Here is a 72,089-nt window from a genome sequence, read left to right on the forward strand (position 1 = left end):
GTGAAGTAGGCGTCAAAAAGCTAACATGTAAAACCGACTCCAAACTCACAGTAGGTCATCTGAATGACGAGTTCCAAATCAAAGACCCCATCCTCCAACAATATTATCACTTGGTCCGCGCAATCATCCAATCCGCCTTCGAACTAGTCCGCGTCGAACACATACCCAGAGCCGACAATGTCAGAGCCGACATCCTTTCCAAATTAGCCAGCACCAAACTCACAAACCGCAACCGGTCCTTGCTACAACAAACATTATCCGCACCCTCCGTCGCACACACTTGCCAAACGTTAACTCACACCCCATCAGACAACATCACCCCTACCCAAAACCCAAACTGGACCACCCCCTACATTCAGTACCTCAAAACTGGCAACCCCCGGCCGACGCGGACAAATCTTGGCTGGCCAAAGCCGCCAGGTACACTATGGTAGGCGACGATCTCTACAAACGCGGATACGGCCAGCCCTTGCTTAAATGTGTCACGCCAGAACAAGCCCATTACATCATTAAGGAACTACACGAAGGAATCTGCGGGTATCATTCAGGCGCGTGCACCATGGCCACAAGAATTCTCAGAACCGGATACTTCTGGCCTACAATAGAGACCGACTGCCACGACTACGTCAAAAAGTGCAAGCCATGCCAGAAGCATGGCAACCTTATACATCAAAAGCAAGAACAGCTACATCACATATTATCCCCCTGGCCATTCGCTAAGTGGGGAATGGACATCCTAGGCCCATTCACACCCGGCAAAGGACAGGTTAAATTCCTAATCGTAGCCGTCGACTACTTCACCAAGTGGATTGAAGCCAAACCATTGACCACTATCACGGCCCAACAAGTCCAGCAGTTCGTGTGGAAGGACATCATATGCAGATATGGTATACCGCATACCATCATAACAGATAACGGCCGACAATTCATTGACAAAGAGCTAGCAAAATTCTACACCGGTTTGGGCATCAAACATATCACCAGTTCAGTAGAACACCCACAAACCAATGGGCAGGCAGAAGCGGCAAACAAAGTCATCCTTGTGGAACTACGTAAAAGATTGGATATCGCGAAAGGTCGATGGCCAGAAGAGTTAATTGAAGTACTATGGGCCTACAGATGCACCCCGCAATCGTCAACTAACGAATCCCCCTTCAGCCTGGTCTACGGTGCAGACGCCATGATACCGGTAGAAATTGGCGAACCATCCCTGCGCCGAGAACTATACGACCCAGCTCAAAACCACCAAAACATGGCTTTGCATCTCAACCTCCTTCCCGAACTTAGAGAAAAAGCCCAAATACGCAACCTCGCCGCCAAACAACGAGCCGCCAGGAAATACAACACAAATTTGCACCCGCGTTCGTTTGTCATAGGAGACTTAGTATGGAGAATGGCCAGCAGTGCTAGAAAGAAGGATGGCAAGTTCTCCGCCAATTGGGACGGTCCATACCGCATACGAGAAGACACAGGTGGTGGGGCTTATCGCCTAGAGCAACTATCTGGGGAAGAAATTCCCAACACATGGAATGTCTCCCACCTCAAGTTTTATTTCAGTTGAACATGTATCATAAGCGAATCCATACTTGTAACCACGGGTGTACTCTTTTTCCTCACTTGGTCTTTTTTCCCTAAGGAGGGTTTTGGCCAAGGAGGTTTTAACGAGGCACCCCCATTTGAATAAATAAAATGAGTGGTTCCCTACTTTATGACTCTATACTACTCTACTTGTGTTTAATTCGTTTAAGTTCCCCACCCTTACCACAAGTAAGCGGCCTGGGTCGAACACCCTCTACTTGTGTTTAATTCGTTTAAGTTCCCCACCCTTACCACAAGTAAGCGGCCTGGGTCGAACACCCTCTACTTGTGTTTAATTCGTTTAAGTTCCCCACCCTTACCACAAGTAAGCGGCCTGGGTCGAACACCCTCTACTTGTGTTTAATTCACAAAACGCCAACAACGTTCCCCTATTTAAATACACATACAGCACAACATATATCATATTCCTATCACATGCTATCATCAACAACCACAAAACATGTATATATCCACAAGATGCATCATATTAAAAACAAATCAAAATATTGTACGAGTTATTACAGACTTAGGATTCATTGCGAAATAAAACAATATAAAAATTACATCCTAAGCTGCTTGGTTGCCATCACCCTCCACGGTCACATCCGCTTCCTTCTCTGCCTCGGGCACCTCACTCCCAACCCCTTCCTCACCCTCTTCATCCTCCCCTACCAGCTTTCCACCAACCACATCTTTATCTACATCAAACCTTGAATCCAGTGCATCCACATCCTTATAGAAGAAGGCCGCCTGCCGCAACCCCTTCTCAAAGCCGTTTATATGCTCCTGAATAACACTGTTCTTCAGGTCATCCAACTCACCGACAGCCCCATCATACTTATCCTTTAGATCCTCATAGTCCTCCTCCATCTCCCCTATCCGCTTATTCAACTTCTCCTCAGAGTCTAGACAACGAACCTTCCACGACACCAACCTTTTTCTCTCAGCTTCCCATCCTTCCTTCTCCTTCTCCAACGCCGCCTTCTCCTCCGCCAACTTGTCCAACTTACCCTGCAGCTCCCCCACCTCCTTCACTTCCCTTCTGTAAAGGGACCCCACACGTCTACCCAACACCAATGCCTTACTCCCAAATTCAACCATGGTCCTCACAATATGATCAGCCTCCATATTGTCGATGGAGTTCACAACAGTATCAGGCAAGTTTATCGAGATATCCTTCCTCACGGATATCTCCGGCAACTCAATTAGCCCGGCCTCCGGCGCCTTCTCCCCGCTGGCCGATCCCGCCCCATCACCTGACCCAAGGATAGCGGCTCTTATCTTCTTTACATCCTTACCCTTCCCAGGTCGAGGCGGAAGCTCAGCCCTCCTCTTCGTGCCGCGATGTACATGCACTTCCACCACGGACTCCTGCAGATTGGGAACACCAGCTTTCCCAGCCTCCTTGGCCTTGGCGGCCATCTCCTTCCTCAGTGCTTGAAAGAGCGCCAAGTTCTTCTTGCCGGATTGCGCCATATGTCCTGCAATAACATATCACAACTCGGATCAAAACAACTTAGCATCATTAACACAGCTTAAGTAATAAACAGATACCTTCAATATCTATAATCGGATGAACCGAATTATAAACCCTAACTAAGCCCTTAGTGGGCAACTTATCCACAAATCTTAACAACATCCCAACAACCTCCTTATCTCCAGACGACAACTCCTCCATACCCATATCCTTGTAACGCGAAGGGTTATTGGTCCAACTAAAAGGGAATTTTGTACTCCCATCCGCATTCAAAAAATACGGCTCGCCTCCCTCCTTTACTACAACCTTGAAATATCCGTCCTTGAAGTGCTTGAAAGATTGGGAGAACGCATCCAACCTGCTAATGCTAGGACGACTGATCAATGACAGCCAGGTAGTCGGCCTCCGGGGTCTGGTATCATAAAAATATAGGAACGCATAAGGTGAAGGCTCCAAGTACAGCGACTCACACAGGATGCGGAAAGCCTGTAAGTAAGCCCAACTATTAGGATGTAGTTGAGTAGGCGCCACATTCAAAGCCCGCAACACGCCCATGGTAATGTCGTCGAAAGGAAGACGTATATGCAGTTGAGAAAAATGGCACATGTACATGTAAAAGAACTTCTCGGTAGCCCCTTCTTGCCCATGGCATACCCGGTCTATGGCGCTCACTCTTTCCAATGAAACAATATCTCCACTGACCCCTCTAGATATGATGGGCGTACAGTTTAGCCAGGAATTCAGCAGACGAGACCACCTGAACAGGGATGACTGGTCACGAACATCGGATGCAACCCACGCGTAACCACCCTTAGCCGGCCAGTTGCTTTCCTCCAGTTCTTCAGGGGGATCTTCTCGGATCTCCCTCACTACCTCCATTGGCACCCCGCTTGTGCCAACTCCAGCACTCACACCCTTTCCACGAAGCCGATCATCTCTACTCCTATCCGACTCAGTACTCTGACTACTACTAGACGTAGATAACGATGAGCTATCGTTACTGGACATACCTGTTTGATTTTTTACGGAAAGATGTCGGCGGAATTTGGGAACTAGTCGGACAAGATGATGCGCACAAGATCTCTGATTTCGAAACTCGCAAATGAACCAAGTAAACCATCAGCTGCATTCAAACCTGTATTTATAGTCCACGATCCCAAACGACTTAAACTCTCCCCGCCAAAATGAAACCCCAGACCAAGCGACACCATCATTATGAAATGTATGACACATAAAAAACGACGGCGCCAAAAGTTTAACGATGTGACCACCTGACGCCCTTTCACCTACCTTCTGACACTTCAAAGCCTTAACACTGTTCATCACACTTAAAGGCTGGGGGATTGGTGTATCACACCTAGTCGGTTTTGCTAGTTTACCAACACATGTTATCCTTGACCGACAACCCATATCGGACAAGGCTGGGGGACTGGTGTACTGTACCTAGCCAAACTCAATCAAGTAAATAGTACACACGTCAAAACCACATACCATCTAGTACCCGGACACCACCAGCACTAGCCATCTAGGCAGGTAGCCGGCCAAAACCGACTACTTGCCTAGAAGGCTAGCCCACTTCAATACACCTCTGGAACCTGTTTTAAGACCAGGCCCACTCATGGCCCAAGCTGGGGCCCAAGCTAGAGCCCAAGTCAAGGCCCAGCCCATGAAATGGTCAAACGTCATTAATGTCTATAAATACACGTGGACCCCATCACTTAAAGGGACGCATTCATTAATTGCTGATTTGACTCTTTGAGAGCTTTGACTTACTTGAGCTTCGGAGATTCTTCTGCAGGTAACCCCTCCTGGGTTCAAGCCGACATCTATCGAATGGGAAGAGGCCAACTGAGGAGATAGCGGACTACATGGTAAGGTGACTCTTGTGTCTGACTTCTTGTTTGTTCTCTGCAGGAACATGGAGTATTATAACTAGGGTGACTATGGCTTTTTTTAGGTCAGAAGAATATTGGAACCAAACTGACTTCAGTAACATACAACTAAACAATAATGTATATTCTTATACGTTTATTTATTAAAATATAAAAATGTGTGCAGATTAAATAAGAAATAAAATTTGAGATTTTCAAGACATTAACTATGATGTAAATGAAGAAGTATAATTGGTCGTTATATCGATTAAGTTCGACACCATTTTATAAAATATCTAAAATAGTCTCTATTATAAATAAGAGAATTATAATTGGTTTGTCAATTAAAATATAAGTTTGTATCTAATATTAACTACCAAGATTTTAACTCTTTATTATTGTTGGTTCTAAATTAGTACTTTCTAGGCACTCTGCTTACCAATGAAGATTATAACAACAAAAAACTCTAATTACAAATTGTGTAGTTTTATACAACATGCAAATTCACTTTGTATTTGCTAGGCCCTCTAAGGAGATCCTATGGTAACTCAGGAATACCAATGAAGATTATATTTGATTCATCATAGAGTTTATAAGAAGAATATGAAATGACTTGCACGGATCTTCTTCAAAATTGAAGTATGATACAACAATAATATAGGAATCTATTATAGGAAAAGTCTAATACCATGTGTTTTTTTATTAAGCGCTAAAAAATAGCCAAATATTAAAATATAATCATACTTCATCTAGAATACGATGTTTTAGATAAACAATAGATCATATAAGACATAAGTATATTTAGTTTAATAAATTACACAAGACTATGCAGTACTAAGTTTACGTCTCAAACAATAAAATACATATAAGTTAACCTCACGCGTACAAAATGTAAAAATGTTTATTCTATCACTAGTGCAAATTTTTGATTTTAACTCGCCTTATATGTTTCAGTTATCCAAAAATCGAAGCATATAATAACGCAGGAGCATTTTTGCAATTCTAGCTAACTTTTATAGGTTCACAATACACCGGAAGCAAAAAAGGGTTTTATGTTTCGGTTATCTAAAAATCGGTGCCAAAAGCACTCATATACCATGGTTATAAAGACCCGAAGCCAAAAACTTCGCTAATATTTCAAAAATGCCACTAGCCGTTTCATGTTTGGCCTTGGTGGTAGAAGACCGGTGTCAAAAAGGGTTTTATGTCTCGGTTATAAATTGAATCGAGACCATAGAGTTTAATTAGGGTTCAAATCACAAACCATTTCCCTCTTCTTCTTCCCCGCTCCATTTCTCTTCTCTCTCGCTGCAACCTGCACCTCCATTTCTCTCTTCTCTCTCGCTGCAACCATGTTGCCACTGCTCCGGCCACCGTCGCCTCCGCTTTCCTGCACCTCTGTTTCTCTACAACGCCTCCTTCCCCGCTTTTCGGCCACCATCATTTCTCTAAGGTAAGTTGAAAACACGTTTTTTTTTGTTTTCCGTTTTGTATGTATTTTTTTTTTCAATTTGGGTTATTGTTGAGTCACGAGAATTTAAGAGCATTGGGTCTAGAATGGTGTGGGGTGTTTTGAGTAGTTTTGTAAGAGCATTAAGTATGAATTTAAGAGCATTGGGTCTAAATTTTAGGGCATTGAGTCTGAATTTAAGAGCTTTGTAACAACACTACAATTCAATAGGTAATATATTTTGTTGAGGTTTTTGGTTGTTTTTTATTTTTTTGCTGTTATTTTTTACCTTCTCTTCTATTTTTTATTGTCTCTTGTAGCTCTCGAAAACATGGGTAGCGTTTCATTGCATCATCTTCCATTGTCATTTGTTGATCACGCTCCCAGGTTCCTAATTTAATATTTTTCTATGATTTTGTAGTTTGTTATGTATTAGTTTTATATTTTATATATGTGGTTATTTATTTGTTTAAATATGTTGTTTGATTTTCTTATAGTGTGAGTTAGCCCTAGTTTCCTGTTTGAGATTCAATATGAAAATTATGTATTGTCCTCGAGTTTTCATTTTGGAGAAGCTACATTATTTTTTAAATTAATATAAGGGGATACAATACTAATAATTTAAATGCATTGAATCTTGAATTGTTCGATTGGACAGTTTAAGAAGATTAATAACTTTCTAGTAGTTTATTAATGCATAACAATGAATTTATTTTCTTCTCATATGTCATTAGCAGTTACTTGTGGTTTCTCAAAGGGAGAACCTTGTGGTGTGGTTTTTCTCTTTGCACCGCCCTCCCCCCAACCATCTTAGACAAGTGATAGATTGGTAAGAACCTCAATGTCAATCATATGAATATTCTTTGTTATATAAAAGTATCCCAAATTATTCTCTTTATCATAGTTCAATTGTTGGATATAACATGTTGTCAGGGAGATCAACGACTAAGGCAAAATGTCTTGCATGGTGTTCCCTCCAGGTTTGATATTTCTATCCATATATTTATAATTGTTTGATTTGATTTTATTCCTTAATTAATTGTAATGTTGTTGATATAATGTAGTGTAATAGACAAACCGGCTCATATGAGTGTGATTACTATATAATGCAATGGATGACAACCATTGTGCGTGTTCGTATTACAACTAATTGGGACGTGATAATATATATTTGAATTAAAACGAATACTTTGCAATATTGTCTTTCTATATACTAAATTAAGTTAATGTCTTATTTTGCAGACATTCAAGAGTCCAACGCCAATTCCCACGAAGTCCATAAAGTTTGGTAGGATAACATGTGTTAAATTTATAATTTAGATGTACAATAATATTGATTAGGATATGTGATGAGTCATTATTTTTCCTTATTCTATTACCTTTTTGTGCCCATCTTGAGGGTTGTTTAGTGCTTAATTGTCTTTTGTTAGTGCATTTTCCTCGATTGGGTTTCATTGGGTCATTATTCCGAATCTTAAGTAATTTGGCATTTATTGGTCTAATTTTTGTTTCTTATTATTTTTAGGTATTTTTTGAAGCAAAATTTTGGAGCTTGGACATTAATCTTAAGATGAAGAGAGAGTTTCCACACTATTGTCATGTTTGCGCCATATCAGTCAGCCTATCCACATCATTGAGCCAACATTTTCAGCCCATAGTGGCATTTTTGTAATTCTATTTACCAAAATGACAATTTTGTAATTTTACAGCCTTGAGTGGCATTTTTGTAAATAGGAGTGGCAGAATTGAGGGGAGCACATGTTTTAGGTCATCTTCATTGGCAGCCACCATTGTCTCCCTCTTCTCCATTTTCACGTTTCTAAGCTTTGGTGGGGGACCATGGAGGTGTCTTATTTCGTTTTTCACGTTTTAACACTTCTTTTTTAGTGTTTTTATGCACATTTGACAGCACCCAATGTGGGTTTTACGTTTTGAACTCATTTGCTAGCTTGGGCCTCTCATTTTGTGAATTGTATTGACTTGGAACAAGACCCATGTATGGGGTTTTCGGTTTTTATATCACAACAGTCATTTTCATTCCATTAAAGCTTTAGAATTCTCTTTTGCTCTTGAATTTACGTTTGAATAATACCCAAGTTAAGGTTTGATGTTTTGTTTTAGTGAATTCTGTTTTGAAGTGTTTAATTACTCTACTTCCATGTCTTGTTAAATTTGTGTATTGACTCCTTGATGAAAAATGCAATGAAGCTTTGAAGTTGTGTTTGTTTTGTGAAATCTGCCATGTCTTTGTCTTGAATTCGGGGAATGCATGTGGTTCATCTGTTTGTGCTTAATTTACAGATTAATAGCATATGTTTGGGTTAGGTTATGTTCATGCTTAATGTGTGTAGCTTGACTAACACAAATTCATGGATGTGTTCATTGCTTGATTGCATAATGAAGCTGGATTGTAACTTTCACTTAATGGGTTATTATCTAGTGGATTGAGAGAAGGCATAAGTGTTACTTTGGTGGCCTATGATAAGTGAAATTGTGTTTGACTTAAGGACGTTAATACGTTTTTAATCATTGTTGCAGTTAATTTAATCTGTTGATTAGCATTGTAAATCTGTCACACCCTCCCTTTTTGTGTTGAACTACATGTGAAAAGCTCTTTGAGCGAAATGTTTGGTCACTAAGAGACGACTTTGGTTGAACTACTGAGTATGCTGCATTTTCATGTTTTATTTGGTCGGGTACGACCTCGATCAATATGTATTTGGATTGTCGATGATTTTCCAATTGTCTTTTAAATGTATTTGGATTGTGGATCTTTCATAAAATATTATGTTCTGGTCTGTGCTAGTTTCTGAAAAAAATATGCAAGTTTAAATTTGGGAATAACCATAAAACATAAAATGTATTTAAAAAAATAGTATATTTGGCCTTGGTTCTTACCATACCAAAGGCAAAAAAGTGATCTATGGCCTCGGTTCAGACCACAACCAAGGCCAAAAAGTCTTCGAATTTTAAAATTAATTAAAAAAATTGGTTATATGGCTTCGGTTCACACTAGAACCGAGGCAAAAAAAGTGTGTTTTGGCTTAGGTTCATACCCGAGGCCAAAAGTCATCTCCTTTTGGTCTCGCCCTAATATGTCTCAGTTCTGAAACCGGGGCAGAATATCAAAAATAATCGGGGCTAAAAGCCCTTACTACATTGGTGTATGTAGGAATGGCAAAAATACCCGTGCCCGTGGATATCTGTGGATAAAATCCGCGGCGGATAGTTAGTACCCGCGGGTATTTATTACCCGCGGTATTGGGTAGCGGGTATTTTAATACATGCTTATAATCGGGTCGGGTGCGGGTATCATACTATCCGTACTCGTGGGTACCCGTTACCCGCAAGAAAATTAAAATTAAAATTTAATTTATATTTTATTAAGTTAAATTTAATTAAAATTAAAATTTGCAGTATATTTTATTATGTCAAATTTAATTATAATTAAAATTTAATTATAATTAAAATTTAATTTAATTTAAATTTTATTTTTATAATTTTATATTAAACAATTTATAAAATATATATTTTTTAAATATTTGCGGCTATCGGGTATCTACAGGTACCCGTGGGTTTTAAAAATATCCGCGGGTATTTTTTAAGTGGATACTTGATGAATAAATAGGCGGGTAGCGGGCCGATTTTTTTTTGCGGATCGGGTTGCGGGTAGGCACTATCCGTACCCAACCCGACCCGTTGCCAACCCTAGGTGTATGTTGTAGAGAATGTCTACCCCTTTTGCCTATTGTTCAAAGGACAAGCCACATCATAATATTTTTTGAGTAAAGAGCTTTGTTTCACCAAATCCATAAGCAAAGTTGTAAGACCCAAGAAAATTTAACAAGTAATATGAATTAGACGAATAAATCAAGAAGTAGATGAGTCTAATAAGAAAAATATATATATTAAATGCTATGTATGCCATAAGACGATGAGGTAGATAAATATAGTTAACAAGTGTTGTAGATGCTTCATATCATATGATAAGTGAATTCACTCTCCAAACAAAAGACTTACATGAAAGAGAGATGAGAGTCTGATGGTAGAACACTAGAAGAAAGGTGTAAATTGCTTGGATCAGACGCTAAGTGTTTTATACAGGACAAATGATGTGTGTAAAATACATATAGTAGATGATATGTGCATTTACACTGATTAGATGAGTAGAAGTTGTGAGTGTCAAAAGATGAGTATATGGAAGTAGTAGACACTACATGAAAATGAACTGAGTAGATACATACATAAAAGAAGGATGAATCAATCTAGAAACTTTAAAATGGAAACATGGCAAGATGTATATAATGTTTAAACGGTGGTGGACCAGATTGTCAGAAATTGGAAAACAAGTACCAATAAGAAAGAGTAAACAAGCATAAAATGTAAAACTTGATTAGAAAATTAATTAAAGGATGTTTTACTTAAGCAATAATAGAGTCGGATTTTTAGTAAGCGAGGAACAGGTGTGTTGTTACAATGTGGCTCTTGAAGGTGCAATGGGGGGTGTTGTAGAATAGTATGTAGACATTTTGTAATTGTTTTGCATAAACATACAATTGCAAATAAAATAATATAAAAGAGTACGACAAAGAAGAAGACACACAAAGATTTATACCGGTTCACCTCTACCTAATGTAACACCCCAACTTTTTGCTTCCTAAAATCTATAATTAACACAAATTAAATAATTAGAATAAAACTTTATTCTTGTCTTATTTGAAGTCTCAATAAAAAAATATATTAGTTTACAAACTTAGACTCTGTTGAATAGGAAAACATTAGAATAAAATATTTTCTCAAATGTCTCCCGATATTGACCACCCTCCCTTGTGTTGTGCATCTTCCTCAATACTTGAATGATCATCTGTTCTTGTGATAAATCATGATCATCGCATGTGAAATCACTGTTAGGTCTATAGATGCAGAGGTTCACTAGGGAGATACAATACCAATGAGACCTGAGCCCAACCACATAAGGCATTGACACAACTCTCAACCCAAAACCTTAAGACGATGAGTTTATGGGTCTTCATCCTTATATAACGCTCATCTTCATCCTTATATAGCACTCTACTTTCTCATTTCTAGCCAATGTGGGACTTAGACTCATACTTGGATTCTTAACAACCACAACCACAAAATAGAACAAACAAAAACCTCAATTCTGAAAATAAACTCATTCAATGTTTAAAACGTATGACATTAGAAAAATATATAACTTTAGATACCAAATCACAACAATATCTTAGCACATAAAGTTCTCAATACAGAGACATCTGTTGATACAATCCTATCCAGGAAAAAGTATTATCGCTTCTGAATTTGAATCCTTAAGAGGTACAACAAAAATAAATCCAGGAATAATGGGAATAAGACAAAGATGAGGGATGTCATAATCTAGCAGATTGATAAGTCAAGTGAAGATTTACCACAAAGATATTAATTTTTAATAAAAATCAGAGTTCTAATCCAAGAATTAAGAGAATCCTCTATCAAAGAATGCAAATGCATATAATATGACTCCAAAGTGCTTACAGTAGCTTTTGGTATCTCTATTTATAAGCACATTAAGAAAACCTAGAAACCCTAAAAGAAAACCCAAGCCCAAAAACATAAAAATATAAAGTAATTTCTAAAAGAAACCTCAAAACCCAAAAACATAGAAACATAAATTAATTTTCTAAAAACTATTCTTTAAATGTGCTCATGATTTCCATGTTCTTTAAGTTTCCTCCTTCATGGAACATTATAAGCTTAAAGGATATGTGTTTTTATCTTTGACCTTGTCATAGATCCTTTTAATTTCAAATATTCTTCCTCAAGTTTTTGTTGTATATGTTTAAGAGATAGTCCTCCATGATACCCTTCTTATTGAAAATAATTTGTCCTCAAATTCGTACCACTTGAAATTTAGGGATAGTTCTCTATCATACCCTCAAATTTGTAAGTACTGAAATGTTTAGTTTAGCCAAGAAGGGGGGTTGAATTGGCTCTAACAAAATTTGTTTGCTTTTTGAAAACTCAAAACCTTTTTTTATTGAATCAAATTAACCACGAAATCAGAAAGGAGATATTGCAGGACTGTAAAATTTCAACTGATTAAAATAAAAAACAAAAAATTAATATGTTCATTCAATATGATTCAACAAATTAAAATATGAAATCAATTGGCTAATATTCTGGGAAATTATGCAGAAACGCAAAATGCACGCAACTCACTTAACCAACATGCTTTCATAATCAAGATACGTTCTAATCAATATATCCAACTTAGTTACACTACCAGATAACGTAAAAACTCATGCACACTTAACAAAGATTGATTTAAATTATTTTCTTGAGAATTAGATGATGAACAAGATAAAGGAAAGAAGATCACACAAATAATTTTATATTGGTTCACTCAATAACTAAGCTACATCCAGTTTATCAGGACAACCTGATGCTGATCATGCACTAAATCAATAGTTTTACACAATCCTTCCAAGATTACACTTTTGATTAATCAAAAACACCTTGGATCCCATAAGAGTCTTATCCCTAACACTGTAAGAATCCCACTTAGAGACCTGGAATCACACTAGGAACAACATAGAAGCACATGAACAACCAAACCTAATGAAGGCCCTCCCTAGCCAACCGAACATGTGTTCTTCAAGCTTCAACCAAGCAAAAAAGCTTCCAAGATAAACCAAAATCTTTAATCAACAGCTACAAGTGTGTGATTCAAAGAGAGAAAGAGTATTGCAATTTCGTATTACTATTTTTCGTGCTTAGAGATCTCAAATCATTACTCAATCCTTTGAAAACCAGCTTATATAGCTTGGTCATTCCACTTGGCTTAAGTGGAATTAGTCGATTGAATAACAATTCAACTGATTGAATACATTCATACCAAAACTATATGCAACAACCTTTTAACCTATTAAAAACCTTTTTTAACTGATTAAAAAGGACACACCTAAAACAAAACGACATCTAACCTATGTCATATGGTCTACGAATACAATACAACATTCAAACTTCTTGATCTTCACGTCATTTCCAGATTCAACAAACCAGAAGCTTGATCATCAACAATTCTTCATCAATTCTTCATTAACCTCATATGATCCCATGCACTTGCTTCATCAAATCTATGTACCAAGGTCACTTGTGCTAACAAAATTCATATCACTTGAAAATTCCTTATCATTCTCCCCTATTTGGAGAGAATTCGACCCAAATTCTAGAAGATCCTACAGACAAACCCAAATTTAAATCAAAGACAAAAATCTAAAATAATAAAAAAAGATAAATTCTACTAAAATGAGATTTTGATCTTGGAAGAGGCCAATCTCTTATTATCAAAGATTTTGGAGGTCTACCTACAGGGTTAAATACCCACCAACACAAATCATTAAACAAGTTTAAATTAAAGATGCAATGCTCAAAGAAAAATAAAAGAATATTGTGCAAACAAACAACCAAACTATATGCATGACTTTGATCACCCATAGGTTTGTTAGGATGGTTAAACAAGCTAATTCATGGGCATATATTTCCAAGCTTATGCCCTCCTTTTTTACCATCCTTTCTTCTTCCCATTGTTGATCCCATTGTTGCTTGATCAACAAGTCTTCCCATGGTATCCTTTCTTCTTCCCATTGTTGATGTCATTGCTCTTTGATGAATAATTCTTTCGTAGGTAATAAAATAATAAAAGGAAAGTTAGTACTTTTTTTCAACAACAATTCAAAATGCTCTTTTATTTCTTTCTCTTTTTCTTTATTTTCTTCCTCCTTGTTTTCTAGTTTTCAATGACAATTTAGAATGCCCTCTTATTTCTTTCTCTTTTCTTCCTCCTCTCTTTTTCTAGTCTCTTCTTCTTTTTCTCTCTTTTCTTTCTCCTTTCTTTCTTTTGCTTCTTTTTCTTTTCTTTTTTCTTTCACCTCTCATTCTCAAGTTTCTTTTTCTCTCTTTTCTTTCTCCTCTCTTTCTCAAGTTTCTTTTTCTTTTTTTTTTCTCTTAGTGATTGCTTCTCCTTTTGCTCTTGCCTTGATACTTTTAGCTTCTGTAATCTTTTCAATGTTCATTCTTCCTTCTTGGAAACTTGCATTCCAATTAAGACATTGATGAGTTTCATGCCCATAGCCTTCACATTTGGAACATCTTAGTGCACTTGTCCTTGGCAATGACATCCTCCTCAAAGGCCAAACTAGTATGAGGCATCTTTTGTAGTCTAGGTTCTATTATCTTTGGTTTCTGCTATCTTTGTTGAGACTCCCCATAACCGCCATTGTTCCCTTATATTTTGCAAAATTATAGTATTGTGTGTCATTCTTCTAGCACTTTCATAGTTTTTAACCAATGGATCTCTGTGAGGAGTAGGATAAGTAACTCATATGAAAAACCACTTCTAGAAGAATGCCTTTGCTGGCTCATGAGGATTGCTCATTATTGCTAGATCTTGTAAGAAAGGCTAGTAAAATAACAATAATATATTTAGAACCTCACCACTCTTCTAAGTGTTTTCACTCAAAAATTTCACTCGTGCTTCACACTTTATAGGCTTTTTCTTGAATGTACTCTCTTTCATTTTACCACTCAATTCCCTTTAGTGCTTGGCATATAACTCTGGTAGCTTAAGCAAAGAGTGAACAAACGATGTGAAAAATGTTGTGAGATCTAAATCTCGACTAAAAGGTCAAACAAAAATAAAACTCTAGACAAAACTTCAAGGAATTTTAAAAGACATAAAACAATAAAATTAGAAAATAATAGAACGACCAAAGAGAGTTAAAGGAGATAATGAGAAGACTCTAACGAAAAGACTGATTGCAATACAATATGTCAATAAACCTTAAATAAAATTGCAGCAAAAATTTGTGTTGAAATCTTTTTTTTTTCTATTAAATCCTTACTTTCCTTTTTTTTTTCTTTTTTTTCTTTCAATATATATTTGTTTCCTTTTAGCTTTGATCCACTATTTTTCTCTCTTTAATAGAATAAAGCCTATAAACATTTTGTAATCATTTTGCACAAACATACAATTGTGCACAGATAATACGAAGGAGTAAGGCAAAAGAAAAGGCACCTAAATATTTGTACTAGTTGATCTCCACTTAAGGCAACATATAGTCTCTTAAGAAACCCGCTTAATAAGTTCACAATCAACACCTTTAACTAGCCTAAGTATCAACCTCTTTAGTTTACAACAAGTATTTCCATATCCAAGTATCACGAATTTAACCCTTTCCAAGAAACATGAGTACAAACCTCTCCAGATTACAATGAGTTTAACCTCTCCAAGTATCATCTTTCAATCCCCCTTAAGAAAGAGAATGTTAAATCTAAAATACTTCAAGGCCAAGAAGGTATGAGGGTTGAATTGGACTTTTTTTAAAAAGTAGTCCATTAAAAATTATGAAAACTTTTGTTTCATCTTGATTGACCAAAGAATTAAAGAACATATTATTACTGAACACATGCATTTTAACCGATTAAAATAGGAAAATAATTGATAGAATTTCCGACAAATTAATGGTCAATTCACAAAACAAGTTGTAACAAACACACTCAATATATTTTATCAAAGATTGATTTTAAATGACAAATTAATTGATTATACATTTAATCACATTCAAGTTTGTCACACAATTCAACTTTATCACATTTCTTGAAACAAAGATGATGAAATTGCAAATTGATAAAAAGAAAAGATAACAATGCATAAGAAATTTTTATATTGGTTCACTCATAAGAGCTACATTCAATTCAAACAAAGCAATTTAAGTTTACCTTTCCAATTTATCAAGAAATTACAAGAATTCTTTTAGCTACAAATCCTTGAAAAACAAACATTTATAATCTTCTTGAACCACCTACGAAAAGAAACACACCTACAACAAGACACATTCTTGCACACCTAGACTCACACTAGATATTCCAAACAACACACAACACACATGATTAACAAAATCTAGATGATTCACTCTCCCTAGCCAATTAAGAAATTTTCTTCCAAGATCAAGATGAAGATAAACATAGCTCAAACCACCATGAACAAGTTGTCACCGATTTAACAACTCTAACTAACTCTTTTATAAGTGTTTGATGATTTTTAAAAAAGAATTTTCCAAAGGTAAAGTCATACTTGTCAAAGAGCAAAGGTATGAATATATGTCTATGCTGACTGCTGTATAAAGTCGGTTAAAGATAATGGTCGATTGATTGATTTCACTTAACTTAGTGTAGTCAACTGATTATTAGTTATTTTAGTCGATTTGATACAGTAATCACATATCTATATGCAGAAGACATTCAACTTGATAAACACCCTTTTAAAAGATTAAATAACTTTTATACACAAGTTGAAACAAACTAAACTAAGCAAGGATAAGATACATAAATCTTCAATCTCCAAGGATTCATCAAATCTTCAAGATTGAGCTTCAACAGAGAACTCACAATCACAATGATCAATATAATATGTCACACAAAAGAGTTCAATCACCCTTACAGGTTATTACTTCACTTGGTGACGAATTTACAATAGGTTACACATAAATCAATACCACTCTATACATAATATTCTCACTTTTCTTTTCTTTTCAAGAATTGGTATGATAGTATTTCAACATTTTTTGTATTTCTCTGTTACTCTTCTTCTTATCTTCATCATCTAGGTCTTGGTACTTATAGTTGTGTTGTGTCAATTGATTGTTGATGCATATTCAATTGAGCATATCTTCAATATCTTTTTCTTTTTTCATCTGCAAGTTCTTGATATTACATTTAGAGTATATTGCTTCCTGTAAATTATGACTTTTTCCTTTTAAGATATTCAACAATTTGAATTTCAAATACAATGTGTTGTGGCTCCAATCTTCTTGAGATTCTCTTACAATCTTTAATTTGCATAGGCTTTCTCTTTCTTGTGGTTGGTTTGGAAATATATGGCAACATTCACAATCTTCAATCGAGAATGTTTCCTTTTTTATGATCAATAATCTTTGATATTTCTACATATTAAATCTTCAATAAAATCTTCAATAATAATATCTTCTAATATTGTTAAGCCTTGTTGTGGAATCTTCATAGCTTGGCAATATGTTAATTTATTGATTGATTTGATTATCAATTTCAACTTTCAAATTTCCTTGATCAATTCAGACTTGATCATCATATCACTTTGTGATTTGATATTTCCTTTTTGCATCATTTGAACTTTACTTGTCTAATGCTTGTCATCATTTAACTTGTTTAGTCATTCTTCCACTTAAGTCGTTTATAGAAAGTACTTGTTTAATAGGGATAGTCAACATTTAGCTTCATAAGTTAACTTTGACTTATCTAACATTAATACCCATATTGTACCTTTGTATGCTAGCGTGGAATCGTCTAATGCATTAAGTTCACTAGCCTACTCCTTGTAGAAGTCTAATGCCATGCCTTATCACGTTGACTTGTCTAGTCAATGATATTATCAATCGAGTTTAACTAAGTCTTGCACTATTGAATGCACCTAATGACTTGTGTTTTCTAACAACTTGTGACTCATCTTTTCAACACTTTTGATTGAGCTTCTTGAAGCTTCACATTCTTTGGGTTTGCTTTAGACTTCAACCTTCATCTGTCTAAGTGTTTATTTGTGCTTTTGCTATCCTATTACTTTAACTCATCGAATAAACATTCAACCTGATAAACACCCTTTTAAAAGATAGTTGAGGGTGAGAATGGGTGGGGGCTTGTAGGAGAAGGCCTCGTATAAAAATGGATAATGTTGAGGGACCGAAGAAGTTAACCCTATTAATTGAGGGCATCTAGTTTAGGCATGGTATGAAAAAGGATCATGTCTAGCAGACGATGCTTTGTAGAGCAAATAGTATCGTGGGAGAACTTCAGTGTTGAGGTGGGCTAAATACATGTAGTCTTCTGGAAGATGAGTCATTGTATTTGTGGGTGTTTGGTTTGATTGGTATGAATGATTAGGTTAATGAATGAAAGATGCTTTAGATTAATTATGTTTATTTTACCTAAATTTAAATTTTTATGGTTAACTTACCGTTTCATGTTGTGATCTTTTTTTCTTTTTATGTGTGTTATTGTTATGATCGTGTAACAATGTCACATGAGAGTAAATTTTAGGGTTAAAGGAAGCTCCCAACAATGAAGCAAGGAAGAAATCACAGTGTAAAGATAGTTGATGTATGACATTTACTTTTCATTTCTAGTAGAACATTCTTTTGTTGTAAATTCTATTTATAAATTTTACAATACAGAGAAATGAGAATGAAAATGGTTAAAATCCTTATGATATACAAAGAAGTTTTCATTTTGTTCCATATTCTTGTGTAACATCGTAAAGTTACTATAAATATTGACTATTAGACGATACAAGCAATTTATTTATTAGGCGCTCTCGGGATCAATAAAAGCAACGCATACTGCCAAGAAGAAGATAAGAACATCTAAATATTACTCAAAGGAAGAAAACAACATTTATTACTATATAGAGTGCATTAAATGCATCAATTAATATGAATCTTGTTAGACAAAGGAAAAGGCATTCAAAAGAGGTTAAGTTGCTCAATGGACAAAAACTATTCTACAATAACTACTTTGTTTTACAGTATATATAAAGTCTTTTAAGAAGAAGAAATCATAATTAGAGACAATCTGCACAATGCAAAAATGTTGTAAAAATTTTGGAGAAGCTTCAAGGAAGAACACTACTAATGTTCAATTCAACAAGTTAGAAAGAAGAGTCCTTAAATCTCAGATACATCAATAAAGGACTATCTTTGTTAGCTAGAAAAACTGTGATAACTGATCACATATTACTCAATCTCTACATCATAGACAAAAGTGGTTGTTTGGTAAATCATAGTTGGTTATTAGCCAGTAGTGGCTATTTTGAAAGAATACTTGGTTAAGTTAGAAGTGGGTTGTGAAAGAAGGCTTGCTTAAGCCAACAATGGCTTGTAGAAAGAATACTTGAATGTGGTCAACTATGAATGGCTAGGATCCAAAAGAATACTCATGTTAAACCAAAATTGGCTTGGTAAAAGAATACTCAAGGGGTAAGGCTACACCCCTAAAGACTACTCTCGTACTTTGTAGCATTAGCTTGCTTAGAGGAACTCAATTAGATGATTGACAACTATATGTATTTTTGTGTGGTTAAATGAACCAGTTTAAAAATGCATTGTGTATTCCTTATTCTCCTTATTTCTTTATATTGCATCTTATTTCCATTAACTTACAAAGGAGAGTTTTATGAGAATTTGTAATCAAAGCGTCTCAAACAAGTAAATCAATCAAATGCTAAAGTTGTGTATGTTATACTTCATCAGAAGCTAATATCTCTAACTAGTCACTTGTTAAAAAAAATCGTTTGAGTATCCATCATCAAATGATATTTGTGAAAAGTTTTAGAAAGAAACTAAAAACAAAATTTAACCCTCACTTTTTGTTTTTTCCTTATTTTCATTATTGGTATCAGAGCTTGACATATAAAGGTTTAAATGCATAACAACGACTAGAGAAAAAGATGCAACACAAAAAGTATGTCATAAATGATGGAAACTCAAGGTACATCTATCAACACCTCAAGTATTTTCAGTGGAAGATTCTCTCTAATGGAAGGACAACATGTGGTATTGGTTATGGCATATCATGACCAATCTAGATCAGTTAATTTATGCTTTTTAGATCTTTAAACTGAGAAAACCATAAAAGCAAGGAAGAAGTAAGAACAAGAGCAAAGAGAATGTGAAGCTTTATTAAAAATTACTACATTTGAATCTAAACAAAATAGGATAAAAGAGATGACTTTGAACACTTAAAGAATTGACCAACTCAAACATGGGATATCAACCTTTTTGTGCATTCAACTGCCAACTATGCTTGAAGGATCAATCAATTATGAATTAAAGTCTAGATTGATTCACTTGTTGCCAAAATTTCATGATTTAGGTGGAGAGGATCCCTATAACCATTTGATGGAATTTCTACGATATGCTCAACTATGAGACCAATTATTATTCCCGAAGAGTTTCTAAAATTGAAAGTATCCTCATTTTCCTTGTGACACAATCAAGCACTAGTTGTATTTACCGTAACATGCAACATCAGGCGTCACATTTCCTATATTATGTCTTAAGTTAATAATCTATTGAATTGCATTTAATAGATAATCTAATAACAAGAAATAGAATTTATCATCTAGTCACATATCATCTACCATATTGTCTTACATTCAGAGAAAACATTCTATGCATATAAAGATATTTACATTCCTCAAGATTGAGTTTTTACAAAAATGGAATTTACAACAACATAGAAATTTCGTCTAAAGGAGTATAAAGTTTGAAAGAAGAATAGAAGAATACAAAATTCCCTAATAATCTGTTTGGATAGAGTAATTGGAATACCTTACATTTCAATTTCTTATTTGGATAAAATAATTGAATTTCTCTAATGAGACAAAATTTCATTTTAATAATATTTATTTTAATATATAAATTTTGAAATTAAATTTAACAAATATAATTGTCAACATAAAATATTTAAATTTAGTCAAATTTCGATCGAGCCGACTTGACCAAATTCGACCAAATTTTGGCCGCCGTAAACTCATTCCAATTTGGCCAAATTTAGGTCGGAACCAATTCAATCAAATTCGGAAAAATTTTGGGTGGTGCTAACTCGACCAAATTTTCCAAATTTCGGTCAAACTCAACTCGGCCAAATTTGGACGAATTTAAGTGTGTCGTCTTGGCCCGGCCTATCTGGGTTATCGCTTGTCTCAGCCTGTTGGGTTCATCAAGCAGGTCGCGCTCGTCTAGGTCATCGAGCCATCATGTCCGTCTGGGTTGTCAAGCCGGTCGCATCCATCTGGGTCGTCTGACCCACCTGGCTCGTCTTGGTCATTGAGTCTGTTCTCCAAATAAATGAATTACTCTTTTAAATTGCCTCATCCAAACAAACCATAAGACTAAGGCAAGATTTCCAATGATCTACGATTGTGCACCATCTCCTACATTATTGTCTGCTCCCGTGTCACACACATGATCATAACATGAATCACACAAAGATAACACATAGAGTAAACTAAAAAAATATAATGAGCATATAATATATAATAACATCTTTTTGATCAAACATGCACACTTGTCAATCACCAACATGCATTTCGACTTGATAATATGATCTACTTATATATATATATATATATATATATATATATATATATATATATATATATATATATATATATATATTATATATATATATATATATATATATATATCCACAATTGATTTTAGCTTCATGCCTTGGCTCTACACAACCACATGTCCCTTATTCTTCGTCTCATGCCCTGGCTCTAAGCACCCAATATCATCTAGCAAATCCACTCCTCATTTAACAACTTAACTACACTTAACTCCTTAAATACTTTTGAGAAAGTATCTTTCTCTTATTATTGATATCATTCACTAAATGAATCACACCTCAATTAAGTGCATCTAGCAAGTTGATTCATTTAGTGAAGGTATCATCTTACATTTCTTGAAATTGCTTTTCACTCAATGGATGGATAACTCATCTAGTGAGTGCAATCCTCTGATGAATACATAATGTATTAGGTACATCATCTGACAAGTCCTTCATCTACCGAGTACATTGTCTAATGAGTGCTTAGTCTACTAAGAACATCGTCTAACGAGTACTTTGTCTAGCAAGCACTTCGTCTTACGAGTACTCATTTAGAGAGTATTTGTCTACTCAATTCTTATAAAATGATGATTGTATCAGTTTGGTATTATTCGGTTCTACACATCTCAAATTTTAGAACAAATGTCATATACCATTAAAATTGTTTTAGACAAATTGTTCGAACCTAACACACTTATTCTATTGTCTAAAGCCTTTTATGCTCAATACCAGACAACTCTTAACTATGTTAACTGACTCATCAGGTTTATTTTGATATTCTTACTCATTTTCTCAAGTTCAAAGCTCCCTTTGTAAGACCCGTAGAATTTAATTAATTAATTAATTAATTAATAAATGAGGGTAGGGAGAGCCTTTATGACATTTAATTCTAACTTGTATGATGTGAAAAAGTATTAGCTCAAGTGGTTGATAGTACTTAATGGTTGATAGCCAAGACTTAAGAGGGGGAAATTGGTAAAAATGTGCAAAAACTAATAGGAGTGATGTTAATGGTGTGATGCCTAGCAGTAGATTTTAGACCGCCAGGCGATGGCCACAAAATAGGGGGTCCAGTGTGAGTCCCGCTAGGCGTTGAAGATGGTTCCGCCAGGCGGTTGTGATAGCGTTAGCGGGCTACTGGAACTAATGCGGCTGGCGGTGAGAGGAGTCCCACCAGGCGGTCGTTGAAGCTCTGTTGTTTTCTAAGGCGCTACGCGCCTGGCGATATGCGTCACCCGCCAGGCGGTTTGGAAGCTGGCAACACCTGGCGATACGTGTCCCTTGCCAAGCGATTATGCTGCTATAACGTTGCGTTGCTGGTTCTGTAGGCGTGATCTACAAGGCTTCTAGTGATGCTTCAAAGGTTGGATTGCTGGTGTTCCTTGAGTTAAGCTCGGAACGTATCCCTTGAGTTGTAGGTTGAGATTGGGGATTAAGCACGTGGTATTCCTTGAGTTGTGGCTCGGAATAGCATCTCTTTAGTTGTGACTCAGAATAGCATCTCTTCAGTTGTGGCTCGGGATGGCAATGAACACGAGGAACTCTTGAGGTATGGCTCAGGTTGGTGAGTGTTGCCGATGTGAGTGTGCTGGTTGTGACCAGTACGGATGGGTCCAGATAAATTGCCCTTTTCAGTTGATGATTGACGAGTTGGTGGTCTTGAGACGTTACAAACTATATTCGTATTTGGGAACTCCACCTAGCATTTTAGTGTGTGATCCGTAACAATGGTTTCCCGCACGTGCTCTATCGGCTGTGGTCGATAGGTGTGGCAGCCAGTCATCTTGAGGTAATCACTAGAAGATGTGGAACACAAATAACATGGTTGTGGCCATGTGATAAGAAATCCAAGGAGGAAATTCTTCTAGTGTGACTGTATGATAAATGTAAAAATATTGTATATGTGTATGCATTCTTTATATGCTTTATCTGTTAAGCTCACCCTATCTGCTTGTGTTTGGCGATGATCTTGTACGTGGTACACGTGAGCAAATGATGTTGATGCAGGTGGTTCTGGTGGAGCTTAGCCATGGAGAGGGGATAGCTAAGGAATTTTATGTTTTATTTTGATATGGTTTTGGAAATAATATGTAAAATTCGAGGAGACTAATTATATTGTTTTCGTTTCATAAACTATGGATTTTAGGTTATTATTGAACATTAATAAAAGTTTTAAATTTCCCGTGTTTTGCGAAATGAGGTATTATTAAATGCAGCGTGTTTATTATTTTTCTTTATTTTGATAAAAAATCAGTAATATCCTGACGGGATGTTACACCCTTCTTTTTCAAGCTCTATTTCTATCACCTTCCAGCTACTGACTTATACACAAAAAGAAATGTCAGATCAACTATATGAACATAATTACAAGGTCAGAGACTCATTTTGAACCCAAATGATTCATATGCAAGCATGATACGTGCATCACAAATCTGACTAAAAAAGAAAGGTTAAAATTGAACTTACTTAGTTTCAACTTCTACTTGGTTAAAAACATAACCTTTATCATGGCAACACTTAAATTGCTTAAGGTTCTTCAAATAGAGAGTATCTACACCAGATTCTAGAGAGAAGTTGATTCATACAAGCTGTATTTAGTGGCTAAGTGCTTTTTTACCTAGTATGTCGCTATGTATCTTATTGCGGTTCGTGTAGTGTATATTACACTAAGTGGTCACTTTAAGTTAGTGGCTTTTAGGTTAACGACCCTTTTGGGATAATGGCCAATTTAGCCACTATATCACATCAGTCCCCCTAGCCTCTGGCATGGTCTGCACGCTAAAGTGTTTCATATATCTTATGCGTTTGTGAATGTCAGTTTTGCAAAGAAAATTTTTCTTTCTTTGGTCCATCCCACTAGGGTATACTAGCCCCCTAGCCTCAAGGAGCTGAAGCAACATGGAGGTTATAAAATGGATGGGACAGGAAGACAAAAGGTCATATCAAGGGAATCGTAAAAGCACTTTGTTTAAAATGGCATTTATGGGTTTGTAGGATGAAATGATGGAAAATTTAGGTGGGAAAGTGTAAAAGTCGCGAGTTTATGTTATAAATAGGAACGTTGAGGTTAGAGGTTGTCACTTGGTCTTATTTTCACAAAGCTCCTTGAAGAGAGAAAAGTTGTGTTTGTGCTTCAGTCAAGATCTTCATTTTGACATATTACCTAGTGTCGACATCTTCACCTCAGTAAGGTATGTTTGATATTGATTCTATACTTGGTATGGGCAGTAGGAGTAGCAATCCAGTAGATGAGTAGTCTAGTGGGTCTGCTTTTGTGTGATGTCACCATGAGTTTTAGGGTTTATGAGTTTCCTTGAACCTCATTCATTCATTTTGTCTTCTCTCTCACATTTTTTAACACCATTGAGGAGCCACCATTTTATGCACTATTTTCTTCATTTTGGGCAGTACCCAACTTAGGGTTTAACATTTTGGTTTGATTATTCACATTTCTGATGTAGTATCTTTCCATGATCTATTCTCGTTCTATATTATTTTTGAACTTCATTTCCACGACTTACTAAATTATGTGTATTGACTTCTAAAGAAAATGCAATGAAGCTTTGAGGTCTTATTTCTGTTTGGTATTTTTGTTTTTGTTTTCTCTTCATCTTCAATCTATGTTGACTGGATAAAATTATTACATTTATGCTTAATTTACAAATTGGGTATTTGTTTTCTAGGTTGCGTTCATGCTTAAAGAATGTAGCTTGGAGTTATTAACATTATCACATATTCATGGATGTATGCATTGCTTAATTGCGTATTGAAACTTGTTTTTAACCTTCGTATATTTTGGTAATTTGTGAATTTGTATTCTGTTGAATTGCCACAACCCCCTATGTTATGTTTGGAACCTTTGAATGAAAATATTTGTCACTGGTGTAAGTAAAATAAGATGTTTCTTAACAAAGAAGGGGGGTCGAATTGACTATTTTTCAAAAAGTGTATTATTTTTGAAGGTTAACAAAACTTTACTCAAAATTCAATTGACCACAAACTCTAAGAGTGCATCAGTTCTGAAACATACATTTTAATTGGTTGAAATATCAAAACAACATATTAAAATTTTAACACAAAATTATATAGTAAATGCACTAAAAATATACAAATAAAAAATTTGAATTATGTGATTATCAAGATTAGTCACACATTTCAAATACACAGAGTTAGCAACTTGATATGTGTAAAGCCCTGTTCTTTTTTTCTGCCTTACATAAAGGGCTGCCCCAAATCTGATGGGCCTAAGAACTGGCCCAAAGGTTAAAGCTGAACCCAGGCTGCCCTAACGCTCACACTTTCTTTCATTCTCAGATTCGTAGCCGTCTTCCTCTCCACTGTACCACTAGAGCTCTACTAGGGTTTGTTTCCCGCCTCGAACCAGTCCGCCCAAAAAGCTCAAGTAGTGATTTCTACTTCACGTAAGTGATTCTAAACCTACTGTATTTACTTCCTAAAGCTGTTCTTCGTATTTCACCGTTTAGAGTTCGAACTAATCTCATTTTTCCACTGTTCCGCTGTTCCGCCAGTTCTGCAAGTCGGTCACTCGAGTTGCTGTGCTCTGAGGTCCCGTGTCGAAGTTCTGTTAGCCCTATTTTCCAGGTACGAGAAGTTAGGGTTTCCAGTTTTGAGTTGTTTTGGCCTGTTCTTGAGTTGGTTGTTGATTGTATAGATTAATCCTTCGTTTTTATGCGTGAGAATACCTTGCATGATTGGTTGGTTTGAAAAACATGGCTGCTGTAGGTGAAATAGTGGTGAGACCTGTTAATCTCGCCCAAGCGAGCCAGTCTCGCTTAGGCGAGACAAACAGGGATTCGCCCAAACCAGTTTGCGCGAAAGGTCGCCCAGGCGACCCGCTCAAATTTTTGAGTGAGCGAACATCTTGCCCAGGCGAGAGGGGTCTCACCTAAGCGAGATCCTGCGTTGGTTTCTGGATGCTCTTTCGAGCCCTCACCTAGGCGAAGGGGGCTCGCCTGGGCAAGACCTTTCAGCCTGAGCGAGGGGCTGGGCGAGGTAGTACGCTGTTTGGGTGCTTGTTTATTCTTGGATGATTGATATTGGTTTGAGTATGAATGTTATGATGAGAAACATGTATATAATGGAATATTATGTATGCTTGGCATGAATCATGAGTTGTAGATGATGGGTTTGGTATGAAAATTGGCATGTGAACTAAATGAGATGGGTATTATTAAAGTGGCATGATAATGAGATGAGTTGGGATGGATTGTGATGAGTTGGAATGAGTTGGATCTGGAACGTGAAAAGATTGGCTTTAAAGGTTGACATACTGGTTATATCCTTGCATGATGAATACTTTTTGACTGTGTCATCATATTTTGGTCTGTGTCAGCGCATAATTCCTTGGGGTCTCTAGGTGAGACTTTCAGGGTTGCGCTTCAGTGGTCGGGACGTAATTCCATGGCCCCTGTTAATGGGTGCCCATGGTGGTGCCCCATCTGTATAACTAGGTAAGGATTCAAGGTAAGGATTGCATCCTGACACTTTAAGGGGTCAGTTAGTCTCACTTAGAGCGGACTGACTCCTGTGGTGAGAGTAGTAGGAGGCCTGAAATTCATTAAGGGCTAACCTTGTGGTGAGGGAAATTGATTCATTGAAACACTTGTAACACATAGCTCAGGGGTGAGCAGCTCGGGGGTGAGCAGAGGTATCCACCACAAGTGCAAGCGTCCGTTGAATCTGACTAAGTTATATGTATCCGGATGAGTCGAGTCGTGTCGTAGTGTATTGCTTGAACAGTCATAACATGCTTGGTTGATTTGAGTGAATGGATCGTGCAATTATATCTGATTTGATGGATGAAATCTCTTGTGCTCTAGCTTACCCTACTTTTGTTGTTGTGTGTTCTGCTGTGTGGTACTCTCTTTTGCGATGATCATCAACTTGTTGGTGTGAGCAGATGCGAGGAATTACATAATGATTGATTTTAAAGATCAAATAATTTTGATTACTTGACACAAACAACAAATTAAAAAATAGGATCAGTTACTAACAAATAGTGTATAGAAATATCAATTAACACAAGATTTTAAATTTGATCAACTTATCAGTCAAGAAAAATCTCATTTAATAACAGAAGTAATGTTGTACCAATTGATTATGCAAACACGTCAAAATTACAAAGAAAGATTGCTTGGATTGATTTTCTTGATGAATTTAATAAAAGTAAATCAAATCACACAGAATTTTTATATTAGTCCACTCCACTAAGCTACATCCAGTTAGTCAAGGCAACCTTAGCCTGATTGATGAAGCTCCAAGTGCATGGACTGATGCAGATTGAGAGCTTCTTGAGATGTGCAGGGCGGAAGCAACTTTGGAGGATGATTATATTCGGTGTGATGAAAAGATTATGTGGTGAAAACATCCTAGGAAGGTGAGGTCAATCCTAGAGGAAGGATGGCTAGAAGAGATCCTATGGAAGCTCTAGCCAAGAAGGAGAATTTATGGAGTAATCTCAACATCATAGCATATGAATCTCAAGAGTGATTTGTACAATGGTGGATGCCTCCTTTTATATGAGAAGAATGCTTCAAAGCTCGGCCAAAGAAAGGGAGGGAAAACTTGAAATTCAACACATGGTTTATAACTCCCTCTCCATGATTCACAAATCACAAACCATGTGACAAGTCACATTTACCATGTTTTGCACCATGTGCTACATATGCTAAATGTGAAGCATGCTATAAAGGAGCTCTCGGCCTAGCTATTGAATTCGGCTTTAATTGATCCAATTCAATGCATTGATGATTTCCATGATCCATTTTCTTTATGCCGCCACTTATGTTGCTAAAAGCATGGCTTAATACATGGCCTAATTAAAATCTACACCACTACACTAATTAAAAGCCCATCAAATCTTGATGTCCTCCTTGGCCCAAGTGAAAAAGAGCTGAAGCCCATTAGGCCAATTAGTCTCAACATGCTCCCAACCTTGTTGTATTGTTCTCAACATGCTTCTAGTAATTAGACCTTTTGTGGAACCTGTGTCATCATTGACTTTCCACTATTTCAAAAGTTTTACAAAATCCTTACAAGATTACACTTTTGAAAATACACTATAGCACATCAAGGCTTTTGAATCACACAAGAAGCCCACATTGCACAAAAAGAACCACTCTTGCATATTTGGAATCAACCCAAACACACCATAGAGGCACAAGAAAGATCAAACCTCAATGGTGGCTCTCCCTAGCCTACCAAGAACCTTCTTCAATGCCTACACCAAGACCACTGACAACTCCAAGACTCTAAAGATGATCATGAATAGTTCCAACACTTAGATGTTTAGAGAGAATGAGATTTTTCAGAAGTATCAAAATTATTTCCCACACAAAATGAATCTTACTTCATTCTCACTGAATAATCAGACTATATAGTATGTCAAGTGACATATTGAACAAGTTGAAATCTATGCTCAATAGGTTGATTTCACTTTAAGTGAAATCAACTGATTGAATAGTATTTCAGTCGATCAAGTATGTTACTTGCAAAATTATAATAACAAGCTATTTAACCTATTAAAACCATTTTAAAAGATTGAATAATTGCAAAAAGAAAAACACAAGACTTCTATCCTAAGTCAAGTAGTCTTCAATTAAAGCTTCATTTTCAAGCTTTAAGACCTTGTATGTTAGTCAGTTTAAAGCATTGCTTCAAGCTTGATCAGATCACAAACCTTCATCAAATCTCAATCAATTCTTCAATCCTTCACGATGATCTTCAATCCTTCATCAAATCTATATGCACCAAATCCATTTATGCTAACAACTAGGAGACAACCTTGGGATTACTTCCTAAGTATTACAATTTAATCTGTTTATTTGTTTAGGTACAACATTGATCAACAAATGATGCTAGGAAAAGTGAAGACAAGTTTTTAGCCAACAAGGAAGGTCCTTTACGCATGCTCGAAGCCATGGACAGAGGAGCATACCAATTGGAGCACTTATCCAGAACACCTCTCTTGAGAACTTGGATTGCATCACATTTGAAATTCTATTACAGTTAAACATATTGTACTTAATAACGATGTACTCTTTCCTACCTCGATTGTTTTCTCTACAAAGGGTTTTTTACGGAGAAGACTTTAATGAGGCATCAGTTCAATGTAATAAGACTTTATCTACACATTTGTATTTTGGTATCTACACCAAACTTTAATTAATATTTGGGTAAGGAAGCTTTATCGTTCGAGATGATCAATGAGGCATCAGTTCAATGTAATAAGACTTTATCTACATATTTGTATTTTGGTATCTACACCAAACTTTAATTAATATTTGGGTAAGGAAGCTTTATCGTCCGAGATGATCCCTCCCATTTATTTTTTTGATTGGCTAAGGAAGTTTCATCGTTTGAGATGATCCCTCCCATTTACTTATTTTGATTAGGTAAGGAAGCTTCATCAGCCGAGATGGTTCCTCCCATTTATTTATTTTGATTGGGTAAGAAAGCTTCATCGTCCGAGATGATCCTTCCCATTTATCTATTGCTATTGGTAAAATATGTTTCGTCCATCAAAATGACTTTTTATTTACTTGGATTTTGTTGGATACAATAGTTATATTTAAATGCTTTACATTATATATATATACTCAAAGTAATACCGAATCAAAGTTAAAACACACTATTGTACCAAACTATGAACTTTCATTCATGTGTCATTTAGTTAATTCAAAATAGTCAAAACAGTGTTATAAGATGACTACAAAAAAGATAACAAAATATTGTTAAAGTTGGTATAGGGTCTTTGTACTTATCTGGAGGGGTGAAAGCTTCTTGGCAATTACTAGAGTGGGCTCGGCCTCGTTTGTAAGACCCATGAAATTAATTAATTAAATAATTAATTAATTAATAAATGCGAGTAAAAAGAGCCTTTATGGCATTAATTCTTGGTTGGTGTGATGTGGAAAAGTACTAGCTCAAATGGTTGAGAGTACTTTGATTGTGTGAAAGGACTTGGGTTCGAGTCCTATGTATGTCAATTATGTGTTGTTGTTTTATTATTAATTTTAATAATATGTATGAGTATGGAATTGATGATGTAAACTGTTTTTGATTGGAGGGTATCACCAAATGTGAATTGGCATAGTGGTTGTGCTTTGGCCTTATGAGTGGAAGGTCAGAGGTTCAAACCTTGGTGGGCAAAGAATAAGCTTTATTTTTGCTAACTATTAGTTGTGGTATGAATGTGAAGGGATAAAGAAAACCTAGCAGAAGGGTAACCATTAGGTGCTGAAAAATCACCCATAAGGGACAATGAATAGCCATTAAGCACGAAATTGAGGTTTTGGGTGTGTAAAATTGTTAAGTTTTTGGTCTGATTGTATGAGATTGATGATCTATTGCTAGAGAATTCGAGTTAAATTGTGGAGTGAATTCGGGGTGGGGTAATTGGGTACTGTTTTATTGAAAATTTCATGTGAATTGATGCCCATGATGGCTATTCTGTGTTGTGTATACTCTTATGGTATGAAAAGTGGGAGTGAGAGTCTCTATGGCGTTTGTACTATGTTGTTCTGTGAGTGTAAGGTTGTCAAATTGATTTGGTGTGTTTTGGGAGCGTATTTGGGTTCTCTGGTGCAGTGCTTGTGTGCGTAAAACAGTGTCAGAACCTGCAATTCTCGCTCAGGCGGATGGTACTCGCCTAGGTGAGACATGCAGGGACTCATATTCTTACCCTACTCGAGGTTCTCGCTTAGGCGAAGAGAATTGGGTTTTAGCGACGCAGACACTCGCTCAGGCGAGTGAGGTTCGCCTAAGCGAGATAGTGATGAAGTTGTGCGTGTTGAGCGCGACTTCTCGTCTAGGCGAGGGTGTGTGGGTTTTGAGCGAACTAGGATCTCGCCCAGGCGAGATGGACTCACCTAAGCGAGACGCCGTGGTCATGTGTGATGCTTTGTTTGTATTTTTAGCTCAGGCGAGTTTGAAATGGGTGTTTAGGTGAGAGATGATCTCGCCTAAGCGAGAGAACGTGGTGTGGTCACTGTTTGAAGCTCGCTCAGGCGAGGTGAGTTAGTCTAAGCAAGGCTGAGGGCTTAGCTTGGGCGAGCGTCCCTGGCTTAAGCGAGTTTATGCGAGTTACTGTACTTATACGTGATTTTGAGTGTGTTTTGGTTGTTTTATCTTAGGTATAGGATGTATATGCATGTGGTGTGATGTTTGGGTTTGAAGGACTAAGTCCAATAGGGATCTAGGATGTGCTAGATGGTTGGACACATGATGGGCATGGAACTTGTTGAGTTCCCGTCGGCTACTAATGGGCGAGGAGTCCTTAGTATGGTGATTGCATGTGTCGGGCGCACGATGGGCAAGAAACTGTTATGTTCCCGTCGGCTACTATTGGGCGAGGAGTCCATAGTATGGTGATTGCGTGCGTGCTAGGGTCCAAGTATGAGACTTGGATGTTTTACTACAGACGAAGAGTCTGTAGGACAGGACTATGACCGGGATAGGCTCATAGGGTTGGACCACGAATGAGTTAGTTTCGTGGGAGCACAAGGAAGTCCCAAGACCTAGTACATGTATATGACTCATGAAGGATTATGAGGTCATGGTTGGGTTATTTGAACATTATGAGAAAGTTAGTTATGTTATTTTGGGTTGGGAAACATATTTATATTCATGTTTTGTTATATATATATATATATATATATATATATATATATATATATATATATATATATATATATATTGTGCATAGCTTACCCTTTCTGTGTGTGTGTGACGATGATCGGATAACTTGTTATCCGAGAGCAGATGATGTGACAGGTGAGCCAGGAGATGCTTAGACTCGGAGCGAGGGCTAGCAAGGGATATTTTTGTATATGTATATATATGTTTATTATTTTAGCATTGAGAATATTGTGTAACCCTGTTGGGAGCCATTGACTTTATTTCAGTTTTATGAATTATGGACTCATGTTTGTTTTATGGTTTTATATACATAAGTTTTAAATTTCCCCGTGTTTTGGGAAATAGTTTATATTAAATGCGGTAATTATTTTATTTCGAATTTTATTTATTTAAAATCAGTAATATTCCTTAGGGATGTTACAATTGGTATCAGAGCAAAAGTTTTGAAAATATTTTTATAATATTTTGGGGCTAGTGGGGAGTGAGCTTATCGATGTGTTTGTTTGTGGGATGTTGTGTGTTAAATGTGAAAAGATGTGTGTGGTTTTGTTTGACTAAGCGATTGATTTTTAACAGTTGTAATGTGGCGTATCCAGGCTATGGCTGCTAACAGGAGGAGGAGGAGTAGTGGTGCTGATGACATCGCTGAGGTGATTCACCGGATGGTGGATGCGATGCAGCCACCTGTAGCAGCGCAGCCTACGACGACGATTGCACCAATCAAGGTGCCGACCGTGGAGGACTTCTCTCGCCACAAGCCAGCTGAGTTCACTGGCAAGGCCTCCCCCAATGAAGCGGATGCATGGCTCCGCAAATGTGAGAAGATCTTCAAAGTCATGAACTGCGAAGATGAACAGAAATTGTTGTTCGCTACTTACCTGCTGAATGGGGATGCTGAATACTGGTGGGCAGGCATGCAACAACAGATGGAGAATAGTGAAGAGTCAGTGTCTTGGGCCAACTTTAGAACTCGTTTCCTGGAGAAGTACTTTCCAGATACGGCAAGACAGGACAGGGAGGCTGAATTCCTAGCATTGCAGCAGGGAGACATGATAGTGCAGGAGTATGTGAACAGATTTGAGCACTTGGCGAGGTATTCCTCACAGAACATCACAGAAGAGTGGAAGTGTTTAAAGTTTGAGCGAGGACTCAGACTTGAGCTGAAGAGGGTGGTAACCCCATCGAGAGAGATTTGGAGAAGTACATCCTCTTTCAACATGGAAGAAGGTTAAAGAAGGCGCTTCGTTAAACATCTTATCTATTCAACACCCCTTTGAAAGATGAGCATTTTGACATTGACAAAGATGTGCATAGTGAAACTATAATGCTCATTGACGAGATTCTTAAAGGACTAAGTGTATAAACCGAGTATACACATGAGACTTTGACCCACTAATGATAGCTAACTAATGAGATCACCAGGACTTGTGCTATAATAGTGAAGGAAAACTTGTGGAGTTGATTTTAGGTGAAAAACTCAACATAATACTCTAAAAGCTTGTAATGAGACCCAACTGTTGGGATGCATTTGGGTGGGGGCAACATTCAACACCCTAAGCACCCCCATGGTGAACTCGTCAAAAGGAAAATGCACATATAGCTCTATTATGAGTGTCAAATACATGTAGAAGAAATTATAAAGATACTCTTCTCGACCATAGCAAACAAATATCCCCTGTGCTTACACGGTCTATACTCACAATATCATCATCTACAGTCCCCTCTACCATCTCAACACTCTTTACAAACACATTTATAGAAGAAGACCACCTAAACCTAGAAAGGCAGGCTTTAAGCCTAGATCCACCCAATCATATCTTGAACGTAGTAACGCTTTGACCTCATTATCATTATCAGTGCGACTACCATCGCCTATCCCTCGTTAAGGATGAACTCGGTACACGGGTGGCCTCATCATTCTCAAAGCAAGCAGCCTTAAGAAGAGAATTACAAGAAGTAAAGGAGAAGTTTGACATACCTAATTTACAAACGACAACGACTTTATCTTGGTCAGTTATCTCTATTGTCGGATAGATGGGACCCCTAGGTCTCCACTCTTCTATTTATAGCCTCAAAGGTGTGCGTAAAAGCGATTTTCTCGGTTATTTTAACTATTAGATCTCTTTCATCTAGTGGCTAGGATGCTCTGACTCTTCGTTTGCCCTATGCCGTCAGACATCACTTTTGTCAGTGAAATATGTTAGATTATGTTTCTATCAAGACTTGGGGGGCTGGTGTATCACAATATAACATGATGGTGTATCAAGACTTCGTCTGCCCCTTCTCAAAACAACACACTTATACAACATCTCGAACTAAGACTCTTGTTGCACTTCATTGTATAATAGTAGTCTAACAGGCTAGTGTATTGTGTGGGACCAAGATCATCTCGCCTCATTCTTACAATTGCCATATACAAGCAAAGATCATGTCAGATCATATTAGCCAACGTCATCCTAGCCCGCTTGGGCAATAACACCTCAATCTAATGTTATGATACAACATTTATTGCAGTATCTAAACTTCCCTAAAGTAGGACTACATTCCTAAAATACACACACACACACACACGTGGCTTACTACCAGGTAATGTCATATTCAATTATATACATAAAATCAAGGTACATGTATCACTTCTTACTTAAGTGTCAAAGTGTTTGCATGTATCTCACCTCCCATGACTTATTAAAGGGTTATGTGAGGACATTGCAGACGTTGAAGTAGGGATTAACCAAATCTTGGAGGACAACTTGGTTGTATACTAAAACATTAATACTTTTGAAAAATAATGAACTAAGTAATATAAAACTTATTTTCATGTACATTATTTTTTCAAAGAAATCATTTCTGAAATGCTTTCTCATGCGGGCATAGCTCCAAGAAGGTTAGTCCAAATTTATTCTTTGAGAACAATGCCCGTTTCATTTCTTTATTTCAGGAGTGATAAGTTTCTCCAACTAGTTGTGGTGTATCAAGTAATATGGGTCAGAAGGATTTTGTGATAAATCCACGTTAACTAATTTCATGAAAAAAATGGATAACAGAGAAGAAAGAAGGAAGAAAAGAATAAAAAAAATAGAATAAACCAAGAAAATAAGAAGAAAGGATCAAGAAATATTTTCATAGAGGAACTGTAACGTCTCAAATAATTGGATAACCTCAAATAAATAAAAACGTCGCGTACATAAATATTCAGAAAGTACGGAGTTTGGGATCTGAAGGTATACAGTATACCAAACATATCCATAACAAAAATAGAGGCACCACACTCCCTAAAACAAAGTACAATAGTTCCAAAAGTAATGCAAGGTCTTGTCCAGAACAAGAGAATCATAAACTAATAAATCTCCTTCAGTTGTGGGCTCCATAGTGAGCCCAATACCTGTCCATAACCATCAAGCTGCAGCATCTATATCGTTAGTACCACTGTCAGGGTTCTCATATTTGCTCACATCAATAAAATTGATGATCATCGCAAAGGAGAAAAACCCCACACAAACATATAAGAAAGTAGAAGGGTAAGCTAGTGTAAAAGACTCTTATATCATAACACTTAACATGCAATTTCAAAGTCAAGCATAAATAACAGACATCCACACATGTGATACCAAACCACTTAAGATTCCAAGACTTGACTATCCAAATACGTATAATGAGGTACCATCACGAGACCCGTGGAATTACGTCCTAGCAGTGAGACACCACCACGAGGCCTTCATGGAATTACGTCCTTACATAAGGCACCACCACGAGGCCTTCGTGGAATTACGTCTTGGCCTTGAGGCACCACCATGATACCCTTGTGGAATTACGTTCTTATATTGTGGCACCACCATGAACTCTCACCCTAAGGTTCATGGAATTAAGTCCAATAGATGAGGCACCACCACTATGAGAGTCATGGGATTACATCCTACCCATACCTTGTCCATGTTTCACCAACCAACCATAGAGTTCCCGTGCATACCAATCTCATGTCAATATATATATAAATAACCAACTATCCAAACATATATCATATCAAGCTCATGCCAAACACATCGACTTCCAGCCCTAATGTATCATATAAAGTATATATGGCATCATAACTTGAACTGTTTAAAGCACACATCATCCAATCATGTGAAACATACGCATATACACTCAACTCTGTTAATCTCGCTCAAGCTAAAGAGCCCTCGCTCAAGCTAAAGAGTCCTCACTCAAGCGAAAGGAACCCCTCGCTCAAGCTACCTGCTTTCGCCTGGGCGAGACTGCAAATAGAGGGCACGTCGAGGTCTTACTCAAGCTAGCCCAACTCGCTCAGGCAAGACTACTCTTGCTCAGGTGAGTGGCCTTTGCTTAGGCGAGCCCTCGAAACAGAGAGGGGGTGAGTTGTTGCTGTTCTCGCTCAGGCGAGAGCTCCTCGCTTAAGCCAGAGCTTTCGTTTTGAGTGACCAACCCGCTCGCCTGAGCGAGTTCAGCAAAACCCACAGCTCTCATGCGTGCCAAACCAGATTCCAACAACATCGAGAGCACAAATAGCATATTATCACACGTTCAACAGTACATACCAGGTACCCATAGCGCAAAACAGATCCAATCAGGCAAACATAATGTAATAACAGACTTTGACCCTTAAGCCAATGAACCCAATAGCTTCAAGAGCAGTTTTACGAAATGGAGTCGAACTGGTTGAGCTAACTTGAGCGCGAGTGAGCTCTAAACCCTAGCAGAGAAGCGTTGTTGTTCTAAGAGAAGGGGAGACTGTTTCTGAAAGTGATAAGAATGAGAATGTAAGCTGGTTTAGGGTCCTTGGCTCCTTATGGGCCAACCTTAGGTCCAACTGATTTGGAGTAGCCCCTTTAAAATTAGGACAGAAATAAATAGTGGACCTTACAGGAACAAAGGGGGATTTATCCACTCTTATACCAATAACAACTTTCATGATTAAAATTACTGAAGGAGATGAAGAGGAAGAAGAGGGAAAGAAAAGCCAAAAAAAAAAAGGCAAAAAGCCTACGTCAATACTTTATATTACTAAAACTTTAAGAGAATAAGTTTCTTTCTATACTACTAAAACTTCTTTTCTTCCGTATGAACTCAAACCTAGACTTAAATTCCTTTGAAATACATTATTCCCTTTTAGATACCTAACACCCACAAACAGTAATAGATTTGAACGCATGGAGCTATTGCATTCAATTTTTTATCTATGATCTTGACATCAGAAAAGAAAAATTGTTAAGTTCTTGAAATGCAGAGTTATTTTTGAGAGCAGAAACTGAAGTGAAGAAAGGCCTCAATTTATAGTGAGGGGTCTTAGAAGGGCAAGTGCTGTTAAGAGTCCAAGTATCCCACCCGCAATCACCTGCACAACCATCACAGAAAACAAAACACTAATTTACAATCATTTCTTCATCTTATTTCAAATTGCTTTTATATTCCATGTTTTTCTAAAATTTGAAAGTTTACATGTATAAACTATAACATTCTTATAACAAATAGAAAATAAAATTGAGCTCTAAGCATCAAAAAGTTCGGCTTTCCCTTTATGCACTCTCACAATTTCTTCGCTCACCCCTAAATTTTCAAAATATCATTTTACCCTTCATAAAAGTAATTTTCAGATTACTTATTCTGTCTGAACAAGTTTTTCAAAATTTTCAGATCAAAATTTCCGAAACAAGTGAAAAATATTTCAGAAAAGATCTTCGAATTCTCAGAACAATCCTTCCAGAATACGTACGGTGCCTTCTGGAACAAGTTTTCCAGAATATTTCACACGAAATATATTTTGAAAATAATTTTCCGAAACACATAAAATATGTTTCGGCATTTTGGACAAGTTTTATTTTTACATTTTCTATTTTCTTCCTTTTCAACGTTCTTAATTTCTTCTTCGTATGCAGCAATGGTAATGATGAAAGCATGGATAGTAATGACAGGGGTAATGTGATGCAGTACAATGCTGAAGGATCGTTTAGACTTTTTCTGTGATTGTTGGGTGCATTTAGTAATTTAGAAGTGTTGGAAGCAATAGTAAAAAAAACAAAAACAAAAACTATTAGTGATCAAAGAATTGACTATTCTCAACAAGTATAATTTGTAGAATTGACAAAAAAACTACTTGTCATTAGTTTGTTTCTTAAATCATAAAATATAGATTCAAATTTTTTTTTCTTAAATTTAAGATTATTTTTTAATTTAAAATCAGTACCTTTAATCTTATGATTTGAAAAATGTTTCATTTAGTCTCTTTTATAAGTTTCATTTTAGGTTTTGTTTATTTGAGTAACTATTGTAATTAGTTTACATCACAACCTATTCTGATGTGTGTTTTTTATAACTAACTAGCTTATTTTTTCCATTCAATGTATTTGCGTAAATAACGTTTAAGTAAGGCATTTGAACAAAGAAACCGAAACATTTCTTTCTCACATAAATTAAAAAGATTATTTTTAAATTTAAAATGGCCATAGATAATATAGTCCAAATTTGAAAGGAAAAGATCATATCAAGCACATTAGAGATGTAAAAAAAATTCATACGAGTGAATATTCACGGATAAAACCTGCAACGGATAGAAAGGATATTATAAATAGATATCCATGGATAACATAGTATCTGTACTCGTGGATACAGTATCCGCTATACTCTAATTTAAATTAAAGAAAAACATGATTAAAATATTAACATATTGATTTTGAATGAGTTATTTTTTATCAATTAGTTTTTTTAAAAAAATCATTTCTTTGTAAATTGTCATTCAACAATATTTAAATGACTTATTTGGACTTTGTTTAAAATTTATAATTATTATGTATTGTATTTTATTTGAATTTATGATTAAAATATATTGTTAAATATTTATTTTTATTTTTTAAAATACCTGTAGGTACTTGTGGATATTCGTGGATATTAAAAAATTATGCAGATAACCGCATAACAGATATCCGACGGATATAGATACGGGTACAAGATGAATATTTATACAACGGATAGGATATGGGAGAGCTACTACCCGTACCCTATCCGCTCTGTTGACATCCCTAGCGCACACACAAGAACTTTTAGAGAAAATAAACATAAAAAAAAATGAAATAGAATTATGCTTAAACTAAGTTAAAAATAAAATCTGAAAATTTTATATATAAATTAATTTAAAATAAGTTAATTTTAATTTATAAAAAATCATTTTTTATTTAATCAAAACATAATTCCACATAAAACTTAAAACTAAGAAATGTAAAGACTAAAACTAATAATTTTTAAGTATACATACTAAAATGAAAAGTTGGTAATTCTATAATGATTAAAAGGGTATAGACTAGTTAAGTAAAATGAGGAAGGAAAGAAAGAAAAAACTTTGGAGAAGCTAGTTATTAACTTAACCAAATTACAATTCAGAGTGAACATAATCAGCAACTGTATGAGAATGATAGAATCTTAAGCAGTGACATTTAATGGTGAACTGAATTTCATTAGTTAATCTTAGGTCCATCAAATAATTATAACTATAGGAAACATTGAAATGAAAAATAATAACCTGAGGGGGTGTGTGCCCTAGAAGTTCATGAAGTGGTCTCCTTTCAGCAAGAGGATGCTCAGAAGGAAGTTCATACACAATTTGGTTTAAAACCTGGGAAAATCCATTGATTCAAATTCAATAAAATTCACTGAAAAAAGCTAAACTAAAGGAGCAAAGATAAGCTTCTATGCACAGCAATCTAAGGCAACAAACAGAAAAAAAAAAAAAAAAATTGCATAGAAGAAAAGGAAAGGACAAAAAATGGCATCAAACCTCTGCTTGGCGTCCTGCTTGCAATCTTACACCAGTAGCATCATACATCACCTGCCACCAATCTCTTTCAGAAATTTATTTTACACAACCATTGTCTAACACATGCATGTTTAGTTGTTTAAGCAAATTACATTGACATGTTTGGTCAGATTTCTTCCCGTGTATTTCTTTTATCTATTCATATCATACATCAATCCTTTAGTTATTTGAAACAAGTATGCTCACACCTCTTATAAATAGCATTGAACCCTTGATTGTTTGAAACATTACATTGAGTAAAGTAAACTAGTTGATAACTCTTGAGGCTCTCTCTTAATGGATTAGACTTTTAATTTAGACTCTTCTTTTGTAATTAGTTTCTTTATTGAGAGTTGGACCGCAGAAAAAGCTATCCATAAATTGGATTAAGGTGCAAATCAATCAGAGATAGGTAAGTTAAGTTATAAAAGAGAAAAAGACTATCACCGCATCAATGTTAGAATTCTGACTTTGAAGTAAAATGAACAACTTGACGTGTTAGTTAAACCTTGAGGCTCTGCCATCCAATGGACTAAAATTTTGGATTTGGCTCTGGTTAGGTCTTTAGAAAATCATTAGTAAATAAAACATTAAGCAAAGAGATATCGAGTGTTGATTTATGTGAAGAATTAAAAGGGAGAAATCATACAGTACAAGCGAAAACCAAGGAAATAGCAAAAAGAGGTCCTTGAAAGCCTTCTTGCAACCCAACGGCAGATGCAAGAGCAGTGACAGTAGCTGAATGAGATGATGGCATTCCACCAGACCCAACTAATTGCTTAAGATCCCATCTTCTTTCCTTAAACCTGCATACCTAAGAAACATTAAGACTTTTATACTATCTGATCTTCTGTTACTTTATCTTGAAAAGTATTTTATAATACCTTGAGTTCTTAAACAACAACAGCTACAACTAAATGTTAAAACCATAACGTGTTAAGGAAACACAGAAAGAAGAAAAGAAAAGGGAACACGAACCAGGTGGTGAAGAACTTGATGGATTGGGCAAGGGCAAAAGCAACGAAAGCAGAAATGAGAGGGTAATTGGAAGAGATTGATGAGGGTAAAGAATGCATGGCTGCAACTTCATCCACAGAATAAAATTGGAATGTGTAAAGTCAAGGGATCTAGGAAGAAAAGAGAGTCATTTGAGAAGAAAGGTGAATGGAATGGTGTCTTCTCAGTGGTTGGTTGGGTTGCTTCCTTTTTCTTCCAAACGCTAACTAACGGTCATACTTTAGCTCTCACGCCTGAATATTCTTCTCTTCTTTAGAATCTTCATGTACAATATGACGTCTTTATTTTATGTATAGAAAAATAAGATTTTTAAATTTAAGATAAAAGTGTTCAGTATTTAGCTATTTTATTTTACAAAATATCTCGGCTAATTTTACTTCAAAAGCACAATATTAACTTGTAAGTTCGTATTGCATCATCAAAACTTCAAATTAATTAAAACAGGTTTAATACATGATTAATACTCTTTTTACTGTATAGTTTTAGTAAACTTTGATACAAATTATTGACCCGATGTCTAATAAAATACAGGTATTGAAAACCCAAGAACATTTGCACCACACTAAAGTATAAATGATATATCAAGATTTGAAACATGGAGATATTAAAAACAATACACAAGGGGCTCATTTATATAAAATTTAATAATGCTAAGGGCTTCGCTTAAGTTATTACTAATTTTCATTGCCTCCTTATATATTATTTCTATTTTTTATAATAATTTGTTTGTTCTAATTTTTAACTGGGTGTGCGTGTCTTTTAACCATTATCTATTCTGCAGAGAATTGACAGTGCCTCTTTCTGCACATGGTAACTGATTACAGACTGAAAAAAAAAACGTAAATTCCTTCATATATACTTCAACAGAGTAAAATAAATAATTCGTATATCACTTGATACATACATAACAAAGGTAAACAAAAAAATTTTCACTGTTTTGTGCTAACCTGAATTAATATATATATGAACAAATAATTAAAATTGGTGTTGATATTTAAAGGTAAGCAAATAATAACATTATTGGCACTGAGTGCTATTCAAGAAAGGGGGAAAACCTATAAGTGGAGCTAGTTAATCAACCCTTTTTCCCTTTTAAGATGAGAGGGATCGCTCTGTAGGACAAGGTGACAACAAATATCAGACAGCAAAGGATTGTGGATCCTTGATTCCTCCAACCACAGGTCGCATGCTATCCCAATTCCCAATGGACAATTGGAAAATGCAAATCATTAGGCACAGACGGGGCAGAGCTTCATTTTTCCTTTCGCTTGTCTCAACTTGAGATGACAGATGTGTGCTGGCGCCCCATTTACGACAACAGTAACATGCCACACAACTCCTTAATTTAATTCCAACGACTTGACAGGGAACAAAGTAAGCTCAATTCCTGGTCCTTGGATAAATGCAGGTCTTGCACGGATTCTGCTCCCCTAATCCAAATTTATCAGATGGTAAAATCAATCCGTCCAAAATGGTTAGAGCGTATTTTTTCCGACGAAATGTTTAAGTTCTTCCTTTGCTGCTTCCATCACTACCTTAAAGTCTATTCGAGTATACCTTCCCCTGAAATCCATAATTAAAAGTTCAGTTTTACCACGTTGCTCCAGTGAATGATATAAAACCAGCAAACAATAAAAACAAAAGATCAAATTATAATATTTAGCTTTTGTTTGGACAATATGGAAGGAACAGTTACTGCTCACTAGATTTTCCTTCTCCTTTTGTTTCCCAAACAAAGACTAAAAGTTTTGGAACCACAAATCATGAGTTTGTCTAATGATACTGACGCAAGCGTGCAGTGTTTTAACTCAACAATATGCACAAACAGTATTAAGGTCATCAAATAAAAAAATACAATTTCTATGTACCAGAAATGAGTTTTACTCCATGTTGTTGAAGGATACGCCGGGCTTGCAATTCCATGCATTATTCTCGCAACAGCTCTTGGCGTAAATTGGGCCTGCGAATTGCTCTGTAAAAAGACCTGTCGATAACCAAAGAAACAAGTAACTTTTAAGGAGAATTCTTCAATATATGATATATTTAGATGATGAGAATGTTCATGTGACAACTTACCTTTATATCCGCTCGTAGGAAAGGACTGCACATGTAAATACCACTATTTTAGTTCAAGATAATGGAGCATATAGCATAATCAACATATTATGTTGCTACTTGCTAGAGAACTTTAGAATTTAAGTTCGCGATGTTTGAAGCCATTCATTAGTTAATTTTGTTCTCTAGTACAGAACCTAGCTCGGAAATTAGAAAAAACCTGCTTTGGCCCTCAGTTTTCTTGCAGAAACCAGTATTATCAACTCCAGAAAAATATTCCAATATTTTCCTTTGCAAGCATGGTGTGTGATTGGTCCCATTGCAACCTTGCATCTTATCACATAGATTTAATGCATAATATACAGCACTAAACATTGCATCCATTTTTTGTACCTACTCAAAGAAAGAACCATGGGAAATTAAATCTAATCAAATCATAACTTAATTGACCACACAAACATGAAGAAAATGCAACTTATGAATTATCCAATCATCAATTCTAATGACATTGCATACCAATACTTCAAAATCGAAAAGGAAAACCAATTGAGCAGAGGATGCAACATCCCAGATGAATATAATTTAAAAAAGTACAAAAATGAATAAATGTACCACAAGTTTGTCAGAATTTACTCACCTTACAATTTTCAACTTCTGATAACCATTGGGTAATATCTTCTGATAGTGATAACAAGTCTGTAGGGACTTCAATGATCCTATAACAGTAGGCCATGTCCTTCATTTCATAAGTTATTTCTCCCATCAACTGAGAATATTTCACAAATAATGAGGTCAGATTGTATTTACATTGCTTCCAATAGAGCTACTACGCCAAATGGATTAGGTGCATATATGAATTAAATTAAATTAAATTATAAACATTTTATTTTGAAAACAATGATGGGCAAGACTAAACTCTTAATGAAAAAAGTGCAGTACATGGCTATGCCTAGCACATACAACGATATCTCCAGATCATAAAATATACAGCTTCAGTACTGAACTTATTATGTGAAAGATTTTCAAAACGAGGAAAACAGTTTTTTAGATGCCATACGTTTTTATGGATAAAATATTATAAATCTACAATATAGTAACTATTTAAACATATTTGTTAAGCGCACACACGTGAACTCAAGAAAAAAATTATATCCACTAATCCAAACCTTCAGGTCGTACAACTGATTTGTTAATTCAACTGCTGTAACCCCCATGTCATTTGCCACAGTAGGGATGTCAAAAGTATATTGCCCACGCTTATTTTCAGATCTGAAAAATCACACAACAACGATTCCATTAAACAAAAGTAAGAGTGTAAGTAAATTAAACTGCTTCTCTAAAGATCAAAATCAGGAACCAGGTGTCATCACCAGATATACCTTCCCTTCAAAAAATTAAAGTTGGAATCATAAACCATATTTATCGCGGTTAACAGCGTTAAGATAACTTGCAAAACAGTACCATCCAGGGGGGAAAAGGAAAAAAATTCTGGAAAAAGTGAAAGGACGCGAAGTTTAATATGCTTTGATATTATTACCTTTTTAGAATTACAGCTATAGCAGATACTTTTTGGGCAAGTAATGGCGGAGTAGTCTGCAAAATGCCAAAAGTTAAAAAAATAAGCAACTTAATGATTATTGAAACGGTCAAACCATACTTCGTTTTCTGTACTTCAGATAAAATTTAGCAAACATATTAGAATGTCCTATATAAACCATCAAGTTTAAATATATAGATTTAGGGAGACAAGTATTCATAAACTTCTTCATCTTGTGTGACAAATTACACGTGCAGGGATGTGTCTGGCAACACCTTATGGAAAGCCAAAGTGCAAGTTGTATTTATCTGTGGAAGTAACTGCAAGTACTGCACATTGCCCAACTCCAAGCGTGTCAGAAGAGTAAGCATCACCTGAAAAAGAAAAATATAGGAAAAATGTTTTAAACTGTGGACCTAGACGAAAATAGTCAGCATACATTTTCTAGATTTCCTTTCATTATTAGCATGTTAATCATTACTAGCATGTTAAATATTGTATAAACGGACAGATGACTGATTGTTACAACTATATATGATTGTCAAAAAAGAATAATTTCTAATCACGACACAGAAACCCACCTTATTATCTGGTTTGAAGTCAATCTTGATTTTACAGGCTTCAGGTAAATAGCAAAGAGATAAAAAAAAAATTGTACGAATAACGAGATTACCTACTTATAATATGCTAAAAATGGCGTTTTGACATAGCATGCATACCCTAAAGATCTCCTAATGAAATCATGTATTGGAGCTACCAAAATGTGAATATCTCTCCCCCTTTGTTATCATCAAAATATGAACATGATTGACTTCTCAACAAGATATCCGAAGTTTTAATTGAAAATAATTTCTGAGTAATCAAACAATAAATTTAAATGAATTGTAGTATAGAGTAGAGGACCTCTTCCTTCATATCGAGCCTGCGTGAAGCAGATTCTTTGATTAATGACATTATTTTCCCACAGGAGTTTTTATCAGCAGGAAAGACTTCACGCAGAAATTTGTTCACAGCATATTCGTCTACTCCTTCACTGAGGATAAAAAATTGCATCACAGAACAATTTGACGGCGAGAAAAATAAAATTGAAAAAGAATTGTGTTACCTGTACATAAGACTACGAAGTTTGAAAAATGTCTCATCATCATAAAATAGGTGACAGTAGGACAACCTCCCATCCCTTCCGGCACGTCCTATCTCCTAAAATATCAATTTCTTTTAAGAAAAGCATGTGCTAGAATATCTTGCCCTACTACTAATAAAGTTTAGAAGAAATTATGTACCTGTACATACTCTTCCAGACTTTCAGGCAAACTGTAATGAATTACCTAAACACAGACATGACAATGGAGTTCTAGCATGAATTACTGTTATATCCAAGATCATATATATCAAATGGCAAATATGTAGTGTGTAAAATACAAGACTAAAGCGTACAAGTGGTGCTCGAAGACATCATTTTTAAATAGAACTATTAACTGTAAAATACAAGACTAAAGCGTACGAGTGATGTGTTGCAGGTGGCATCAATTGTCTCATGGTAGAGACCAAGTGGGCCGGGTCACAATCGAATCGTGGCACAGAATTGCATCCTAATTAATGGCTATAACTTTTGGCCTAGTGGTGAGCGCTCGATTCTAACAATTGGTATCAGAGTCAAGGTCACGAGTTCGATTCCTGGTGAGCAATTGTTAAGGAGGAGATTGTTATGGGTTGCACAATTGTCCCGTGACGGAAGCCAGATGAGCCAAGTCATAATCCATGAGTGGAATTCCTAGTAGGACAATTGCTAAGGGAGAGATTGTTGCAAGTGACATCAATTGAATCGTGGCAAAGAGTTGCGCCTTAACTAATGGCTATAGGTTTTGGTCTAGTGGTAAGCGCTCGATCCTAACATGATGCTCAAACATCATTTTTTAAATAGAACTATTAACTGAAGAACTAAATACATTAATAAGAACATTAGTAAGAATAGATATCAAGAAAACACATAACCATCACTAACAACCCTTTATCAATTTTTTATCATTTTTTTATAAGTTTCTTATTATAATTATTCATTATTTCTAATTATGTAAGCTGACAATTTAATCTTTATAAATACTAGAATGTTTAATAATGTTGGAATAGTTTGAATCTTTAATTTATTTATTTACCAAGTTAGGTAGGTTGACACTTTAATTTTCTATTACTATATTTATAATAACATTGGTGAAATAAGAGAACACTTTGATTGTACTACTATAAAAGAAATAATAGAGTCAATACTCTAATTATTAAGCAAAATAAATCAAAATAACAAAAGATCATTCAGTGAGTCAATCCACTAATCCACCAACCCATGACGAATCAAGTCAGGTAACAAAATTTACGACTCACAAAAAGTGAGTCCGGTTAAACTAATTCATCTTTAGCTCAACATATGGTGAGTTAATTCATGTGAGCCGCTTGGCTCACTTTGTCACCCATATTTGGATTTTAACCATAAATAAAAATCTTGAAGAAGAACCGATTGTTTATGATACAGCCAGATTTCAAAGGTTTGAAGCATAAGACATGGAAAAGCAGGTTATCATGCAATAAGAGAACAATAAGAATCAGTGAATCACTATATGATAGAGGACTTCTATAGTACACCAGTTCATGCAAATGAATACAGAAAACAATAACAAGGTGATAAGCCTTACAGCTCCAACATCACTTTTATCTAGCCCCATGCCAAATGCCACAGTGGCCACAACCTTCAGAAAAAACATAAGTTATCAGTGACAGAAACTAAAACGAGGAAACACAAATAAAACCCGTATATCACCCGTGTGTTGCATTGGAAAATTAAATGAAAGATTACTAAAATTATAATAACAATTATATTACCCGTTTGTTACATGAAAAAAATAAATTAAAAATTACTTAATAGAATAACAGCACGTTAAAGTATAACATTTTAAAATTTAGCAAAATATATCACAAAATATCCTAATGACACGTGATATAAACATAATTTCAATGAGGAAATTTTTTATTAGCAAATAAGTAGTGTTTGTTAAGGTAAATTAAATTTTAAGAGTACTAATCTTCAATACAGAATTAATAAAACATTTAACTGTTGTAAGAAATATAATTTCTACCATTCACGTAAACCTAAATAAAATTAATTTATCTAACATTCACTTGTATAGTTTTTATACTCACTCGTGGTTTTCAATTTGAACTAAGCAACTGTGAATTTATTTCACCATCGATTGGACATGATTATACTTTAATGTGATATATTACAAATAATTGTTTTAAAAATTGATATTTATATAAACCTAGATATTTACAGTTATATAAATCTAAATATTTATGAACATATAGTTTACTTTTAGATTTAAATTTTAGTATTTTTCAGTTTTCTTGTCAAAAAATTAATTTTCAACAAGTAAAGCAATTCTAACTCTATGGATATTTAAGCATTATAGTTTGTAAGAATAAAATTAGAGACAATAAAATTTATAAATATTTATATTGTAATAAAAAAGTATAGTAATTATATTTTGTATGTTAATTTTTAAACATGCATTTTGCATGCGTATACTTCTGTTTGTTTTATTATTCAACCAGAAAGAAAACATTTTCAAAAGGTATTGCTGAAAAGATTAAAACCAACCAATATATCTAATTTATATATTTAAACAAAATGAAAAAAGAAATTTAAGTATTTTTCCTTTATCGATATTTATTTTAATGTAAGAGAACTATTTTATGTACTATGTAAGAAATATATATATATATATATATATATATATATATATATATATATATATGCACTTGTCACAAATTCACAATATCTCTGATTAAATCATAAAATTTGTCTCACCACTCTGATCTTGTTGGAATTAAACAAGTCCTGTACATAGCTACGTTCCTTTGCAGTGATACCACTATGATAACTCTACATGAGAAATCAATCATCAAGTTTAACTCAGTGCCAAGGATTGTACAGAAAGACATGCAATGTAAAAGAAAAATCCAAAGCTAACCTTTGCCAAGATACTGTGATCATTCAAATATCTGCTAACTTGATCAGTTTCGTACTGGAACAAGAAGATGTGTCATTAATTCCCACCAACATAGAAACTTTCCTATTTATATTCAATTATCAACTATAGAAAACGAAATGTTAAATCTGAATCATATGGATCTCGGTAACTGCCTTTCTGCCAAAAATATTATACATATAAAATGCTCTGAGCTAGAAGCGAGAATATATTGCAATCATAGAACTCCCGTACTTGAAAGTTGGCAAAAAGCAGTCTATATACACACCTGAAATTTGCAGTATATAATGATGCTCTGAACTTCCGCAAAAGGAGGAGACTTTATCAAAATCAGTAGATCTTTCATTCTAATATGTTCAAAGATTTAAAACATAAGTTTAACAAAGTTCACATAATGAAAGTATACAAGCTAAGTAGAAGCATATAACTTGCCTGTTTCTGACCATAGACACTGATAAATGAAAATTATCCCGAAACTGCGCCTTCTGAATAAGATTTGACTGAGGGATATCTAGAGCCGACATGATGGCATCTAAAGTTGTGGTAGTAGCAGTTGCTGTCATTGCAAGCACAGCACGAACATTAAGTGTCTTACGAAGCAAAGATGCTCTAAGTCGCATAAAAGACGGTCGGAAATTGTGAGACCTGTAAAAATGTTTTCAAAATCTCAAGATCAAACATAAAACAAATTAATACCACAAAATGACATAGGAATTCCCTCACCATTCAGATATACAATGTGCTTCATCAATAACAACAAGTGAGATGGCTGGCAAAGAAGAAATGATAGACAGAAACCCTTCATTCAGAAACCGCTCCGGTGAAACAAAAAGCACCTATGTAAATCAAAATTTTAAAACATCAATAAATCTGAACATGCAAACACGTCATACAAAAATGGCCTGCAAACAATAAAACCATTTTATGTGAAAAATCAGTGTCAGTGCTACACAATCTAAGCCAAAGTTGCATTCATACGTCTAGTTGTTGAAAGTCCTACCTTTATCCCCCCTTGTCGAAGCTGCATCAGTGATTCAGAGGCTTCTTCAGGTGTCTAATATTAGTAAACACAAAGAGATTAATTAAACACAAGGAGATGAAATAATAACATCGAACATATCAGTATGCCTTTTTAGGAGAAGAGAAAATAGAATTAAGTTTTCCCCGTAAATAAAAATTAACTTGTATAGAAGTTAAACTTAGCTTTTAAAGAAGTTCGGTGAGAAAGTTTATTTAGAAATTAAAGCCCGTAAGTTGATTTTGTTATAAGAGAAGAATATGCATAAGGATAACACTTGAAGAAGAAGAAAATAAGAAACTACAATTCATTAAACCTCAAGTCAAAATCAACTTATGAGGCATAACTTTTGGACAAGTAAACTAAAAAGGACCTCTATGAAAGTTAAGGGCATTTTAACATTAGCGAGAAGCTGATGTCATTTACCCGCATATTTCTTTTTCAGTAAGTACTATTGTCGGGGAATTTGAGAGAAGGAGAAAAACTAGAGAGATCTTCACCAATGAACTAAATGCTGACCACCCAAGAAAATTTGACACCATACTCGTTCCAAAACCTTCAAACGCACTTACACTCTAACAACTAGTTCCGAACGACCTAACTTATCACATTCTTTCTTTTTCTCATATAAAGGTTATTCAGAAGCTTAAACAAACAGAATCAATCAACCAACACTGCACAAGGTAGAACGTATAACACACCTGAGTACTAGATAGAAGACCACCCCTAATCACATAAGGCAATTGCCTCAGCTGATCAGTCATCAAAGCCACCAATGGACTAACGACCAATGTAATCCCAGGCAAGATCAGAGCAGGCAACTGATAACACAGCGACTTCCCGGCGCCGGTCGGCAAAACAACCGCTCCTGACTTTCCAGCAAGAACCATCTTAATTGCCTCAACCTGCCCGTCTCGGAAACAATCATAGCCATAAACTAATTTCAAAATCTTCACCAAATTCTCCTCCGAAGGCTCATCAAGCGCCGCAGCCGCAGCCTCTTCCACTACAGCGCAATCAATCTCACGAATCTTGCAACCCCCTCTCTGCTTCAACTCTCCAATATCCTTCTCTTCCCCCTCCCTTTCGTGCTGCGATTTGAATTTCCCTCTCTTGTATCTTTTCCCGCCGCTTTTTCCCTTCTTGTTCAGGAACTTCCTTCGCTTGCCACTCAAGTTTAGCCTCACGAAGTTCCCATCGCCGCCGCTGCATGGTCGAGGCTTAACAGTAGGCATAGGCGCGCTGGCACCTATCAGGTTCGGAAGCCGCGTCTTTCCGCGTGTCCTCGAATCGGTACTATTAGCGCGTGAATTGGACGCGGTGGGAGTAAGAACCGGTTCGATTACAGAAGGTTCTGGGTTAATGAGCGGTCTTCGAATCTTCGCGAACGAAGCAGAGTGGGAGGAAGAGAAGAAACCAGCAGGGAGGGTTTCGATGGAGGAAGAAACTGAAGGCGCGTCGGAAGGTCGCCGAATTTGGAAGGGGAGATCGGTGGGAAGAGAGAGAGGGGTTTCCAGGACCGGGTCGGGTTTCGACGGGGCTTTGGAGGATCCAGAAGGACCTGGTTTTGATTTTGAGGGTTTGATTCTGATTCGGGATTTATTTGACACCACGAGAGGTGGTGGTGGCGGCCGCGGTGGTGGCGGCCGCGGTGGTGGCGGCCGCGGTGGTGACGGACTTAAATTTCTCGGAGGAGTTGCGGAGATGTGAGATCCGTCGGAGTCTGAATCCGACTCCATTCGAAATTTGTTGAGTCGGAGCAGAAGATGAGTGAAGAACGGCTTAAAGAACAGAAAATGGGTTATGATGATTAGTAAATAAAAAGCTAGTTCCCGCCGATGTTCCCGCTAGTTTTGTATTTTGTATTTCTTTTTGTATTTTGGTGTAGTGTTTGGGTTCAGGTTTTGAGTGCTTCTTCCTGCACCTCCATGTCTTTTTTTTCTGCACCCCATAAAAGTTGTCCTTCTTATACTATTTCTCATTAAAAATATAACAAAAGTCCCTACACCTTGTTATTGTTAATATTTTCTAAATTTGATGTTTCAGAAGGTATTTTCGTATTTCAAAATATTTGAACGCTACAAATTGGAAAATCTTTCTTAAAATTTCTAAGATACATCCTTTCCAAAAATCATACCAGTGTCTATTTATTCAAATCATTATTTCATACAAATTTAATAAAAATTGACTCTTATAGTATTTTGAGTTGAAAATATATACAATTATAATGTATTTTTAAATATTTGATATTGAAAAAACAAAAAAAAATCTTTAAATATTGAATATTTGATAATATTGTGTTTCCTTTACTGTAATTTTTTTTTATTTTATAAAATATAATTAAATGATATTGAAACAATATGAAAGCAGGTACATGTACGAGTATGAGTAGATACCCGTAACCCAGTAAGATGTGGATGTGAAAAAATTTGATACCCGTTGTGTTTGGGTATGGGATGGGGATAGAGATGAAAATGATTTTTTTCTTTGGAGATGAGTATGAGATAGAGAAACTAGTTTGTCTCTCGTCCCGTTGTCATCCTTAGTCTTGGTGTATATAGTTGTGATTGTACCACTTGATCGTTGATGTAGATTATCTTCACATATCTTCAAATATCTTCATTATTCCTCATTTGGAAGTCTTGATATTCAATTCAGAGTTTATTTCTTCCTATGAATTATCAATTATTTCCATTTCCGCCAATTAATAATTTGAATTTCAAATATGAAACGTTATGGCTTCAATCTTCCGGATGTACTCTTGCAGTCTTTAATTTGAAAAGTATTTTTATATCTTTTGATTAGTTAATATTCAAATGACAATATTTAAAACAATCAATAAAAGAGGTATTAAAAATACTTACTTATATGGATAATCAGATATTTTGTCAACTTTTTGGGTTTTTTTCAAACATATCTTCAACAATATCTTTAATTATCCTTTATTTCCATAATCATATCTTCAATCAGAATGTCTTCAACCTACGGTGAGTGTTGTGAAATCTTGCTCGTATGACATTTTCTTGATTGATTAGATCATCCATTTCAATGTTCAAATATTATTGATCAATTTGCAATTGATCTTGATCACCTTATGATTGAATAAATTTCTTTTGCACCATTTTGAGCTTGATTTTTTGATCAATTAGATGCTCATTTAGTGCTTTGACTTTTTACTCGTCTAGTCAACCTTCCAATTAGGTCATCTATGGAAGTACTTGTTTGATAGGTGTAGGGATGACAAATAAACCTGCTCTCGTGGGTATTGAAAGAATTTTTTCCCGTTTTGATAGAGAATACCTACATTGACTGAGTATGGGTATGGATATGGAGAATACCCTACTTTTTCAATTGGGTATGGAGATGGGGATGGGGATGGGATGTACATATTTGTCTCGTCCCTATCCCTATACACGCCATAATACACATCTTCATCCAATCCCCATCCTCGTTTAAATTATTAAAATACTCATTGTTTATTATGTAATCTAAATAACTCTCTTGACCTACTGTGAAATCAAAAGCACCGAGGCCATAAAAAGTATGTGTGTGTGTGTGTGTTGACTTGTCATAAAATTCATTTGCATCTCTAACATATTTTTCCTTTTATCAACACCTTTTGTGCAATTATGCTTAAATATTGTGTCTTAATTAAATATTTTTTATTTCTTACATTTGAATATTTATTTCTACTCTTTTTTAATACTTTCATTTATTATATATTTTCTTTTCACATGAGAATTGTGTGTGTTGATTTGTCTTAAAATTCATTTGTATCTCCAAGATATTTTCCCTCTTATCAACACCTTTGTGCAATTATGCTCAAATTATGTGTGTTAATTAAATATTTTTTATTTATCACATTTGAATATTCTACTCTTTTTTAATATTTTTATTTATTATATATTTTTTTTTCACATGAGAATGTTTAACACTCTAAGTGTTTAATAGCACGAACCTTTCATTTAATAAGTAATATAAATAACTTATCTTATTTATTCTATTATTGTTATTTTTTTTCATTTGAAAAACTCTTTTGTTTCGCTAAAAATAATTATTATCTCTCAACCATTTGACCGGGTTTATATTTGAAAATATTTCTTAGATCTCTAAGATTTTTTTTCTCTTATCATACTCTTAACTATACATTTATTTTCCTTTATGTGATTTCATTCACCGGTCTATCAAATTGTTTCCATTTGACCATTTTTTTTTCATGTTTTTATTTTGTTTTTTATTTTACTATTTTGATATTTTTTATATAATTATTTTTATTTGTTAACTCATTATCATACTATAGTTTTTTTATTATAATTGTGTAAATAAATTTTATTTACTATAATATAATAATTTAATGTAATTGTCATGAATCTTTTTTATCACCCTCTAACATATATTATAGTTCAATAGATGAAATATGTACGTTAAATTTCAATTATTATTAGTTTAATCCTTGTTCTTTGTATGATTTTGATCCAGTGATGTATGATAATTATTATTAGTGTACAAAAGAAGGGATTTCATTAGAATTTAAAAAATTTAAGTAAACATACATTTAAAATATTTTTTAATTTAAATATTTGTTTTTCTTTTATATATTTTTTAAATTATTTTTAAATTTTATCAATTAGGTAACATTAAGTTTTGCAAATTCAATAAATGTTTTAACTCTCATGAATTTTTATTTGGTATTTTAATTTGAAATGTATGCAATTATAATTTCTTTATAAATATTTGATGTTGAAGAAACAAGAATATATTTCTTTTAATATTGAATATTTGTTAATATTATGTTTCTTTATCGTAATTTTTTATTATTTTATAAAAATTAAGTAATTGATATTTAAACAGGAAGAAAGTGAGTATGGGTACAAGTAAAGCTGTCAAAATGGGTTAGAACCCGCGAGCCAACCCAGCTCATCACGGGTTCGGGCCAAGTTGGGTTGAAATTTTTTTATAAATTTCAATACGGGTTAATTTTTTACCCGACTCATTTAGAACCCGATTCATCTGAGTTGAACCCGTGGTGAGTCGGGTTGGTGATAAAAGGGTCACACAAGTGTTTTTTTTATTAAGTTGGGCTTCACATTTGGGTCATGTTAAGTTGTTTTTTTTATCCAACACATAAATAATTTGTATTTTTTTATTTTGGTTTGTATTTTGATTGTATTAAATTTTATTTAGATTTTAATTAGAACTACAATTTAGTTTTGACTGAAAAAAATTAAAAAAAAATAATACTTTTTTTGATTAAGTAAACCCGTGAGCCAACCCGTGGTGGGCCGGACCGGGTTCAAATTTTTTTGGCTCGTTAAAAAGTGAGCTGGGTTGGGTTGGCTCACTAAATCATTAACCCGTGGTGGGTCGAGCCGGATCGGGTCAGGTTACCCGTTTTGACAGCTCTAGGTACAAGTATATACTCGTTACCCGGTGGAGATGTGGATGATACAAAAATTTGGTACACGTTACGCTTTGGTATAGGGATGAGGATGAATTTTTTTTCTCTATGGATGGGTATATGATAGCGAAACCCATTCACACCCTGCTTGTTGCCATCCTTGGATAGGTGTTTCAATATTTTGTTTCATGAGTTGACTTAACTTGCCTGATAGATATTTGTCTAGTATTTTTTGTGTTTTTGCATGATATCTTTGATGCATTATGTTTGACTCGTCTAATGCTTTGTCTCTTTGTTTTTCCGATGTTTGTTTTGACTCGTTTGCTCCTTTTAGCACTTTAAGTTGACTTGTTTGGTCAACATCGTTGTTTGATAGATATGTCTTTTGACAACATAGGTTGTCTGATCCAGCCTTCAACTAGTTTAAGCATTGCTTTTAACTAAGCTCGTCTAAGCCTTACTTTTTCATCTATGTATGTATTTCTTCAAGCACTAACATGTTCTTTTTTTTTTTTTGTATGCCTGGCTTAAACTCATTGAACACACATTATCTAAACAAAAGATATAGATATGCATATTAATTTTTTACAAGCAATCAATTCATGACTTCCTGGGTTGTCTAATGGTCATGTATGCATGTCTAATGAATCCTATCACTTAATTGTCCTTTCATATGTCCAAAGATTTATCTAAGATATAATTGCAACCAATCTAAGCTTATCTGGAACATGTGTATTGTCTTATCTCCCTTGTTTCATCATAAATTTTGTAATCATAAAAAACCTACTTATTTTCGGACTCGTCTAGTGGGGTTTTCTAGTGTCTAATTTTAACATCTTCATGGTCCATGCTTGTAAACTGATTTATGGTGATGAGTGACAGTAGAACTGGCTTCATTTCTACTCCCTTGGTTGGCCTAGCTATGCTAGGGCAAAGTGTCTTGGACCTTGTTGGTGAGCATAGTTTACCAAGAGTCTTCTCTTTTGATTTTCTTCAGGATTCTTTGTTCCATTGACTTTGTTTGATGTTGTTGTGTCGAGATAGGAATGGATGACTCTTTTTACTGCTTTCTTAACCTTTCTTATTGATTTTGTTTTCTTGTCTTGCTATTATTTCTTCTGGTTATTCTTTCTATCTCAGGATCAAGTAACAAGCCTTCAACCTGTCTATTGCTTTGCACAAAAGAAGCAACTCAAAAGCAAGTGAGCACAAAAGAGTAACTAACAATAAAAATTTAAATTGCTAAATATATACACATATTTACAAGAAAATCCAAAATGATTATAACTATTGATTATCTTGACAAAAATCCCCGACAATGATGTAAAAAACTTGTTGTTTGACAAAAAAAGTGTCGTATCTACAAGGACTTGTTTAGATTCTCCAATAACTCAAACATCTTAGTTTGCAATAAAACAATGCTTTTGTAGTTTATAATGAAAAAGTAAAACAATATATGATTGAAATGGAATTAACTAATAAAATAAACGTGTTGACATGGAACTTCATTGATCTTCTTTTACTTCATTTTTACTAATTCACTATATACTAATACCATCATCCAATGTTCCTAAAACTATTTGGCTCATTCTAAATCAATTCCTTGAGTTTAGAACCTAAAGATTTCAAACACAATGCTACTCCTCAAATTTTGATGAATGAATCATCGCTTTAAGTGCATGACTTAATCTAAGCTAAAGCATTTAAATCTATTCCAAACATTCAAACACATTATATGACTTGATTGGACCATATATTTAAGATTAGTTTCCCAACTCGATCTAAATAAGTGAAATAAAATGAGTGGTTAGTTCATCCAAACAATCAAGAATAAACCACATCATTAACACTACATAAAAGTATTTATATATATGAAATCTAAAGTAGTATAGAGAATCAGAAAAGTTACATCCAATCTCAACACAAGAGAGTTCAACTACTCATAATGATAACTCGAGTTACAAGAATATGAAGTTGGAGTCCCTCTCCCATGTCTCTTACATGGATCTTACAAAAGTACAAAGAAAAGTGTCTAATGATATCTAGAAAATAAGCTTCCTAAAATAGAACATTACTCTATTTTTATAGACATTGAAATCATAACTTAACTCTTTCTCTAATGATCAACACTTGAAGTTTTCTCCCTTAAAGAGTTTTCTTCCATGGTTCAACTTCTTTGTTTGGTGGTCAAGGTCTCCTGTTGAAGGTTTCTTTTTGTCGCTCAACACCTTTCTTCGTTGCTCAATTGTGAGGGTTGGAATTAAATTCTACTTACTCGTCTTACAACGCTCAACATCATTTTTGAAGCTTAGCTGCACCATTTTTTAGGTCTTAGAAAAAGTGCTGCATTTTCATAAGAAACTCATTAAACTTAAATCTATCTAATTCTTAATATCTCATTTTGTAATTTTAAGCCAAGGATGGTTGATTTACTCAATTTATGTTGATTTCATGCATTTCAAGTGCCAAAACATATATAAAATCAAGTAAATTAGACATTTATCACTTGATCATATAAAGGATATAAATGTTTATCTATTTCTCTTAATTGTTATTTCATTTCAGCAGATGTCACCTTCATTGAGTTTTCCCATTATTGTAAGTCTCCTTCTCCTTGTGTGCATTCGTCTACTACAATCATTATCCCTGTTATTTGTGATCCTTGTCTAGTGCACCTCCGAATTCTCCACCTCCAATGAATGACTCACTTCTAGTGTTGTCATCTCCATCCTCTCCCGACTTAGACAATTGAGTATGAACTTCTAATTGCCCTCTATAAAGGTATACACTCTACCCGTAATCCATATCTTAATTACATTGGTTTGAGTTATCTTAGATTATTTCCACCTTTTTATACATGTTTTTGGTCTATTTATTCTATGTCAATTCCAAAATTTATAGGTGATGTCTTAGCCCATCTTGGTTGGCATCAGGCCATGCTTGGTGAAATAAGTGCTCTTTAGAATAGTGGAACTTGATAACTCATCCCATTATAGGTGGATTTTTGCAGTCAAAGTTGGTTTTGATGATACTATTGATAATCTGAAAGCTCTCATTGTGCCTAAAGGTTATACACAGATTTTGGTTTGAATTATAGTGATACTTTTTCTTTAGTGGCACAATGCCTTTTGTTCGCTTATTTAACCATGGTTGCTTTTCAACAATGACCTCTTTACTAACTAAATGTTAAAAATGAATTTGTTAATAGGGATTTGCTAGAAGAAATCTATAAGGAGCAACCTTCGGGTTTATTACTTAGAGGGAGTCTTTTGGATTGGTATGTCATTTATGCAAATCTTTATATGGCTTGAAATAGTCTCTTTGGGTTTGGTTTGGAAAATTTAGTAGTGTAGTTCAACAATTTGGCATGACTCATAAGGATGTAGATCATTCAGTTTTACCATACTCAAGTGTCGGGTGTATCTATTTAATAATATATGTTGATGGCTGATGAACATATCATATATAGATATATTCATGCATTAGTTTAGGACATTTTTATTCATTTGTGCATTATTAGACTCATTTCATCATGCATTATCTAGTTTCGGATCATACATTTGGATTGGTGCGTTATTTGTGTAAACAAGTCTGAAAGGAGTAAGTTAGACGCAAAACAGTATGTTCCACAAGTGCCTAGTGGAGTCTTCCACGACTTGTGGATGTGGCTTCAGAAGATGCAAGTTTCAAAACAGTTTGTTCCATAGGTGCCTGGTGGATTTTCCACGACCTGTGGTTTTGTGCAGCAAATTGGAGGATACAAAACAGGGTGTTCCACAGGTGCCTGATGGATTTTTCCACAACCTGTGGTTTTGACTTCAGAAGATCATGCGCAAAACAGAGTGTTCCATAGGTGACCTGTGGATTTTTCCACAACCTGTGGTTTTCTGGCGAGAAAATTGCAGATTACGTGGACTCAAAAAGATTTAAAAGAAAAAGAAAATATAAAGAGGAGAGATATGAGGAAATGGTTGGAGGAGAGAGAAAGTGATCTCAGCAAAGAGGAACGTGGAGGAAATATAAAGGGGAGCGTTCATGGAAAAGGAACTTCTTCTTCTTCCTCTCGTTTTTTCATCTGTTTTGGCTACCGTTTAGAGTTTTTATTTTCAGTATGCATAACTAATTTCATTTTGTTGGAGGATTGATGTAAGACTTTGGATTATAGGTTCTACTCTTTACATTTGATGTTTTGTTAATGTTCTTCATCTCAGTGCTTTGTTTATGGTTTTATCGTTCATTTATGAGCAATTTCACAATTGGGAAATTGGGGATTGCTTGCGATTATAAACAAGACAGGTTAGATTATGTCACAATTGGGAAATTGGGCATATCTAATTAGTTTGCAATAGAGATGATTAATGATTTTTCATGATTTTATTGAATTTTTGTAAACTGACCTAAGGAATTGGGGGTTCGAATTCAATAAATAGATTTTACCTACTAAGGGATTAGGGGTAAAACCTGTAAGTAAACTCAAGTGGATGATTACATTACTTGCATCAATTGAAAATGAGTAGAATTTTATAGGAAAAAGTACGAAATCAATCCTCTAACGATTCTTCTCTTGATTAAAGTTTTTTGTTATAACTTTTATGCTTGCAATTACATTGATTCACATTTGCTCAAAATTACGTAAATTAGGAATCTAGTATTCAATAAGTCAATCCCAGAGGACGATATTTTATTACTACGTTAACGATTGGTTCACTTGCCAAACGTACATCAATGGCATTGTTCTTACAAGTATTTGACCCCATGACATCTCCCAAATGAAACAACACCTTTGTCACCACTTATAAACAAAAAATCATGGCAAACTCAATTATTTCTTGGGGATTGAGGTAGCACAATCCAACAATGATTGGTAATTTTATATAACAAAGGAAGTACGCATTGGATATTTTGGAAGAATTTGGGTTGATGAACTCAAAATCTATTAACACTTTCATGGATCCTAATACCAACCATCTACCTAATCAGCGGGAGCTTTCTCATATCCTAAGGTACAAAAGATTAGTTCGGAAATTAAACTATTTTAGTATTACTCGTCTTGACATTTCCTTTGCAGTCAAGGTGGTGAGTCAATTTCTCAATTCTTCATGTGTAAATCATTAGAATGCAATTATTCATATATTAAAGTACATTAAAGGATCTCCTGGAAAAGGTTTGCTATATGGTCACAATAACCATACTAAAGTTGTCTATTATTCAAATACTAATTGGGCAGGATCTCCTTCTAATAAAAGGTCCACTTTTGAATATCGTGTCTCGATGTGCGATAACTTAATCTCATGGAAGAGCAAGAAACAAAGTGTTGTGATAAAATCTAGTGTAGAAGCAGCGTATAAAGTTATGGTCACGATCAATTGTGAACTTCTTTGACTTAAAACAATTAAAGAGTTAGAATTTGGATGGTTGCTCTTCATATTAGTTCTAATCTTGTCGTTCATAAAAGGATCAAACACATTGATGTTGATTATCATTTTATTGATAAAAGACCATATATAGAGACATCAAGACTGAGTTTGTTAATTTAAGTGATCTATTAACATATATTTTTACCAAATATTTACAAGGATCTTGAATTGATTATATTTGTAACAAGTTTGTTACATAGGATTTATATGTCCCAATTAGTGAACATTAAGGATTCATCCTATACATCTTTCTCTTTTATTTTAACACATTTAATCTCTATTATATATTTGATGTTTTTAATCATTTGCCTCTTCCAATCTATTCTTCTGTATCTCTATATCTAAATTAAATTTCAATACTTAATTGGTGCAAAAAAAAAAATGTTAATATAATAAAAATAATTAGCAAAAATACAAACGTTGTTACACTTGTGTGTTTACATTTTTTAATTTTCATAGAAATTTGAGTTAAGATAAATACGAAATATATAATTAATTTTTAAAATAGTTATTAAATGTAAAATTAAAAAAATAAAATATGTACACAAAATAAGTTTTTAAAATAACAGTCAAAGATAAAAGAGGGTTGTAGAATAACAATTAAAGATAAACTATTTATAAAATAATTAATTTTTAAAACAATAATTAAGGGTAAATCTACATAACGAAATATAAACGCAAAAAGGATATCTTCTTATATATTGTTATAGATATATTGTTATAAATAAATAATTTTTAAAATAATAATTAATTTTTTATATATTGTTATAGATATTATATGACAGTTTAAAACAGTTACTATAAATAGAATCTATATAACTTATATGTATAATTTACACATATTAAAATATTTATTTATTACAAATTTTAATTATATAAAATTCAACAGTTATCTTGTGCAATTCAATGCATAAAATACTAGTCTAGAAGAAAAAATCTAAATCTATTCAACTGCAGCTCTGTCCGACATGGAAAAACTTTTAGCAAAGAAATCAGTATGCTTTTCACAATCTTAACGAATATGAATGAGTTCTACTTCACACTTCCTTTCATGGATCACTTGAGATGGAAATCAAATAACAAGAATGGAGCATCTGGAGGAACACAATCCTCAAATTACCTCAAAATAATGGCCTACAACAAAAAAGGAAGGGGAAAAAAAATAACTTTACAATTATGTCAAACACAAAGTGCCATATCTTACAATATATTGGAACCACCACATAGCAATTGGCTATTTATCCGAAACAGCCATAAACCTAAACACAAACGGGGAAGCATTTGGCTAAGCTCTGCTCTGGTGTATATATATAGGCCAACAGAAGGAGAAGAAATGCTGGCACAAATCAGAAGGCAATCTGAACTATGAACTCTCACATTATGATGCAATTACACTTTGATTCAAGCTTATTAGGGGGCTTCATGCTGTCTATCTTGTTAGGAAGCCCAACATTGCGTATCAAAGACTCATCAGTATTTTCATCATTCTCAGTCTTGGTAGGCGATTCTGATTTTACATCAGTTTCTACCATCTTAGGCCTTGCCTTCTGAGGTTTCATAGCACGCTTGCGGGCAATCTGGCTGCGTGTGTCCTTTATATCGGAATTGGGTTTCCCCAATATAGTCACTGTCGGCTCAGAACCTTCCAATGGTTCTGAGTGTTCCTTTTCCATTGAAATCGTTGCAGCTTTATATGCAAGATCATGGATGATAGAGCTGCAGAAAAGTATAGTATCTGTTGCCTCTTCAAGTGTCAAGCTTCTGGTGTTAACACCATCTTGACACTCCACCGTAACTGTGGATCCTTCTGGGAAATAGCATTAGAAATCTGTCAGAAATTTGCTGAGCACTAATATTTTCTCCAAATAAAGGTTCAGCAGATAAAATAGATTACAAGCGCCAAAACCATGTACATTGAGAAACAGCTTTCTTGTACTCCCCCACTATTAATGAAGTATTTGTTCAGATTTCAGAAAGCTCGTAGAAAAATATTACAGATCCTCAAGAGCAGCGGTTATGAAATCAAAAAATAGAACTTTTTTATTAAAAAATTACCTCGGGGTTGCATTGGAAATTTTGGGGAGTGCATTTGTTACACTCTGTAATAAAAAAAAAAAAAAAAATCTACTTTTGATTCCAAAACACAAAAGTTAATCCGAAATACAAATCTTCCGGCAAATTGGAAACTGGACTATTAAGTTGCTGCTGACTACCACTCTTAACATATCAGGCACATCAATTCAGATTATTATCATTCGTAAAAAAATATGTAAAGAAACAACCTTCCAAAGTATACTACTATATCTGTTAGAAAACAAGACCATGAAATTTGTTTATCTGTTTAAAATTTACATGACAAACTATGTGCTATGTACATACACGACAGTATTCGAGACATAAGAATAATTTAAAATTGTCACAGAAAGTTTTCATGCTCATCTCAAACAGCATCATACCTATGCCATGGGAGTACTCGGAGGCGTTGAGCTCAGAAACAGAAGCTGCAAGAGAATCACTGGAAGAAATTGAAACAGAAGGTTCCTGAAAATCATCAACAGGGCATTTTGATACAAGTGATGGATCATCATCCACCACTCCAGTATCATTCTGACTAAATTTTTCCCCATCTATTTCTGATTCTTCAATTGTAGAAGTGTTGGTAGTAACCAGAGCATCCAATCCATCCACATTAGAGTTCTCCATATCATTTTCCTCATCAAAAGATGACTTTGCATCCTGAACTGATGTTTCGGTATTTGGCACACTGCCCACATTATTCGGATGGTCTTCAATTCTATCACTTAAAATACAGCTTTCATGATTTGGAAATGATGCCACTGAATTGTGATCAGGCCGAACACCAGTAGCCGGGCTTACTAATACTGAGATACAAGCATCAGCTGTTCTACTACGGTCATGGTATTCAAGATTATCTTCCTTGGCAACAATGGAACTCATAGAAGAATCAATCACATCTGTCACTGTATTTTCTGAAGCTTGCATTTCTCGCAGATGTTGGGGTATCCCCTCTAGGTTGCTGCATTCAGTATTGCCAGATGAAGTTTCTTGTGTAGTAAAACCTAATCCATGGTACGAATGGGTTGACATTCCAGAAAAAGATGAACCAGGGCTTGGAGGCCTGATCCTGACGTCATATCCATAGTCTACATCCAATTTCCTGCCACTTGACTGCCTTTGGACACGAAAATCAGAATGTCTTGTTGAGCTGAAATCAACAGATGATGAGGTAGAATAGCTGCTACGGCCCGTTGAACTTCTAATACTGTTAATGCTGTTTCTTGCAAAGGACAGGTCATCATAAGATAGCGTTGTGGCAGTAAAAGTCCTGCCCTGAATTACAGGTCCTTTGCTACTGTTTGACCTTTTTAGTAGTACAGAGATGCCAGTGCCTTCCAAGAGGTCAGCTTTCAAAATTGAGCGGTCTTTGGAAAGAGACAACTGCTGCTCCCCGGAATGATTATCAGGCTTCGTGGAATCAACCCCTGACTGGTCCACCTCTAGCTGATTAGTAGACGTCTGCTCATTTCTCTCCACTGAACTTGAGAGAGGATTTTGTTGCGAGTTGTCCCAAATATATTCACTCGGAAAAGTGTGATTTGCCTCTGCACCTGGTTCTCCAAGGGGAAACCTCACGTTACTCACATTATTCTCTTGAGACAGTCTAGACTCAACAGCTAGTTGGTCTGTTTCATGTGATGGTTTTTCTTCTGTAGGAATGCTTGTGGAATTCACTGAATTGTCACTGGAAACTGACAAAGTTGCATCCGGGATGATATGTCTCAACAATGTGGTTTTCCTGCTGCATTCTTGACATAGTCTAAGATTCTTCTCAGTTTGATCAGTGGCCTCCAGAGGACAACCACAATTAGAACAGATTTCTGTATTCTCAAAAGCACTAGTTTCAGAAATGTCAACTATGGCATCGGACGTTTCTAAACTTTCACTGAATTCTTTGTCAATACTATGATAAACAAAAGTCTCAGATTCAGTGGGACCTAAACCAATCATAGGGCCTATAGTTTTATGGTGCAGGACATCAACTGATTCATCAATGATCTCATGCTCAATGTTTGCATTTAATACATCAGTTTTATCAAAGGAAAATACTTCCTCATGAACGTCAGCATATACTATCTTTTCAGTTTCACTGGCATCTTCTTGATTGTGGTCACTCCCTTCAGTATCTGGTGCAAAACTTGTACCATGATCAGAGCTTGCGTTGCTGCTTGTTGTGACAGAGGAGTTCCTAGATACCAGGGATCGTTGTGCAGAATTTGCTTTTCCAACATAAAAGGTTGTACTTGGCACACTTGACAAGAGAGGCCTGAACATGTTCTGAGGACTTTTTTTATCCTGGCACAGCAAGGTTGGTTAACAAACAAAGTAAGCAGTTTGATCCCAAGTTCGCATCCAACTCTTAAAGACATAAGGGAAAAGATCAGGGCAAAAGGTGAGGGGAGCATGAATGAATGAACAACTCTTTCCAAGAAAAACTCATTCGTGACTAAGAACAGCAAATGTGTAAACTTGGTTATGATAATCCACGTATGCCACTTTATATGCAGCGCAATAAACAAGCTCATTGATGACTTTGCTGAAGTCACTTACTTGAATAATAGTCTTATCATGTGTAGCTTAAAAATAAACAGAGAGGAAAGAGAACATGCACCAGAAGAACCAAATAAAGCATTGTACCAAGATTATAGAGATAAATAAATCAAATATGATTGTACTCTCCAGGTGACCAGGTTCACTTCAATCCAATCCTACCTAATCACATCCCAACTGATTCCACAGTAACAACCCTGGAAGACCCGGGGAGTTCCGTAGCACTAGGGGATTCTAGCCAACAGTTCCTGAGTATTGGGGAATACACACATACTTGAAATTATGTCAAAGTTTTGATCATTGGTAGCCTAGAAAGATCGAAGATGGCTGGCTCACTCCAAATTCAATTTAAATTGTTTTGATTTTGACAAGTACCCAAGCAATGGGGAACCCACACTCAAAAGCTAGCTATTATAAAGGGATAACCAAATACTTAAATATTCCCCCGAGCAACTTATACTACTGGATCTGGGACTTAAGCAACCTATTCACTTTAATTGCAACCAGCTTTCGTACCAATTGATAAGTATCCAAGCACTTGGAGAACCCAGCTTTAAAAGCTAACTATTAAAGAAGAGAACCACCTAAATATTCTACTGAGCATCTTATACTACTCTATGTGAGATTCAAGTGCCTCAACCCAAGTTCCTTTTAAGAATGTTCTAACTTATTAGCATATGTGAAAAGGAAAGTGAATAAAAGAGGGAAATTATGTGCATGCATATGCAGAGAAGAGTTGACTGAACATATCTTTTTGTCAAACGAGAATTTTAATATAGACAATTTAGGAATATCATATTAAAAACAGCTTCTTTAGTTGAAATTACTCAGCGAACTATAAAATGATTGAGAAAGTAAGTCAAGATTTAAGCAAAAAAATACCATTTGCCGTAGAGCAGAATCAAAAGATCTTTTAGGAGCAGAACTTGGGGACACCATCCTGGCTGGCTTCTTGGAAATTGAGGGAGATTTGCTGTTTGAAAATGAACCACCCCTTCTTGAACCATATCGGTCTAGGCTACCCACAGGGATGGACTGAAGAGAGTCCAGATCATCATCACCAGAAGATATGACAGAACCTTTGCTGCGTGAACTAAATTGATCTCGATCATGACTATTAATATAACTGCTGCTCCTGGAAGGCGTGGGAGACATTGATTGCCTACCTAATTTAGAAGTAGAGTCCCTACTATTTCTGGATGCTGGGGATGAACCCCTCACATATGATGCCGGCCGATCAGCCAAAGATGTCCGGAGATTAGGAGGAGCTTCGGAAGAGAAACCAGGAATGTTTGTTTGCCATGCTCTTATCTTTGGTGAAGCGGAGTTTCCACGGCTTGTCTTAACAGGGGAAGTTCCCCTAATCCCAGATGAGACGGCAGGACTACCCGAGCCAGTGCTGATTCGCCGAGGAGTAGGAGTAGAGGACCTAGAAACAGGTGTTGCGGGCTTTGTTGGAGGTGGAGATGGTCTTCTTGTTGGAGTAGCCTGTCTAATAACTTGAGTTGGACTAGAATTTGGCGTCAATGAAGACCTTCCCCTTGATTGCAATGTGTTATTCCCAGATCGAGGGGATGAGCTTAAGCGATTAGGACTTGCACTGCCCCTACTGCTTTTGTAACTTCTCTCCATCTGAAAGTGTCCAACAAAAGGTGGATAGTGACTAACATAACACACTTTTCATACAGAGAAGAAAATATTAGGATTTTCATTCAAGAGGTAATTGTGCACAAAACAGATTTCAAAGCACACCGTAGATGATCTTGATATGGAAATAGGTTTACTTCTAGGCCTGCCTCTGCTCACAACATTTATTTCTGCTGGTTCATCATCTAGTGAAGGAAACAGTGGAGTGTCCGGTGGTGTCAATAACCTTCAAACGAATAAAACAGAAATGCAGCATCAGTAAAGTAAAATGCACATCTAATTCTAAACCTTCGGAAAAAAGGGATTTTGAATTATTGACAAAACTATTAGTGTGAAAGAAACACAATTGCAAAAAGTTGGAATTGAAATCATAAAATTTGATCATAACACAACAACAAGATTTAGCATAGTAAGATTCAAAAGATAGAAAAAACTACACACCAATCATAGTCATTCTTGTCACCATCTGCATTAAGCAATTCACTGGTTTCTCCTCGACCGGGAATGGATATCCCAAGCTTGATATCAGAAAAATGTCTCAACTTCTGGGCTGCAAATTAATATAAAAAATGGGGGAGAAATGCATGAGTATCACACAAATAAAGCAACTGATAAATATATATACATTCTCTCCTCAAGATGCGAGTAAAGAAGATTACAAAATGAGTCTTCCAGGTCATCTGATGGCTGAAGCAAAAAGCCCTCTTTTTCTCTGGACTGCATTTCACTGAACAAAGCAAGATCTTCATCTTTCTCTCTTAAGTGCAATCCACTTTCAAGACTGCGTCCGCGCTTGTGACTGTCTGATCTTGACTCTCTACCAGGAGAGCATCTAAATGCCGGGGAAGGTGGCATCTCCCCTACCCAATGCAATGCTCAACAAGTTTCACCTCAAGTTCTCCATTCAATCCAAAGTCAAAAACCTTCAACACCCTAACCAACAAACAATGATTATTGTTAACACATAGCTCAAGCTCACCACAAATCCAATCTCCAAACAACAATACCAGCAAAAAAAAAAAAAACCCACTTTCATTCACCAACTATCTCCTCAGGCTTCGTTACTTTTTCTAAGCACTCAACAAACACTAGCAAGCACCATACTCAATGTGACTGAGTCAACCAACCCACATATCCCAAAACAAACAAACTAAATTTGGCATATTAAAACAACTGTACCATTCCAAACGCAATGTCTAACCCCTCAACATTCATATGCAATAAGCATCCAAAGCTAATACTGAAGATATCCCTCAACCTGAAACCCTAAAACATTGGCCAGGAATAGATCCTAAATTACGCCGTTTCCATCACCGACCAAAAACATAGCCAATTCAAACGGCAAAATTCAAGCTGGAGCACCCATTAAGCAAGTTCAGAGCTTACAGCGAAACAAGGCTCACCAAATTCCCAAGTCAAATAGCTTCAAACACAGTGCGAATTCTAAGATTAAAAAACAAAATATAATAAAAACAAAAACAAAAAAATAGAGCTTAAATGCCAATTACAATGCGACGAATGTTGTCTCAGACACCCGGATCTACAGCATTCATGGCTTCTTCTGAGCACCCAAAAGTACAGATCAGAACCAGTGTGATCCAACGGTTCCAACAAACTCTAAAAAAATTTCATTTTCTCTCTCCTCACACAATTCTTTTTTTTTCAGCTCTGAAAAATAAAAAACATAATATTGAACTGCAATTTGAGAATAATAATATTAATACTCAACCATAACCTTTGTTGTTGTCCTTTGATTTGCTGTTTTGTCCTAAATAGCAAGCATTCTTTCCTCTCTTTTTTTTTTTTTTTTTTTCTGTTTTTCAGCTTCCTTTTGAGTTCCTTTTTTTTTCTGCCGTTACAAGTGCCTCGTAGGTTCCCTCTTGTTTTTTTTTTTTTTGCAAACCTTTTTTTTCTCCTAAATGGAACTCCAATATGGTTAAGAATTTTTTTTGTCTTTATTTTTCTCAATTTCTGTGTTTGCGTAGAAGAACTAAAATACATTAATTAGTCGATTTTAATGTCTAGGATTTTTAGTTCCACTTGATATTATAGCTCATGAACCATTTTCTACCTTTTTAATTGCTAAACATCAATTGGATTGAACGAGACATTAATATTATAATCGTGCTGGTCGAAGGTTACATGTGTAGGTAAATGCCTAGGGTGTTACATGCCACATTGGAGACAAGTTTGAACTTTTGGATCCTTCATCGCATAAACGAGCCATAATAATAAGCGATAATAATATTTAATGGCTGGGGTCAATTTTTGGGACTAAGCTATTAAATTTCTTATCACATTCAGTAATATTAAATGTACGTTACCTTACACTGATCCGTATAGCAACTAAAAAGTTTTGACTCGTTGAAAGCCCCAAAAGGAAAAGGAAAAACAAGAGCTATTATACTAGTAGTATTAGTAATATTTTGGCCAACCATGTTCTAAAATTTGAAGTTCAAAGTAATGAACAAAGTTAGCATTATTTAGAACAACGTTGGACAGTGTATGAGAGACCCAAAAGTGTGTATAATATAAGAAAGTCTTTCTCAGGAGGACTGAAGCATCACGGTCAGGGGTTTGATTTTGGTGAGGCTTTGCATTTTGAAATAGTTGATATGTCCTAATTAGTTTTTTTGTGGCCTAAGGTTTCTATCCATGAAGGAAGAGAATGGTATTTTAATTAAAGAATAGTGCTTGAATTGGTGAGAAAGAAAAAACTCTATTTGAATTAAAGGATGAAAAAAACCCAGAATTAAAATATGGTATAGATGCAACAGATAAATAAGGCTAAAAATTGTAATGGGAAAAACTTGAGAAGAAAGGAAGGAAGAGAGATAAAAAAAAAAAAAAAGTTGAGTGGGGACTAGGTAGGAAAAAGTCAACTTAACAACTGAGTTATGATTAGGCAATAGATAGGTGTGTACACTAATGTGAAGATTATCGAATCATGTCACTTTAATTGGTAGGTGATGAAGGAAACTTAAAAGGCTACTTACTATGCTAATCATTTTCATTGCTTTATGCCTTTATCTTCTCTTTGCTTTGCTTTCATTTCATTTCCTCCTTAACACATTTTCCCGAGCAGAGTTTAACTTTGCCAACGGTCGTCGCCAATTTCTACTTTTTCCGTCAAACACAAAAATCACAGTTTTTAAACAGTATTTTTAATTACAAATAGGAATTTCGATTTTCGTTTTTAGGTTTATTACTTTTCATCTTTTAAAATATTTATTTATCTTTATTCGTAAAAAATATCGTTTTTTCATTTAAATAAAGCTCTATCGCGAGCGATGAGTGCATTGATGATTTAGACTTGGTACCATTTATCATAGCAGTCCTTTTAATAAATAACCCCACAGGTTAGCTCAACTGTTATAGCATGACGATCCATTAAGACCAAGAGATAAACATGTTTTTAAAATATTTATTAAAAATTAAGATAAAAAATTATTTAAATTATTATTAATATATTTCTATCATGTTTTTCCGTGTAATTTATTATTTTTATTAAAAATGTATTCTTTTTACTTCTTAACTAGTGTAGTATATTTAGAATATTTGTTATTAAGACTCGGTATATTATCCAATCATGTGTTTCTCTCTATCTAGGTTAGGTTTCCATTCTTATAAGTGATTCAACGACTTTTCACACAGTGAGATGAAAATGAGATTTTCTGCTATATGGATCATTCCGGAACGTGAGTGTTGAATGTCGTAGTATGTTAATACATATGCAAAATTTAATTTTAGTTCATTAATTTTTGCTTAATTTATGTTAAAGTATTTTTATCTAAAAAAGTAGTTGAACTATTTAAACATATCGTAATATATTCCGTTTTTATCATTGAGTATTTTCAATGTTACACATCTAGTGTTGAGTTGAGTTAAAAAAATAAATAAATAAGTGTAAAAAGTGAATTGTTGTGAATCTTAGATAATGAAAATGAAGAATAAAAACATAGACAAAGTGTGAAAAGAATAAATCGTCATGTGCTATATATCTTTTACTTTGCATCATTTGGAACATAAAGAATGGAAACACAATGCAGTTATAAGTTAAATATAAATCCTAACTAAATAACTGAATATAATACAATGATTATCGATCATGAACAAAATATAATGATTATTTATCATGAAATAGAATATAATGATTATTGATCACTAAATAATTTATTGTTCTTTTCTATCCCTAAACATCCTACAATGAAATGGTCTATTCTAAAGTGAGTTAAGTATTCTAGGCTTGTTTGAAATTACAATCTCTTTCACCTCAAATTATTATTATAACAATCTATGTTCAATATGTGAAGACAATGCATGAACTTAATCATGAGAAATGCCTTCATAAGACATTTGACAAATTATTCTTGATGGTGATTTTCTTCACTTCAGTCATCTCCTTAATGCATATCTAGCATTGGTATGTTATCTCCCACCGTGTTGAACATGATCCTTAGTTAATCACATTCAGACTACCATAAAAGAAAATTGTCTTTCCATCAATGAATCTTAAATTATCCGTCAAATCCTTCAACTCCCCTTTAGTCATTTTTACTAACATCATATACTCTAATTTAGTGGTAGACAAGGTTATTGTTGGTTGGAAAGTAGTTTTCTAACTAACCAACGAACATGTCAATTCTGAATGTGTAATATGTAACGGACCATCTAGCATACAAGTTCACGACAAATTAAAGTCAGAGAACCCTACCAAAGTACATTGTAAATCAGCCTAATATTGTTTACAATCACATACATTAGATTCTCCATTATTAGCGTAAAGAACACAAGATATGTATTCTTTCTCCTTGCTAGTTTATAAATAGAATTTGTTGATCAAAATCATGAAGAATGAAGGTTGTTTTTTCTTCTCTAGATTGTGGTGTGATGATGTAACAATACCATTTGTATTGAGCATTTATAGTTTTCATGCTCGAACGTGTGTGAATGTATAAATGAAAATAAGATTTATTTTAGAATAAAAAGTATAATCATTATTAGCCTTCATTTTCTATAAGATGTTTTCAAAAGTATTTAAAAAATTTTAATTGGCTATTAGTTGCCATAATTAATTATCTTAAGTAGAATAATTGATTAAACTTTAATTGATTATCTTTAATAATAATTGATTATCTTAAAGTTGTTACAAAACATCATTGTACAAATAATCCATTATGTTCATATTGAGTTATCTCATGTTTTAACTTGTGTAATTAATTGATTAAATGAGAAATAATTCATTAAATTATTATAGTGTTGTTTCCATAAATAACAGGTAACAAAATAATCAA

General features: G+C 35.0%; 4 protein-coding genes across 11 annotated transcripts; 1 reads left to right on the forward strand and 3 right to left on the reverse strand.

Moving 5' to 3' along the window:
• The first annotated feature begins 32,835 nt into the window (after window positions 1-32,835).
• On the forward strand, window positions 32,836-33,468 carry LOC114175126. Its single transcript, XM_028059892.1, has one exon. It carries the CDS (start codon window positions 32,836-32,838, stop codon window positions 33,466-33,468), a length of 633 nt encoding a protein of 210 aa, XP_027915693.1.
• A 3,857-nt stretch (window positions 33,469-37,325) lies between these two features.
• LOC114176249 (uncharacterized membrane protein YuiD) lies at window positions 37,326-41,266 on the reverse strand. The gene is made up of 5 exons (XM_028061223.1): window positions 41,016-41,266; window positions 40,687-40,843; window positions 40,020-40,070; window positions 39,765-39,857; window positions 37,326-37,586 (listed from the first exon to the last, which is right to left on the reverse strand). The coding sequence occupies exons 1-5, from the start codon at window positions 41,111-41,113 to the stop codon at window positions 37,518-37,520; spliced, it is 468 nt and encodes a 155-aa protein (XP_027917024.1). The 5' UTR covers window positions 41,114-41,266; the 3' UTR covers window positions 37,326-37,517.
• Window positions 41,267-41,959: 693 nt separating this feature from the next.
• LOC114176339 (ATP-dependent DNA helicase Q-like 5) lies at window positions 41,960-51,641 on the reverse strand. Of its 2 annotated transcripts, XM_028061355.1 has the most exons (20): window positions 51,359-51,640; window positions 50,406-51,328; window positions 49,687-49,740; window positions 49,410-49,522; window positions 49,119-49,331; window positions 48,955-49,033; window positions 48,669-48,722; window positions 48,506-48,580; window positions 47,334-47,387; window positions 45,930-45,974; window positions 45,752-45,846; window positions 45,550-45,679; window positions 44,922-45,020; window positions 44,647-44,702; window positions 44,276-44,378; window positions 43,747-43,875; window positions 43,330-43,502; window positions 43,131-43,155; window positions 42,923-43,038; window positions 41,960-42,617 (listed from the first exon to the last, which is right to left on the reverse strand). In XM_028061355.1, the coding sequence occupies exons 1-20, from the start codon at window positions 51,441-51,443 to the stop codon at window positions 42,530-42,532; spliced, it is 2,709 nt and encodes a 902-aa protein (XP_027917156.1). In that variant the 5' UTR covers window positions 51,444-51,640; the 3' UTR covers window positions 41,960-42,529. The 2 variants fall into 2 exon arrangements, with proteins under 2 accessions (XP_027917156.1, XP_027917155.1); XM_028061354.1 differs by having other exon boundaries at window positions 50,406-51,641.
• Window positions 51,642-61,566: 9,925 nt separating this feature from the next.
• On the reverse strand, window positions 61,567-68,584 carry LOC114177794 (flocculation protein FLO11). 7 transcript variants are annotated; one of them, XM_028063332.1, is made up of 7 exons: window positions 68,531-68,584; window positions 67,455-67,728; window positions 67,237-67,345; window positions 66,901-67,021; window positions 66,031-66,780; window positions 62,976-64,893; window positions 61,567-62,326 (listed from the first exon to the last, which is right to left on the reverse strand). In XM_028063332.1, exons 2-7 carry the CDS (start codon window positions 67,648-67,650, stop codon window positions 61,893-61,895), a joined length of 3,528 nt encoding a protein of 1,175 aa, XP_027919133.1. In that variant the 5' UTR covers window positions 67,651-67,728; window positions 68,531-68,584; the 3' UTR covers window positions 61,567-61,892. The 7 variants fall into 7 exon arrangements, with proteins under 7 accessions (XP_027919133.1, XP_027919127.1, XP_027919134.1 ...); XM_028063326.1 differs by lacking the exon at window positions 68,531-68,584 and adding an exon at window positions 68,304-68,509; XM_028063333.1 differs by lacking the exon at window positions 68,531-68,584 and adding an exon at window positions 68,304-68,470 and having other exon boundaries at window positions 67,455-67,718.
• Between the last annotated feature and the right edge of the window lie 3,505 nt (window positions 68,585-72,089).

The sequence above is a fragment of the Vigna unguiculata genome, chromosome 3 (genome assembly GCF_004118075.2).
Source record: "Vigna unguiculata cultivar IT97K-499-35 chromosome 3, ASM411807v1, whole genome shotgun sequence".
NCBI classification, from domain to species: domain Eukaryota; kingdom Viridiplantae; phylum Streptophyta; class Magnoliopsida; order Fabales; family Fabaceae; genus Vigna; species Vigna unguiculata.

Bases quoted from the DNA above. Each gene is read 5' to 3' on its own strand.
- LOC114175126 (XM_028059892.1), top strand. From the start codon at position 32,836: ATGGCTGCTAACAGGAGGAGGAGGAGTAGTGGTGCTGATGACATCGCT.
- LOC114176249 (XM_028061223.1), bottom strand. From the start codon at position 41,113: ATGCATTCTTTACCCTCATCAATCTCTTCCAATTACCCTCTCATTTCT. The intron at 40,071-40,686 runs GTATGATTTCTC...GATTGGTGGCAG, and splicing joins CCTTGGTTTTCGCTTGTACT to GTGATGTATGATGCTACTGG. The intron at 37,587-39,764 runs GTTATTATTTTT...ATGGTTGTGCAG, and splicing joins TAGGGCACACACCCCCTCAG to GTGATTGCGGGTGGGATACT.
- LOC114176339 (XM_028061354.1), bottom strand. From the start codon at position 51,443: ATGGAGTCGGATTCAGACTCCGACGGATCTCACATCTCCGCAACTCCT. The intron at 48,581-48,668 runs GTTAGCTTTGGA...TTTCTCATGTAG, and splicing joins ATCACAGTATCTTGGCAAAG to AGTTATCATAGTGGTATCAC. The intron at 43,039-43,130 runs GTAAGTTGTCAC...GGTTATCGACAG, and splicing joins TCCTACGAGCGGATATAAAG to GTCTTTTTACAGAGCAATTC.
- LOC114177794 (XM_028063332.1), bottom strand. From the start codon at position 67,650: ATGCCACCTTCCCCGGCATTTAGATGCTCTCCTGGTAGAGAGTCAAGA. The intron at 66,781-66,900 runs GTGTGCTTTGAA...GGACACTTTCAG, and splicing joins CCATATCAAGATCATCTACG to ATGGAGAGAAGTTACAAAAG. The intron at 64,894-66,030 runs GTATTTTTTTGC...TTGCTGTGCCAG, and splicing joins ATTCTGCTCTACGGCAAATG to GATAAAAAAAGTCCTCAGAA.